Source organism: Glycine soja, chromosome 20 (assembly GCF_004193775.1).
Source record: "Glycine soja cultivar W05 chromosome 20, ASM419377v2, whole genome shotgun sequence".
NCBI lineage: Eukaryota > Viridiplantae > Streptophyta > Magnoliopsida > Fabales > Fabaceae > Glycine > Glycine soja.
Genome location: NC_041021.1, coordinates 46,650,730 through 46,712,458, shown reverse-complemented (window position 1 = coordinate 46,712,458; position 61,729 = coordinate 46,650,730). Strand labels below are relative to the sequence as shown.

At 32.8% G+C, this 61,729-nt stretch overlaps 6 protein-coding genes across 7 annotated transcripts; 4 read left to right on the top strand and 2 right to left on the bottom strand.

Annotated features, from left to right (window-relative positions):
* Positions 1–5,379: 5,379 nt before the first annotated feature.
* LOC114401184 (cyclin-dependent kinase inhibitor 4-like) lies at positions 5,380–8,185 on the top strand. The gene is made up of 3 exons (XM_028363632.1): positions 5,380–5,950; positions 7,386–7,589; positions 7,689–8,185. The coding sequence occupies exons 1-3, from the start codon at positions 5,550–5,552 to the stop codon at positions 7,756–7,758; spliced, it is 675 nt and encodes a 224-aa protein (XP_028219433.1). The 5' UTR covers positions 5,380–5,549; the 3' UTR covers positions 7,759–8,185.
* Positions 8,186–15,625: 7,440 nt separating this feature from the next.
* Positions 15,626–20,351, top strand: LOC114402173. Its single transcript, XM_028364679.1, has 5 exons — positions 15,626–15,929; positions 16,959–17,403; positions 17,424–17,838; positions 18,847–19,102; positions 19,952–20,351. The coding sequence occupies exons 2-5, from the start codon at positions 17,125–17,127 to the stop codon at positions 20,238–20,240; spliced, it is 1,239 nt and encodes a 412-aa protein (XP_028220480.1). The 5' UTR covers positions 15,626–15,929; positions 16,959–17,124; the 3' UTR covers positions 20,241–20,351.
* A 2,080-nt stretch (positions 20,352–22,431) lies between these two features.
* Positions 22,432–27,574, top strand: LOC114403656. The gene is made up of 8 exons (XM_028366755.1): positions 22,432–22,855; positions 23,355–23,494; positions 23,657–23,756; positions 23,883–23,981; positions 24,885–25,232; positions 26,193–26,285; positions 26,390–26,596; positions 27,019–27,574. Exons 1-8 carry the CDS (start codon positions 22,535–22,537, stop codon positions 27,271–27,273), a joined length of 1,563 nt encoding a protein of 520 aa, XP_028222556.1. The 5' UTR covers positions 22,432–22,534; the 3' UTR covers positions 27,274–27,574.
* A 1,278-nt stretch (positions 27,575–28,852) lies between these two features.
* LOC114403879 (ATP-dependent DNA helicase SRS2-like protein At4g25120) lies at positions 28,853–48,694 on the bottom strand. Its single transcript, XM_028367092.1, has 29 exons — positions 48,525–48,694; positions 47,703–48,345; positions 47,543–47,584; positions 47,217–47,380; positions 43,459–43,657; positions 41,630–41,686; positions 41,420–41,525; positions 41,188–41,321; positions 40,981–41,055; positions 40,699–40,824; positions 40,475–40,606; positions 40,302–40,385; positions 38,733–38,846; positions 38,496–38,596; positions 37,573–37,639; positions 36,646–36,696; positions 36,155–36,232; positions 35,152–35,358; positions 35,036–35,074; positions 34,167–34,238; positions 33,978–34,064; positions 33,854–33,910; positions 31,741–31,952; positions 31,545–31,638; positions 31,000–31,050; positions 30,439–30,501; positions 30,259–30,318; positions 29,958–30,020; positions 28,853–29,195 (listed from the first exon to the last, which is right to left on the bottom strand). Exons 1-29 carry the CDS (start codon positions 48,626–48,628, stop codon positions 29,106–29,108), a joined length of 3,372 nt encoding a protein of 1,123 aa, XP_028222893.1. The 5' UTR covers positions 48,629–48,694; the 3' UTR covers positions 28,853–29,105.
* Positions 48,695–50,998: 2,304 nt separating this feature from the next.
* On the top strand, positions 50,999–55,432 carry LOC114403746 (nuclear transcription factor Y subunit B-1-like). Of its 2 annotated transcripts, none has more exons than XM_028366891.1 (7): positions 50,999–51,144; positions 51,396–51,623; positions 51,800–51,929; positions 52,423–52,428; positions 52,531–52,611; positions 52,751–52,789; positions 55,064–55,432. In XM_028366891.1, exons 2-7 carry the CDS (start codon positions 51,406–51,408, stop codon positions 55,109–55,111), a joined length of 522 nt encoding a protein of 173 aa, XP_028222692.1. In that variant the 5' UTR covers positions 50,999–51,144; positions 51,396–51,405; the 3' UTR covers positions 55,112–55,432. The 2 variants fall into 2 exon arrangements, with proteins under 2 accessions (XP_028222692.1, XP_028222693.1); XM_028366892.1 differs by lacking the exon at positions 50,999–51,144 and adding an exon at positions 51,255–51,327.
* A 2,187-nt stretch (positions 55,433–57,619) lies between these two features.
* LOC114403745 lies at positions 57,620–61,512 on the bottom strand. The gene is made up of 3 exons (XM_028366890.1): positions 61,414–61,512; positions 59,508–61,136; positions 57,620–59,429 (listed from the first exon to the last, which is right to left on the bottom strand). The coding sequence occupies exons 2-3, from the start codon at positions 61,108–61,110 to the stop codon at positions 58,429–58,431; spliced, it is 2,604 nt and encodes an 867-aa protein (XP_028222691.1). The 5' UTR covers positions 61,111–61,136; positions 61,414–61,512; the 3' UTR covers positions 57,620–58,428.
* Between the last annotated feature and the right edge of the window lie 217 nt (positions 61,513–61,729).

The window sequence follows — 61,729 nt, the reverse complement described above, 5'->3', positions numbered from 1 at the left end:
GTCATGTCAAGTCAAGTCAAAAAAATCGTTACACACAAGAAATTTGGATCCAGTCCACTTTTTACCATTCGGTTTGTTAGGCCGACAAGACCAATATATAATCATACAATGACTTTTGTTATATTCTACTCCCATTTCTTGTTAAGTACACTCCCATTATATATACTTTTTATACCCATAACATTGATACATAATAATTTTTTTTACAATAGTAAAGTAGTTGAAGTGGAGAAAGCATATTATTGATATTGATATTTCAATTTGAGAGACTTTATGAGGCGCTCAACTTTGACAAATTTAAGATCTAATCATACGTTTTAGCATATATAAAATGAGAAGCATCAATGGTGTTGTGTGAGTGAACAAAAACAAAAGAAATAAGGAAAATAATTAGGAGCGTAAACATATTGCATTGGAGTTTGGAGATTAAAGTAAGAGATCAAAGAGGGAAGCATGGAGTGGAAAAGATGAGGGAGTGTGTTGTTGTTGTTGTGCTGAAAAGGAGAGTGTGTGAGGAAAAGAGGAAAATTTGAAAAGGAAAGGTTATTTAAGTAATGTAATTTTATTAAAAAAGGGGAAATAAAGTGTACTTAGATAAAAAAAGAAGAAGAAGTGGATATAGCAAAATCCTTTTACAACTATAATTTTACTATTTTTGTTACATGTGGTTCACGATGAATAAGTAATTAAGGGTATATTCAATCAGGAATTGAAGGATTTTTTTAAAAAAATCATTAAAAAAGTCTTGTGGTATTCAATTATTTTTTTAAAATGATAAAAATAAGTTTGTGGTATTCAATCAATATTATTAAAACTTTTTAAGGAGTACATTAAAATTTATTGATATTCAATTTAGAATTTTTAGAAACTTATAAAAAAGTCTTATGTTATTCAAAAGTTTACAAATTTAGATGAATAGTTTTTATAATGGATTTTGATGGATTTTATGAGACATTTTAGTAAAAAATATATAAATTACACCAATAAAATAATTTCACTTAAACCCTTAGATTTTTTTGGACTTTTTTTTTCCTGTTTGTTGCTATACTCTTATTTCTTCCATCACATAATCTCTTTTTTTTTTCTTCCTTGAAGGCAATGGGAAAATATAATTGTGTATGATATGTTTTATGATGGGGACAAATATAATTTGGAGGAAGCTGCAAATGCATATCAGTCATGCGTTTTTTGTTTTCCTTACGAAATGATGCGATACGGTTATAGGAGGAATGAGGTTTATGGGTACAGGTTCATAGGAATATAGGTAAATATGTAGAGATTGGTTTTTTTATTATGTGTACAATAGAATAACGTTTTGTAAAAGGGGAGCTTAGGATACTATCATTTGGGTTAGTAAGGGATTGTTAACGAGAGGATACATAGAATGATAAATCCCCAGGTCATCTTGAATCATGTTGATGGCTGATAGAATCCGACTCACAGATAAGAGAAGGAATTCCCTCCAACCAAGCTAAACTGAGACCATTAAAAATAGCTTGCAATTTCGCATTGATAATAGTGGAAAAAATCACACGAATCTTGATAATTACACTACTAAAAAAAAGGTAATTTACATCGGTTATATGAGATTATTTACATCGGTTTATGACTGTTATCGTAAGAAATGTTGTTAAAAGTGATTATTTATTTTATGACGGTTGTCAAAAATCATCTTAAAATATTCAGAAAAAAGAAAAAAGAGTGCTTATTCGATGACGATTTCAAAACATCATCTTAAAATGCTTAGAAAAATGATTGCTTATTCTATAACAATTGTCGAAGATCCTCTTAAAATGCTCAGGATTTTAAGCTGTGACCGATGTCTACGACAGTCACAACTTGGCCAAGTTGTGCGTGCTGCATGCGCACATGAAGACTCCAGAGACATCATCAAACAAATTGTGGAAAACAAATCACATATTCAAATTTATAGAAATATCTCAAATTCAAAACGATGTCACTCTAACCGAAGAGGGATTATGTGACGTCACCAGGGAATCCATGGCTTCTTTACGTTTGCTTCTTTAACATCATTTCCTGTAATTAAGAAGTGTTCTTGGGTTGCATCACGTTTTATTAAAAAAAAAATCCCTCGCATGTAATTAATTAGTGCAGATTGTGGACAAGCGTAATGCGTCTCTCCTCCTAAAATGTTTCTTTACAATAATAATAAATATAATGATAATTAAAAGCCATCATTATTTATGAATATACGTGTCAAAATTCGTAATTTTAATGACGTCCATCTCAATTGGATAAAAAAAAACTTAATTGAGACACTTTTAAAAATTAAATGTTAAAATTTGAAGATCAAATTAACATATTTTAAATCATTTAAGAATCAAATTAATAATTAAGCTTAGAAATCACGGCATGTCAAGTTTATAACTAAAGTTAAAATCAATATATATCTAGTTTTTTACTTGTATGATTGTGGATATACACAGTTAATTTGGTAGAATTTAGATTCCTCGGATATTAATAACCTGCAAGCTTCTAGTGTCACTCATTATTGCCGACATTTTTTTTTTCTTCTTTTGACTTCATGACCGACATTTTATATATATAAGTATTAGACAGTATACAAATGTATTATGTGTATGTATAGCAGGGGAAACAGTTACTGCGTATCTAACTGTTTTTTTATAAATAAAAAGAAAGATATAAGATCGGAGGGAGTATTATAAGTTAGTAAATTATTTGTGAGAATAATTATAAGAACAAAATAATAATTTATGAATATAGTTATACAAATAAAATAAACATAAAATAGGTATACAAAATACTGTTTGACAATATGTAAATAAATATGAATTATACCATACTATTAAAATTTTATTAAATATTTTTATATCATTATACAAACTTATATAAAAACGTATTTGAAAAAAAAAGTATGTTTTATAATGCTTAATTAAGTTTTTTTTTAATATGAACTTTTACCCTTTCACATTATTATTATATTATACATTTTTGTGAACAAAATTCATAGCGTACTTTTTGTCGTCTACAGGAATTGATTGAAGACTCATTGTCTAACAAAGCGAGTTAGACTCCTTTCCTAAAAATATAATCTGGGTAACGGAAAATGAATTAAATCAAATAATAAAATTTAGTAAATATTGATGAAGCTCTTCATTTCAATATAGATACATTTTTTTACGAAAACATCACACATTTAAGAACTTTTACATAAAAATTAAAAAACAGACGCAGTTTCCCTTATTTTTATTTGTTTATTATTTAAAAGGATAAAAATGGCAACACAACACCCACGTGCGCGATTTCCACTCTAACTTTATCCGTTGCCTGACTCATTCTTACTCATGAGTCATGATTTCCTTTAGAATTCTATTATTTCATGATAGTAACTAAAAACAAATAAACTCAGACGCTCCGATGAACTTTTATCAAGTTTATTTGCGTTTATGAAAAATGTTTTTAGTTTTTATATGATATTTGTAAGAGTTTCTTTTTTTATGTACTGAAAGTTTGAAAGTTATTAGATTATCAATTAATAAGAAATTATAATAAATTTTTATAAAAAAATAATACATTTATTATATATGTCAACTTTTTATTGGTTGATAATATGATTTTTTTAAAAAAAACTGTTATAATAGAACTTGATTGCTTTAGGTTTTAGGCTTCTCTCTAATCGAAAAAAAAAGAGTATTCTAAAATACCAAGCTACCTATGTGAAGTAAAATTCTTTATTTGAGATAATAATGTCCGCTCAACATTTTTTAAAGAGGAAAGTTACATGCAGTTTTTATAGATATTGTATGTAATATTCTCCGATTAGAATTGGTGTTTCACATTAAGATATGAAGAAAAATAAGTTTTACATTAAAAGATTGTGCATATTATCTATTTATCTTAATGAAACTCTAATTCTAATTAGGGATGAGAAAGTACATTCAAGTCCTATGCATATTGTAAAGAATCTGTAAATAGAATGGATAATTAACTGTAATTGGGACGGGATACAGATATGGATAATATTCAACTCGTCTGGCTTCTCATGCACACATCCCTTTTAAGATTAATACTTTAAGTTTTTAATTTTTAACAATATCACTATTAGATAGTAAAAATACTAAATCTTTAATTATATTTTTTTAAGTGATTAAAAAATTAATTTTAACAATTGGTGTGTTAAATGATTATTTTTATAATTTTGTTTGTTTATGATTTAAATTTAAAATAAATTAATATTATATTTATTTATTTTTAATATTATGTGCACGTATTTTTAATGTTATAATTAAATTATTTAAGAATAAGCTTTTATTATAATTATACTAATTGTTTTAATTAATTTATTATTATTAATATTATACTTAAGTAAAATGTAGATGGTAAATATAAGTATGAATATATAAGTATTCAACAAGTACAAAATGAAGATTAAAATTATTAACTATATAACTATAAATATTATTTTTAAACACAAATATGAAATCTTTACACATTATCATCCGTAATTGTAATCGAACAACAACACATACAATACTTATAAAATTATACGTAAGTTTGTCTTTTTCTTTTTATTGGGAGGACATTATTTACACTAGCAATGAATACAATATGTTTTTAATTTATTATTTTAATTTTTTTTTAAAGGAAATTTATCAAATTAGTTTTTTTAACTTATTTTAATGAATTTTATGATAAATGTATAACCCAAACACTTGCATAATAAAAGTTTATTCAATACACTTACAAAAAAAAAATAGTATTGAAATACACATAGTTAACTCGTTACCTAAATACATCTTAACTGGATTGGTAAAAAATGTCGAGAACTTGAAAGGGCATTATTATCTCAAATTTCAAATAATTGAAATAAGGAAAAAAAAGAAAAAGAGAAAGGTAAGTCCAACAAGGTGCAAGCGAAATTCCAATAATACCTACCCCAGACCCACCTACCTACACTTACTACCATTATCATTTAAAAGTCTCTTATTATTATCATGTCGTGCAAACTCAAGATTTTTAAATTAATAGTAAGTTCAAACAAAAAAAGTAATTTCCAATTTTCATATTTAGTTTTTATTTATTTATAAAAAAAAAATAGTTGAACGTAAGTCAGAAAAAAATAATGAAATTATGTTCATTCTACTGAGCAACACCAACGAGAATTGAGTGCATAATCTCTCACAAGTCACAACATAGTAGATTAATGTGGAAGAAATAGTTACATTTAGTGTTGATTGTGTTTCTAATATGATTGCATCCAAACCAAACCAAATAAAATCCTTCTCAGCGACTCAGCGTACGCTTCACTCTACACAACATTAATTTACCACTAAGCAAAGTAAAAATAAATAAATATAAAATATAAACATAAAATAATAATATAAATACAAAAAATATTCCCTTATTCCATTTCCCACGGCTTTCACCATTATTTTCCTTTCTCTCTCACTCGAAACAAAACAAAACAACACAACCGGAAAACCAAACCACCTCTCCCTGCTCCCGCCGCTGTTTTCCGCCGCTGTCGCCGTCGTTCCCGCCTCACCGTGGCGGCGCGCGCGTCTCCGATGGGAAAGTACATGAAGAAAGCGAAGCCGAAAGGAGAACTCGCGCTCGTCGAATCCACCACCAGCAACACCACCACCTCCTACATGGGGGTCCGAACCCGCGCCAAAACCCTAGCGCTTCAGAAATCGCACGCGCAGCAGCACGAGCTCGCCGCCACCTCCGACTCCTACCTCCAGCTCCGGAGCCGTCGCCTCCAGAAGCCTCCGATTTTGGTCCACTCTCCGAAGCGCCCTAAGCACCCGAACCCTAAATCCCCAATCCCCGAACCTCCCAGGCTCGGACTCGCTTCGGAGCGCGACGCTACCCTCAACCACAACAAGGACAATACTTTGCATGAGAATGCCGAGCCTCAGGAAGCGTCGTTCGGGGAAAATGTTTTGGATTTTGAAGGTAGAGAGAGGTGAGTTTTCGTTTTCCCCTTTTCAAATTTAATCCCAATTCGTTTTGATTTTTGCACTCATAAAGCTGCTTACGGATTTTCTCATTTAAATTATTATTATTATTATTTTTGTGATGAAAAAAAAAATTAAATTAGTGAATGCCCTATTTTTTGGGGGGTATTATGATTTCGTCTTGGGTGGAAGACGACTGTGGGGCACAGTACTAAAACGTGGATTTGAAATTGATTTTTTTCTTTTTCTCTCTGGTTTTATGGTGTTTTGTTCGGTTGAGTTAACCGTGTTTTGAAGATCAAAGTGTTTTTGAAGCAATTGTAAAACTTCATGGCCTTATTTGCTGCAATGTAATTCGGTTTCTTTCCTGAATATCAGTCAGAACTCAGAAAGATGATTGAGTGTGGGGATTTTTGTTTTCTTCTTTAACGGTTCAGTGTTGTGTTCCTATTCTTGTGGTAAGAGGTTGATTTGCTGCACAGCTTTTCTTCTCTTCGGACATTTTGTGCTCTTTTTTTTTTTTTGGATGATCTTTTCAGTTATGCATGCAATTCTTGTGAAATTTTTGAGCTAGATTTTTTCTGTGAAAGTATTTTCTTCATTGTCTTCTATCATATTTTCCCCCCAATTCAAGGATTCACTGAAGAAAGATGTTTTGTTTTCTCTTCCTACCAAAACTTTTAGTATATGTTTCCAATATCGAAGGTCGTGTGACCATTTTCTTTGGACATGTTCACCTGATATCCTAAAAATGCTTCCTATTGATCTGAAGATGTTAATTAGAAAATAATCTACGAAATCTATTCAAGGGGAATACTTCATTTTTTTTATATCCTGCCGTTGGAGTACTTTGTTGGCAGAAAATGTTGATATTTGATAATTCGTCAGAAAGTTCGCCTCTTTTTCCTCAATTTGACGTTTTTATTTATTGTTTTAGCGATTGAAATATTTCACTAATTTCTCTGGTCGTGTGCTATTAGATTTGTATATAATAATGATAATAATAGTAATAATTAATATTAACCATAATAATGTAGTGTAGAGCGGAAAAAATAATCAATTTTTTTTTCAACTGAGAGAATGATGTGATCTGTATAAACCATCAAAAGAAGAGATATCCCTTATTAAGCAATCTCCCATTTCCTGCAAACTTCTTTTTTCTGGCGGAAACGAGGTTAGAACTTGAATCGTTAAATATTCTCATATCTGAATCGACATATGCACAGTGATTTTGAAACCTTGTTCTTTGGCTTTAAATGTGGTGCTGGTCAGCCTTGATTTTACGAGCATTATCATTTTTGCCGTTTTGAGACTAGCTCTTACCTCTTACCTAAAATATTGTTTTGCCTTTTGCCACTAATATGCTTTCATTTTTTGTGTGTGTTTCTATTCTACTACTTTACGGTTAAATTGTTAAATTGATATATTTATTATTCGCTGCAGAAGCACTAGGGAATCCACACCTTGCAGTTTGATAAGGGACTCGGATACTGTCAGGACTCCGGGTTCAACTACCAGGCCTACTTGTTCAGCTGAAGCTTATCGAAGAACAGAGCATGCAGCTAGAAGGCAAATCCCAACCTCCCGTGAAATGGATGAATTCTTTGCTGAAATTGAAGAGGCTCAGCAAAAAAAATTCATTGAGAAGTATGCTTTATTGCTTTGAATTTATTTAGTTCTTTCTTGCTAAACTGCAACGTCTGTTGCATCCCCACAAACTAGTTAATCACTTGAGTTCAATTGCAGGTACAACTTTGATCCTGTGAATGAGAAGCCGCTCTCAGGGCGCTATGAATGGGAAAAGTTGAAACCCTAGAAGGGTAATGTAGTGTTCCATCAAGACATCTTTGAAGTAGCAGGCAGGCAGCAGGGTTAGAATTTGTTGAAGCGGTGGTGGCGTTATTTCACTTTTCCATCACCTTCTATTTACTTGTAAAGAAAGTAGGACTCTTAAAACTGTGTAGACTAATGGTCTGTAACTTTACAGAGGTTGTTGATTACACAACAATACAAATCAAAGGCCTTTGTCTAACAGATCATTTTAAGGAAGGGGGCAAGGGAAGAAGGGGCTGTAGCGCGTAGGATTAGGGATCAGTCAAATTAGGTCAGTATGAGGTACAGGAATTTACCTAGGTTTTCTCTTGTTCTTGTATTTTACTCATCTTTTGTCTATACTTGTACTGATGGAACTTGAACAAACTTTTAGAAATAAAGACCCGATTCCCCCACCTAAATTTCTGTCACTTCTTTTGTCATCTGTGTTCTGTTCTATTAAATATTGGCCTTATTTCCGCGCGAGACACTGAATCTTTCATTTGTTTTTAGATGATACTAGCTGTTTCTGTGGCCATTTGCAATATTTGCTAAAATCTGCTGGTCTTCTAAGCGTCCTATAGTGGTGGGGCAACGCTAACATGGAATGTTTTGTCTTCTCTGTTATCATGTTACCACAAATCACTTTATAACATTTAATAACCTGACATTGTGGGAGACTTTGGCAAATTGGAAAATGATGCCTCGCCAGATTGAGTATGCAAAGCACAATTTCAAATTGGAAAATGATGCCTGACCAGATTGAGCCTACAAGCACAATTTCGACTCTTACTCGTGAAGTTACTGTAGGTCACAAGTTTTTAAGGGAGGCATTGGCAAATTGTGGAAGACATTTGGAAAATGATTTTGAGATTTATACATTTTCGAGCAGGTCGAGTTACTGTGGGGTTTTCTAGCCTATGGAACGCGTCAATTTTTTCCTTTTTTTCTTCTGAATATAAATAAAGAATCTAATTGCTGGGCTAGAAATAAATACCCTCCCCCTTCGTCACAGTAATTTTGAATCCCTTGTGTTTTTTATTTTTATTTGATAACCACCTAATTAGAGGCCTAAGGTTCCCTTGTGTCTTTTATTTCCATTCATCCCAATTATGTTTCATTTGTATTTTATTTATATTATTCTTATTTATTTTTCTCTTATTTTTTCTCAATTTCATTTTTTTATTATCATGTTCTAAATTTGTTGATTACTAATTTCATAAAGAAACCTTTATTTGGATTTCTTCTAAAGTAATATAAGATTTTAGTTAAAAGTGACGGACTTCAATATTAATCATACCAATAAGATGTTGGTTTTCTATGTGTCTCCAGGGATTAATTTTCAATTTCTAATTATTTCTGTCTAATGTAAGCACATTTAGATTATCATTATTCATTCTTTTACTGAAGCAGCGGCAATGAGTGCCAAAAAAAAGTTTCCATGATGTTCTTGCCACTGCGGAATCCAAGTTTTATCATCTACGGAATGCTATAAATTTTCAAGTACGCAATCGAATGAAAAGTTGAATAGAATCAAGCCAAAACAAACGAAAAGTTCTCCACTGAGTGAAAGAAGTAGGAATGCGAACTACTATCACTAATTAAAAGGGTCTCGTTATGAGATTCGAGTTATGTATTTATTTATCTTGTATGTCAAATTTTATTTATCAAATATTTCTTCAGTTATTTGAAGATTATATTATTTATGTAATATTTTTATACGTCTTTTTTTTATAAAATATTTTTATTTGTTTATTCTAAAAAAAATAACTGTCATCTTATTATCTGTTTATTAATTACTAATTACTTTAGTTATTGTTTTAATTGAGTTTTTGTATTTACTAATCTTCAGTAAACTATGTATTTTCTATCATATAGTGACATTTTAAGCATTAACATATAATAAACCATTGCTTTTCACACCTTTCATAGTAAATTAGTATTTTTATTAGTTAAAAAAACATTTCAAAGCTTACTTTGGGTCTACTTGTCATGCACACACGTGTGGAAGATAAGTCTTTTTATCTAACTTATAGTAACTCATGTCACGCATTACCTTATAAGTTTATATGACTAAAATAAAGGTGGTTGGTAAACAAAATTCTCTAACTTATTGCATTTTTTATGCTATTTGATGCGACATTCAAACTTATAGTATCTTATTACAATTTATTTTTTTATTTTTATTCCCAGCATTTCTATAAAATTCATCATTTGCCATCTCTTTTAATACTACATTAATTGTTTGCTTTAACAGTTATACTATTTATATTTTTAATAATTAATAAAATATTTTATCATTAAACCAAAAAAAGATCAAAGTTAACTTTGAATATATATATAAAAAAAAAACACCTATGGATTGTTCATGTTAGAGATTAATTGAATATAAATAGCATTCTAATTATTTACGATGCTAACACTCAGATAAATAAATAAAAAATCAATTTAAATGCATGATTCTAATCGAGTGCTTCTTCTCCCTATCCTTAGGAAATCTGGTTCACACTCCACCAGCATCGAGACATTGTGATTGGAATAATGGTTGTTGCTGTTGTTTTTGTAGTGGTGGGTGGTGGATCTGTGAAGATGGTACTGGCCGTAACTCAGGGATCTGCAATTTCCAATGAAATCTCTTTGCTCCTTTTGCAAAAAATAAAATGCGTGGAAAGATTATTCCCTACATGCAAATTCAAATGGGCATTCATGATTTGTTCACCCAAGGGAAGACACTTGACAATGAAACAAACTCCCATATCATTATTCCTCCTTTGACTCTATGGGGAATGACACATCGGGTATCTCAATGGAGAACCCTGTTCATAATGTAATTAATAATCATCGTACATCGAATACCTTGTGTAAAATTACAATATCCTTTTAAACATAAAAGATTATGAATGATATTTTCACAGAAATTAATTATCATTCAAATTAATAAATATTTTATATATAATAATAAAATAAAATATTCCTTTAAGCATAAAAGGGTCAATAAATACTTACAATATTGAGATATTGCTAATTTTTTCATAAAAAGGTATTGCCAATAACTTATTTTTAGAGTAATTTCACTGTAATTTTTTATAAAAATATTTGTTTATTTTTTTGTATCTTTATGATACTCGTCTGCAGGAAAAAAATTTTAAGGACAACGGTCATTTAATTTTAAAAAAAATGTTTTTTTGGAGCAAGAAGTGTGACATGAAAAGTGGATACAGGAGAGAATTATGATCTTGTGAAAACTTTTCAAGACAAGCCTTGCCCTAGATGCTGTGAAGATGTATTTTTATTTGAACCGATCTTACAAAATAATTTTAGTTCTAAGCTCACTTTTTTTTTTTGGTGCTTGAACGAAAGGAAAGAAATTAGAGATTAAAAAAATATGAATATGATTTCTTTTTAGTTTGGTTGAAAAATAAATAGAACAAAAGAAGAAAGGAAAAACTGACTTTTAATAAGCAATTTCAAAAATTTTAATTCAAAGATCATTTTTTTTTCTTCTACATTTTCTTTTCCATCTATCAGATAGGGTCTTCGTGACGTTTTGAATGCACGTAGTATGCTTGTTTGGCTTAGCCTTCAATCCTTTTCTCTTTCTAAAGGAAGAAAGTAAGAAAGATCTTGACCGTTGTTATATTTTGTAGGATATATATAGAAATATATAAAGTTCAAGACTATGTGAACTCTATATATATGCCGAGAAGAAAAATCAATTCTAGTACAGACATAATTGGAAGTGTCCTTTACTTTTCCACTTTCAAGTCCTATTTGTTATTTTGTAGAGACGAAAGAGATAGAGTTAATAGAAATAAAATGGATGAAAAAAATAAGTGAAAAATAAATTAAAAATGCTTGATCGAAAAGACATAGAGAATAAATAAGAAGAAAGACAAAGAGTTAAGCAAAAATAATACAATGAATCTAATTATTTTAAAAATTATTTATATCTTATTTTTCTTCTTTTAAACATATATACCACCTTATTTTTATCCACCCTTGGGCGTAATTTCTCACCCACCAAACAAAGTGTTAACGATGGGAAAACGGTTATTCACAGCCCATGGGAAGTTGGCTTTGTATTGGGAAGGCTCCTATAAAAAATAATTCAAGCTACTAAAAATGAGCATGTATAAATATATCAACTAGAGACATTGGAAGGAAAAATCGCACCTCAAACATGGAACATAAGAAAATATTACAAAATGTATTTGATTCTCCACGTATTATTATGAAAAAATCAATTACATACACTTTCAAAGTGCTGTTTAAATCTTTTTACGGGTATTAAGTAGGGCATATTGCTAAAAGAACACAGGGACCAAAATGAATATTCAATATGTAGAATCATTAATTAAACCAATTGAGAGAATTAAATATTAAAAATAATAAGAAATATTTAGAATTTAGCATGATTTAGTAAATATTAGAAATTTTGTTAGCAGGCTGGCTTAAAGCCCAAGTAAAGGTTTTTAAGTCTCCAGAAAAAAAAGGTTCCAAAATTTTTTTTAGTATTACTATACCTAAAAAAAAATTATTATAAAATTATATTTAAAAATAAATTTTAATTAAAATATTGTAAGTAACTGTTAATCTTTTTATTGGTACCTTAAGTAATAATTAATAAGTAACAACTCTTCATCAATATCATAACTTTATGTTAGAAAAAAGAGTGAAAAAGTAAATAAAAAATCTTATTCTTAAATTTGCTTTAAGGCTCTCAAGTTCTTAAGACATCCTGTTTGTTAGAAATTGATTTTTTTTTAAATATTTGTAGAAATACTTGCAATTTTAAAGGAAAGTCAAGAAAACGATCCCCACCACCTAATGAGGAACACAATGTTAATGGTGTCTTGAGTTTCTCAAACTCAATAAATGACTTGTATGTGTTTTAATCATCATTGTCATTTCAATTATAAGAATGCCAAGTGGTGGAAGACTCATCAACGAAGATAGAAAAATGAAATTTGCAAAATGATGGTTTGCCCAATGTTGAGCCATGACCTGAATTCTATTTTCATTGCACAACATTATCATTTTATGTTTTTAGGCCTTTTTACCAGACTTTCACCATTTTAAAATTTTTTCTTAGTTTTTGTCTATTCTTGTGAGTTATTAGTGCGAGAGGGAGTTTGAGTTTTGAGTTCTTTGAAGTTTTACTATAGTCGTGCTTTAGAAAAACATATGGAGCTTCAATTATGAAGTGCATTCGAGATTTTCCCTCTTGCTTCATATTGTGCTAGTTATTTTTTGTAATGATTGAAACTGTGTTTTGCACTCTATGCATTACTTAATTGTGCTTCAATTTCATCCTTTATGATTCAATTTTGTTCTCTTTGCCAATGTCTTCAATGTGATAGAATCAACTAGTTAAACTTAACTTGAGTTTAACTTGGAAAATGGATTTCATATTAACTGAGAATCGAGACATGTAATAACACATGTATTCTCAAATATTAGAACCCAATGCATTAGTCTTAATTGAAGGTGCTTAAGGAATTAAAAATATTAATTGGTAATAAGTCCAAATGATGGAGAGTGTGTTCTTGAGAATCTCAATCTTAATGCATGAATGCAATGATGACGCCTAAGGAATTAGAGTTCTTGTTGGTAATCATAACACGGGTTACCAAGGAACAAGGACTAGCTACTTAGGTGCATACAGACCTTGAATCAAACTGAGGTTAGGATTCCAAAAGACTGAAGCTAAGAGCTATGGATAGAAGATCTTATGTTATACTTTGTTGTCAAGCAGAAAAGATCATTATAAATAGATTGAGTCTCTGTATTATTTTTCATTCGTTTTCTTTCTACACTATGTTAATTTTAAATGAAATGATTTCAACATTATTATCAGATTTTTTTAATACATCATGAGAAATTAGAAAAATAGTAAATTCTATCCTCCCTTTTAATGTAATTAATGCAAAGTCAATTATGTATAAATTAATAAAAACATCTTTAAGGTTAAAGAAAAGAACAAAGAAGAATATCTGTGTGCATATTTTGGTCTTATATTTTAAAAAATAGATTTTTTATATAAAAATATTAAAAATAACTAAAAAGATTTTAGGGTTTAATCTTTTAAAACTATCTTTAATTATATTTTTTAATTTAAAAAAATTATAATTTTAAATTTTTAAAAAATTATAATAAAAAATTAATTTAGAAAAAAACAAAAAAATAATTAATGAAAAATGACACGTAGTTTAATTGATTAAAATATTAATAGTATCAAAATCCCTATAATCATTTGGGGGGCACGTCTCGTTAAAAATTATGTTTAATGTTATTATAATTTTTTTTTGGATGAAAATGAAGTATTCCTTTATTAGGAGTCATCATAGTTTTTCTATAGAGTGAATAGACATTTTGGTCTTTGTCTTTATAATCATTTTATAAATTAATCCTTATCATTTTGAAATATAAAAAATAGTTCATATCTTTACATTCGATATGTAAATAAGTTTTTATTGTTAAAATCCAATTTACACTATGAGTCATATGTCTATGTGACAAATCTTAATTCATGTAAGTAAATCCATGTAACAAGTTTATGTGAGAAGTCTTAGTCCATGTAAGTGATGTATGTAACCAAAGCGACCCTCCCTAGGAATGCTATCGGGTCTGAAATTCCCAGTTGCAGCCTTTAGTTCTTGAAATGTAAATTGAAGGAGCTGGCAAGGAACCTTATTCTCCTTAGATGGGGAATCAGGATTATCAGAAGATAATCGAGCTTCATTTGGAGGGCATAGTTCTCTATTGCTAGCACTCAAGTATCTTGTCTCGGTTGCTGCATCAATACAAAGAATGTGAAAGCTTCCTTTTTGAAAGAGTAATGCTATGATCCATAAATAAAATAGATGATAATTGCATTTAGCTTGGTTTTGGATCTGACAATGCCAATTGAAGCACCATCATAACAGAAAAATCCTTGATTTCAGCTACAAAATCTTTGAAACTTCAAATTTCAGAAAATGCCTTGGAAAGAAAAGTAGAATTTTACAAGAGGAACTAGTTTAGTTTTCCTCTTTGTACCCCACGTTCCTCCAAAGGAATCATGAAGTTAGCTATGCTTAAAGTGCTGAAACATGAAGATGGAGAAAAAGGGTTCTCAGAAAGCTTAAAAATATCCATCTTTTTAACTACTCACATCATAATTAAACTCCATAAAAATGCGTGCCACAAAAAGTTCATTTTTTTTCAAAAAAAAAAAAAGTTTCCCAAAAAACTCCATGATTTAATTTTGAAGTAAACCCAAAATCACAAGAAACTTATTGCGGATTCAAAAGGAAGCTCGAGAAACAGAGAGAAGACTCATATAGCGGGAAAAGACTCAAATGGAGCATTTGAGAGAGGGTGGCATGACACTAGGCTATTTTTTAGATTCACAATGAAGAAGGAGAGAAAACAGAGTGAATTTTGTTTCCATCGTGGAAACAAATTTTTTTAGATTCACAACAAATGGAGCGCCACTCCGACTAGAAAACCGGCGAGCCTTTTGCCATTGACGACCTCCTTGACTTCTCCCACGTCGACGCCATTATGTCCGACGGTTTCTTCGATAATGTCGCCGAAAACTCCACCATCACCGCCATCGACAGCTGCAACTCCTCAATTTCGGACAGCGGCAACCACCATTGTCCCTCTTATAAACGCTGATTTGAAGAAGAAAAAGCAAGTGATGCTAACAATCCACTTTATTAATGACATTATTTTCGAATTTAACAACAAAAGCTATTTTATAACACTTAATTATACAAAAATAAAAATTATTTTTTACATTTGAAAAGGATAAGACTAATTTGTAAAATAACTATATAAATAGTTAACAAAATACTTATTTAGTCTTTCTCAATAGGTACGGACTTAAGGAACAATTAACTGTCAATCTTATTCTTATCATCACAGCGCATCAAAATTTTATTACTAATATTCTATTTTACAGTTTGGAAAGCTTGTGTGTTTCCAGATAGATAGAGGCTATGGAAACCTAAGAAATTGTACGAATCACTCTTCGACCAACTCAACTCCACCTTCGGCTGTGGCCAATTGTTCAAGACCTTTCTCTCTCTTGATGTCGCCCAACGTGGCGGTTTGCGCTTCCGCAACTTTCTCTCCGACGTTGACTTGGAGCTTCCTTCTTGCCCTTCGTATCTATGCGCGCTGCTTGAGGTAGGTTCAGTGTTGAGATGATTATTATATCTTGTGTTTTTTCAGCTATATTTTCCAGTAAATTGCTCGATTTTATCGTACATGATAATTTGGTACCTAATTTGACATGTAGCTTCTAATTAGATGTAGCTTTTGGTTTGAGGTCTTATTTGCATAAAAGTTTTGTTTATTTAGTTTTTAATTCTAGAATTCTATGATTTCTGTTTTTTTTTTTTTTTTTTTGGGGGGGGGGGGGGGGTTCTAGATTTAGGTCTTTTTCAATTAATTTCTCTATAGGAGAAGAAAACAATTTTCTGTTTTTTTTTTTTTTATTGAAGCTCTTTTCATTTAACTTTTTCAAAAGTTAATTGCACAAGTTGATATGAGTTTATGGTGTAGCTCAAAGCATTTCGCCTTCTTATTTTATTCTCCAATAAATGTTTATGGTGAATTTTAACCATACAGAGTCTTAGTATAGAGCACATATTCATGTTTGTTCCCTCATATCCATTTTGTTTCCTAGCATAACCTGGTTGGACAGATGTAATGTGGCATTGTGCTTTTAATTTGACGCTAAAGTCTTATAGTTTCTGGAAATAAAATGAAGTGGAGTTGAAATCAGGAAATGGGAAAATAGTTCTGTTTCATCAGCTCATTTGAGTTTTTAGTTTCAATTTGGATGGAACTGAATGTCTATGGGATAAGGATTTTGCAAAAGGGGTTGTCCGGTGCATGAGGCTCCTACCTGGTGAGGTCTGGGGAGGGTAGATATACACAGTTTTACCCCCATAAGCAGGGTGGTTGTTTCTAGGATTTGAATTGTAACTTCCAGGTCACCAGGCAACAACTTACTGTTGTGCCAAGGCTTGTCCCTCTAATATTTATGATTGTTACAGTGTATCAAAAAATATTTACATGTCTGTAGTCATCTAATATTCTGATCTATGCCATTATGTACAGTTTTGTGCATTGTAAACTTCTGCCACTTAGAAATTTGTATAGGTTTCTTGCTGGAATTCTATCCATCTAAATTTGAACATGTTATCTCAGGTATTTGCAGATGAGCTTTTAAGAAATCAATCTTTGAGAAGATATCTTATGAAGGTTGATTCAGTGTCTTCCACCATTGAAAAACTTTTTGTGTGCCATTTCAACCAAGGTGATATTGCCAGTGTCCTGGAGGTGATAACTACCCATTTCATCATGTCAGTTTCTAATGAGAAAGCATTTGAGGATTTCACAAGTGGATGTTTTTTTACATTGTAACAAGGATTTTAGATTTCCTAAACTTAGCCTTGCGCCCTCCGTGATGTTACTGCTTGACCCTGTTGTGTTTTCTGCACCAAAGATGTTCCAGGCACACACATTTTCAATGGTTTCTGAAGCCATTGGTTCTGGCTTATCTGCAGAGATTTTAGCTCCAGATATGAATTGCGACCTAACAGCACTTCAAAAACTATTATCTTTGACTCTATGCACGTGTCTAGTTTGCAAATAGATGGCTTTTGTGTTGAGTTGAAATGTTCCTATAATTCATACCTGCTTGAGAGAGATCAGCTAACTTTTAAAGCTTATATACAGCAAGGCACAAGGAACAAATTAAATCAAGTCTTATCAAAATCAGATAATTCATGGGACTCCTATCAATGCAAAATGTCTTCCAAAACAAAAGCTGACCTTTTGGCTGACTACATTGCATTTATGAAAGATAGACAGTACATATTTGTTGATTCATGCAGGGACGCGACTACCTTAATCTTAGATTGTATTATCCATCAAGCTTTCTCTCAGGATGCCATTGGAGATGCAGTATACCATATAAAGGAAAATACTAGTGCCCAAGACATACACCTTCTTGCATCCATATTGAAGTTGATGAGTGCTTCATTGCTGCAGACAATTAAGTATCTAAGCAATAGTGGTGATTCAGATGTAGAAGCAAATAACTTTGATGCTTTGATGATGATCATGATGATTTGATGCAAATGCGCTTTTCAAGTTTAAATTCAAGACAATGATTCAAGAATACAAGACACAACATCAAGATGATCACTAGTATTTTAGGAAGGGAATTCCTAATTGATATAGCAAAAGGTTTGGCCAAGTAATTTAAGTTAAAAAGTGTTTTTCAAGAGATTTATTCTCTGGTAATCGATTATCAGAGGATGTAATCGATTACCAGTGGCCAAAAATGATTTACAATAGCTATTAAAAATTTGAATTCAAATTTTAGACTGTGTAATCGATTACACAATATTGATAATCGATTACCAGATGAGATTTTCAGAAAATTATTTCTAAGAGTCTCATCTTTTCAAATGGTTTTTACATGGCCACCAAAGGTTTATATATATGTGACTTGAAACACGAATTTGCTGAGAGTTTTTAACAACAAGTCTTATTCTCTCAAAGAGCAAAAACATTATCCTCTTAAGAATTCCTTGGCCAATACACTTGCAATTCAATAAGGAATTAATTGAGTGCTCAGATTGTACAATCTATCTCTTTTAAGAGAGATTCATTCTTCTCTTATTTCTAAATTCTCAAAGGAGATTAAGAGATCGAGGGTCTCTTGTTGTATAAGAATTTTGAACACAAAGAAAAGATTGTCCTTGTGTGTTCAAAACTTGTAAAAGGATTTTACAAGATAGTGGAACTCTCAAGCGGGTTGCTTGGAGACTGGACGTAGGCACAAGGGTGTGGCCGAATCAGTATAAATTCGAGTTTGCATTTTCTCTTCCCTTAAACTCTTTTATTTATTATTGCTTTATATTTATATTCAAATTGTTCTATTTGAATCATTATTTAAGAGTTCATTTTTAAGGGAATTTGTAACTTACATAGAAAGTGAAATAGAATTTTAATTGGGGAAATAATTTGTAATATCTTAATTCAACCCCCCTTCTTAAAATATCTGAGGTTACTTGTCTAACATCAGATTGTTTAAAAACCATGAGAAGTGCCTCTGTGTGCGAGAAATATGATTTCTTGATCAGCATCATTGACCATTTTCAACAATTTAAGTTCTGTTTACCAATTCAAACTTTATTGTATGATGCGCTGAAAACTCAGCAATCAAATTACAAAGTCTCCAAATCAATGCTTGTGCACTTTATAGGCTTCCTATCTTTAAGTTTTAGCAATGGATTTGATTTGATTTGCTTGCTAAGGGGTGTATACTCGTACTTATGGCACTGATGTGTCTATTTGTTTTTGAAGAGGGAGATTTAGTTGCTTTGGGGTCATTGAGGGGTCTGTCATTGCAACCTTGCTCGTCTGAAATTCCATCTGATAAGAGTGGAAAGGTGAATCGTGCCTTCAGTTTAATGAACTTAAAATATTACATTTAGTTTCTCATGCTAAATTAACAATAAATGTCACAGGGGTCTAGAGATAAGCGACCTGTCCATAAAGTTGCCGCAGAGTTTCGTAGGCATGTAATTTAAGGTACATAGTGTACCTATTTCTTTTTGGCCTTTACCAATCTTTTCAAGTTACATATTCTCGATTTCTCTATTTACTAATATCCTTCCCCTGCCACTTAGGCTTGCTTAAGTGAATGGAGTGTTGGGGTTTGAGTAGCCATTATAAGTTCATTCATTGTTAAGCCCAAGAAAACACCATTCTGTGTAGGCTCTGTAGTTTGAGGCCTACTAATTTTGCTGTTAGTTGTTTGTTTCAAGGTTTTAAAATCTTGTTCTACCCTGTAGTTATGGTCTCTTTGGAAACTAGAAGGATTATTCTTTTATTTGATTAATAAATTATATCATACTGCTATTTGTTTATCTTGGGGCACATAAATCTTGAGGGACTCCATTTTACCATTTAGTTTAGCATATCAATGTTACACTGTTTTGAGTGATTCCATTTAGTTAAGCTTAACAGTGATTTTACTCGTGTTATTTAGATTGCATCAATTATTGTTGTTATATTATTCATGTTTTTTTCACCCAAGTGTCCTGGAGTTGTTTGGTTTTCATTTTTAATACTGTTTCTTCTCTTTTATGCTTCCTTGAGGTCTGAACCATCCTATATTTTTTCAGAACGGTTTCCTTCACCTCCTATAACTTAGAGGATGCAACAGCGAAAACCTGCAATGGGGAAATGTTCCTTAATTGCATATTAGAAGACCCCAAAAAGCTATCTGATTATGATGATCTTGCAGATTTCCTTGAGTGTAAGACGGGGAAAAATTATTCCAAGTGGTTGAATGGCCGAGAAGTATATACAAACCGGAGGTATCAGAAAAAAATAGATTTAAGGAAAAAGAAGAAGGAAACATTCTGGAATTCTTCCAAGTATAAAAAAATTGGCAAGTCTTTGAAGCGATAGAACATTTGTACGTTTATGAAGCATTGGAGGTGATAGATCTGACCCATGATCTTTAACCCGTCTACATGTAAATTGTTTAATCTTATCCAGTTGATTTATTTTAGATACCCATACCGTGGCGTGAACTTTTTTTTCTCTCTCTGTTTTTCTCACACATGATATAGCAGTCCGTGAACAAAGGATTACAATGTTCGACGCCACGTAGTCCCCAAAAAAATATAGAAAAACGGAAGGACATGCGTTTAACGTTTTTTAAGCGAAATTCTATTTTAGTTTCATTATCATATAATTAATAATAAAGTAGTATATTAGCCCGTGCATATTATTTTTATTTTATACCACTAAAATATAATGTATAATAAATAAATATTTTTAAATCTATAAATTATATTATAATTAAAATCTATAATAAATATTTTTTAGCATGTAAGTTATATTTTGGATTTATAATAAATAATTTACGTTACAATGTATTTATATTTTTAATTATTGACAATTTATTTTAAAGAAATATGCAAATCCAAGTTATAACTAAAGATGTTGAATATGATAGATTTGATGAAATAAGAATATAAGGTAAGTTGTTTAATTTATATTAAAAATATAAGATGATATCTCAAATGCATGCAAAAATATATTTAAATTAATTTCTGATATTCAGTTATAGTTTGGTAAAGTATTTAATTGATATAAACATTTAAAAGTATAAGAAGATATACATGATGTATGTTATGAGAGTGAATCTCACCACTAATGACATTAAATTATTGTAAAGAATAATAGAAAAAATTTACAATAGTTAAATGAAAGTGAATGTAAGATTAATCGAGGATGAGAATGAGACAAGAAAATAAAAATTAAATTATGAGTGTAACTATATAGATAACTTTTTGAGAAAATTTTTAGAAAAAATGTGAATAAGAATAAAGTACATTAAAAAATTTTATATTAATTTATAAGGTCAATCATTGATATATGATATTTTAGGTCTCGAAAAGGATTATTTATGAATGATTATGATCAATAAAAATGTTAAGTAAAGTATCATTTTATAAAGTGTCTTAAGTTTAGTATTTAAGAAATCTTACCATGGATGCACTTCGATCCTATCTTGAGTTTAACGGGAAAACTTGCTTTCACTAGGGTTGAATTTTTTCTGACTTGGGGAAGCAGCAGCAGGGTCAGATATGTGACTCCCACCCTCATATCCACCATGTTATGTATATTTTTATAATTATTAATATCGTAATTATATATTTATATATAATTCTAATATTATATATATTATATATAATTGTTAATTATATAATTATGTAACTATTTCATATTTTTTTTTATAATTATAAAAATATAGAATAATCATTTTAATTGTTAAATGAATAATATTATAACTATAGTACTAATTATAATAAATTTAAAAATTATACATTTAACTAAAAGTATAAATTAGTTTTTAAATATATTTATGTTATTTATTCTTTATTAAATTACATATATTGATTGTATTAAAATATAATTAATAATCTAATCTATGATTTATTTAAAATACATGAATAAATATTATTTTAAAAAAATACGAGATGAAATTGAGTTTTATTTTTCCCAAACTCAATAAAATTCGATGGAATGAAGTTGAGTTTTATTTTTCATTTCCGTCTTTTATAGATTTAAACCCGTCCTGCTTTTTGGAAGGGACATAAATGAAGATAGACAAATTGATTCCACCCTTTAAAAAACAAGGATAAGAATAGATAAAACCACCCTTAATGCGCCCGTTGCCATCTTTGCTGAGGAGAGTAGAGACCTTAGGAAGCAAATAATTTTAAATGTTTGTATATACAAGAGGATTAATTAATAAGTCTTCAATTATATGGAAATTTTAATTATATTTTTAAATTAATTTTTTCTAATTGAGTAATTTATGTTATAATTTTTTATTTGAGTCTTTAAAAATTTTAAATTTATTATTTTCTAACAATTTCATACCGATACATATTAACTTAAAAACCCTAATTACAATTTTTTTTTATAAATCAGGAATTTAATTACAAGTTTTTAATTTAAAAATTTCTAAATAGTTCAGGAAGCTGCCGATTAATTTAATTTACAATTAACTTATTTTCATCATTTGAAAAATTAATATTTATGATCAGTAATTAATAGAGTATTTGATAGAAAGTAGTAACTAGAAAGCAATTAAGGGAAGCTCTAACAAACCCATGAAAGGACCAACTTGTTACAGTGATCGGATTGAAAAGTAAACCACGACTCTGATGTGACCATTCTCCATTCCCATGGCACCACCATCCTCTCCTCCGCTCGTCGACAATTCCGATGCCGAGCGCCGCCTTCGCGAAGCGGAGGAGCGCCTCCGCGACGCCATCGAGGAGCTCCAGCGCCGGCAGCGCCGCGCCGCCGCTCACGCCCAGCAGCACCGCCACGTGGACTCGCTGCCCTGCGATCACGGCCCCGACGAGTCCTGCGTGGCTCACGCCATTGGCAACCTCTGCCAGACCTTCCTCCTCTCCTACGGCGTCAGAGTCGGCATTGGCATACTCCTCCGCGCCTTCAAGCTTGTTCGAGGCCAATCCTACTCCTCTCTCCTCGATCTCAAGGTTAGTTCATCTCAAATTAGGGTTCCGATTCTCCGTTAACATTGATTTTTGTACTTAAATCAAAATCTGTCCACGTTTCAGATTTGGTGTTTGTACGTTTAGCTGGAATATTTTTTTGCTCCTAAAATTTGGATAACTCCTTTTATCGGAGTAAGTTTTGATCGGAATGAGCAGAAACTAACAGAATCGGTGTTTTTTAATAGTTTAAAGTGGATTTTAAAGCAACTGCGTTTTCGATTTTTCTTTATTTTAATATATTCTGTTGAAATTGATCAAGCTTGATGTTATCAGTTTGTTCAATTTTTTTGTAGCTAATATGATTCGGTGGAATGGTTGAAGCTTTGTAGGTTTCAGTTGTTGTTAGGCAATATTATGTTGCATGAAAGTATTGGCTATTGGCTATATTGTATATGTTAGATGGTTAGCATATCTGTTTTTATACAAATACAAATTGGGGAACAAATGATGAGGTTATGGATTTTATTTTATTTGTTTCCAGCAACTTGTTTCAGAAAAAGATCTGATAGTAAGGGAAGAAGCATGCCGCATTGGTCTTCTTTTTGGTGGTTTCACTGGATCTTATCATGCTCTTAGATGCTTGTTGCGGAAATTGAGAAAGAAAGAGACACCGGCTAATGCGTAAGTTGCAGCTCAAACTGTTTTCTTGATTTATTCTTGTAGCTTCTCAGTTAACTATTTTTTTCAAGCTTTTGTTATTTTTAAATAGTTGGATATTGTTTTGCTGTTTGTGTTTGCACGTGTTGCTTATTTATGACTTTGTTTAAGGGGATGATGGTGCAGAGTTTTAGCAGGTTCTATAGCTGGTTTCTCGATTATGGCATTGAATGATTCAAATAGGAGACGTACACTGGCTTTATACCTGTTGGCTAGGCTAGCCCAGGTATTCGAAAGTGCATCCCCAAAATGATTTCTGAGCGATATGACTTACATTTATGTATTTAATGCATTTTAGCCTCTTGAAAATCATCTGCATCTGCTAGGCTAATACATATTCTTTATATACCAGTGTGCTTATAATTCTGCAAAATCTAAAAACAAGTTTCACCTTTGGGGGAGTCATTGGAGACATGGAGATTCATTGCTGTTTGCCCTTGCTTGTGCACAGGTATTAATAAAACCTCAATCTGACTTTTCATGCTAGGGTTTTATTCTTAACTATCACCCTTGTAATCTTTATGTGTGCCTGATAATTGATATCAGTATAATGCCATAAAACATTTTTATGAATAGAAGCAAAGCAATGCTGTTCGGTGTGGAAGCTTTTGTATGTTGTTGCAAATGCCTCATAACCAATCATGTTGAGAGAAAAAAATGAAGAATAGGTGACTGACAAAGTACAACATTTTTTTTTCTTTTCTGATGAGTCGTTTCACTAGAACACATCTCTATCATTTAGCTTTTTCTTTTTAATATCTTAGACTAGCCATGTGGGAATGTTTATTCTGTGTTAATTTTAATAAAGCCCATGTAGCTGATTCTTCATAGTGAGATGAGACTTGGTTGTTGTGAAAAGAGAAGTATAGAGATTTAGGGAAGGAATGAACTGCAATGGGGCTTATCCGCTTTCTCAGGCTTCCTGTGTATTTACACGAAAATACAATGGGTGTAAGTGAAGTACAACTTTCACACTAAATCTGTAAGGCAGACACCACTAGATTCCCAACCCACGTGTAGGTTTTTTTTTGGTTCCTGGTGTGGAATTTGTTATCATCAGACCTTGCATGGAGGCTTAAAGAAGAGTCACTAACTTACTTTCTGATTGTGCCTAATGTGCATATACCATCCCCATGCCCAAAATGTGAAGTACAAATTGCTTTGTGTAACTACTAGTTAATGTCTTTAAATTGATTATTTCTAGTGAGATACTTTATGGGTTCCTCAATGTCTGTAAAATATTTGTCATTATGGTTTTCATGTAAATCTTAAATTTTTTGTCTATAGCATCTCATCTTCTGTCATGTTTCATGGAATTACTTTTAATAATTTTACAACAAAAAATGTATTTCAGGTTATGTATGCCTTTGTAATGCGTCCTGAGAGCTTGCCAAAATCCTATCAAGACTTCATTCAAAAGACCGGGCCAGTTGCAGAGCCTGTATACAAGGCTGTAAGGGATAGCTGTAGAGGTCATCCAGTTGATGTTGCGTCACTGCATGCTTATTTATCTCGTGTAGGAAGATCTGACTATGTAAAGTTGGAAGAATTTCCCTCCATTATTCCATGTTCCATTATTCATCCAGCAACAAATTCATGCTTAGCTCATCAAGGAAATGCAACATCATTAACGTTTAAGAAAACATTTCCGCTTTACTTCTCTTTGACCTTTGTGCCTTTTGTTGTTCTGCACCTACAGAAGGTATTCTCTTACCAAACTATTTCTGTTACTTGTATGCATCAGCAAATCAAACACTTGCATAAATTATCAAGAAAATAGTGTTATGTAAAAAGAACATGTGCATAATTTTTAAGTGTTTGTGGCAAGTGTCCTTTCTAAGTACTCTGGAAGATTAATACAGCTAAGTAAATTGCTTGTGGCTAGGTTTCATTTTTTTTGTGAAAATATAAAAATTTAGATTTAGCTTTTATGCGCTCAGTGTAAAAGTTTTTACTTTTTACACTGTCAATCAAATAGAAATCATGATAGGTGGTATAACTTTCAAGATAGTTATTGTAAAAGTGAACAAACTTACCATATATAACACTTTATGATTGGATGATAGTGTAAAATTCCTTTACACTGTTAGTGTGTACACTATTTACTCTTAACTTTATGCCCATTACTTTGTTACTGCCATCCTAGTTTTAATTTAAACTAATACTCATAATAGACATTCATGTTTGAAATTGTTATTTTTCCTTTTCATGTAATTTAGTATATGAGAATAATTAAATGAAGAGTTTCTCGAAGTTCAATACTAATTCCTAGTTTCCTAATGATGATTTCTTACACATAGGCTCCATATCTCCTTACTACTATAATGCACTTGTCAAGGTGCCTCAGTTCCCACAGTATGAATTAGTTCTCTCTTGATCTTTTTCTTTAATCAATCCATGCAATTTTTTGGTATTTCTAATGTCATTGCATGATCTTTAATAATGAAATAAATGTACCAAAAATCTTGCAAACTTTATGATTGAGTGGTTTTTTTGCTTTGAATAAGATAATGAACTGATGACTAACTGTAAGTATATCGTCTTCTGTCTAGATCCACCATTGCCACAACTCCTGCTTTTATTGCTGACATTTCTGTAATTTGTCATTGCCATTGTTATTTTGAAAATTTCTTTTTGCTAATGAGAAAACTTATGTTTTCAGTTCACTGATGCTCCTTTCCGCACTTTCTGGCTTGCCATTAAAGGTGCTGTTCGCTCGACAACCTTTTTATCCGCTTTTGTTGGAATCTTTCAGGTGTATTTTTGCTGTTGTTCTTCTTCTCGTTGCTATTATTATTAATCTGATCTTTTTATAGATAAATCTAATATTAATGTTCTTGTGTCTTTCTGATTATGCAGGGAGTCATATGTTCACATAGAAAAGTTTTTTCAAGAGATCACAAGCTTGTATATTGGATAGCAGGTGGAATAGCTGCCCTATCTGTGCTATTGGAGAAAAAAGCTAGGCGTGGTGAGCTAGCTTTATATGTTCTTCCCAGAGCAGTAGATTCATTGTGGTATATCTTGGTGAACAGGCACCTTCTTCCAAATATCAGGAATGCTGAGGTATGCCCTCTAGTTACTTTGCACTGAATTAAAGGAAACTCTTTTCTGATCTGTTTTTCTAGCATCCTCCAAAAATAATTTTCTAGAACTCTAGTGACAACCATAATTTGTTATGAAATGAAAGTCAGCTTTTATTGTTGATACCTCTTTTGATGTTTTTAAGTTCCAATATCTATCCGTGCAGTTAGAGAATGTGAGAATTTTCTTAAAAGGGAATTAAGAACAGTATCTCTCACCATGTCTCAAATGGCAGTATGCTTGTCTTTGCAACTCATTTATTTTGTCCTTTTCTTTTTCATAGCTAACCACATGTTTTCATTTTTCGTAAGGGTTTAGGGCCCTTTATGATGGAGGAGATTGAGTAGTAGGCATAGCCTTGTATGCACACAAATTATTTCATTTGATGCTTTCAACTGGTACAGGTTTTCTTGTTTTCTCTGTGTATGGGGGGAATCATGTATTACCTGGAACACGAACCAGAAACCATGGCCCCATTTCTTCGAGGCTTGATCCGTCGCTTCCTTGCCAGCAGAATCAGCAATCCAAGCCCACCTAATCGGACTGCTTCCTACACATACCTGCAAGCTCTTGATGGCATAACGAAACCAACATTACAGGAGAAGAGGGATACTGAATCTTCCGAAAAGTACAACCTTGAATCTATTCCTGGGCTTTAACGTTGTTTTTTTGGGTTGGGTAGGTTAATAGGTTATCTTGTATCGGGAGCCAGATTCAATATTTGGCTCCCCATTTTTTTATTGATTGCTAATGAAGGTGCTCTCAATGTTAGGTGTTTTAAAGCTTTTATAATTATGTGAGAAAGTAAATAAATAAAAAGAACATGATCTGATGATGTCTTCAAATTAAGTGCGGAACAATTGATTGACACGATCATATTCCGGCAGATAAAGGTGCCATAAAAGACTACCCATAACAAAAAGTTCAAATCGACAGTTATAGATTTTATTCTTATGTGGACTGTATTGGTTCTAATAGTCATCCTTATACAAGCTTCGACTAAATATTCGAAGTACATATAATATAACGTACAATTAAATGGAGTTTTTTTTTTTTTTTTTTGCTGAAAGGACAATAAAATGTAGTTATGTATGTTTATATATATATATATATATATATATATATATATATATATATATATATTATTACAATTAAAATCATTTTGTTCCGAGAAGAGATGTGAGTGCCTTGTGAGGTCAAATTACGCTAGTTATTTAGGACATCTCCTGTGGTAGGAGCTTACCTGCGTTTTTTATTGATTTTTGGTGGGTCCTGTAACCATGTAAATAAAAAAAAGAAACAGAATTTGTATTTTTCTCCAATGGAAAATTTCTTTGAAGAGGTCTCGTGCAGAGAACATTTTTCTCTTTTTTGCAATGAATGATGCCTGTAGGTGTGTAAATAAATTAGTTTTTAATTCCCAAGTGATTGTTTTTTATATAAGATGCGGTGCTTAGTTTTAGGATACTCAATTTACCACCTAGACCACCTCCAACGGAGAAAAAAAAAACGATTTCTTGGGTTTAAACAACTCTAATGATGTTACCACTGAAAGTTTCTTAAGTTAATCCCAGGACATGAACCTTTGTAGGAAGATTGTCTTGGTTCGTATAGTTGAATGATTTTGGTATATATTTGCACGTAGTCGAACAAACTATGAAACAAACATCAGATATTCTGCAAATTCATTGCAACTTTTCCATTAACATTTTTGACTGAAACGAAAATATGCTCCAAAATAAATTGTATATAATCTTTTATTAAAATAAATACAAATTTTGACCCAAATAAAATACAATTTAAACAATGAATTTCATGCAAATAACTATGTAAAAAAAGCTAAATATAAATATGAAAAGCTTTATATTACTTAAAATTTGTATAGGGAGCTAAGGGTAATTTGCAATGATTAATAATTTTGTGTAATTTTTTTTTACTCGACCTGCTCTTGAACTATAATTAAGATTAAAGAGCTGACAAAATTGAATTTCGTAATGAGAAATAATTAATTATTTTTTTCATGATAAAAGTAAAATAATAAATAGTTACTTCTATGTTTTGATAATAGCATCATGATTGAAATAAAATTGATTATCCTGTTACTCCAACACACTAGACGTATAACTTAAAACTACAACAGATGGTTTTCCACCTGATACAAACGAAGCTTTGCTACCTGATATTACACAGGTTAATTTTTTTCAATAATCTTTTATAAATTTTATGACAACCATACAGTCATTACAATTAATATATATAGATTTCAAGGGAATATTTACAAAATATATAGGAAGAAAACAAATGTGATAACTACAGAAAATAAATGCCATTCATAACAGTTGCAAAAATTTAACTTTAGTAGATAATAAAAATTCATACAGGTCCTCATATCTATTTGCTTAACCAAATTTATATGCAAGCTTGCAAACTAACTTGGCCTTCAATATACAGAGACTGGAAAGGAGAAACAGAAGATTCCCACACTGGATTCTTACAATGATTTGAATTGCTCAATAAGATGAGATGCATGGAGGCGGGAGGTAGGGATTGCGGTGCAACCCAGTTTTTTCAAATATGAAATCTGCAAAAACAATTGATATGGAATTAGGTAATGAAGAAAACAATTTGATGCTTTAAAAAACATTAAAATTTCAACAAGAAAATGAATGAGCCAAAGTAGGAAAAAGTTTCATTTTAATTGTCTTTTTAGATGAAAGTTATCACATATATCATTAGCAATGCTACTTGTTTATAAAGGAAAACATTGGAGATGGAGACTTTTTAGGAAATGTGGCACCACCGCCTTTAAGTACTAAATTAGTAAACAAAAGGTATGAACGTACAAACAACAAAAAAAGAAAACGGTAAGAGTAAGATACATAGTAAACTATCCAATCCCAATCATTGAACTTGTTATGACAAAATCAATAAAATAGAATTTTCAACATATTGATCAAGAACCATGTCTTTATAAGTGTAACAGTAAGTTGAATTGTGCGAATCTAGTAAACAGTGGAAAGACACACAAGTGCAATGCAAAAGAAATGGTTCATCCATAGAAAAGTTCATAGTTTTTTCTAACATAGAACATGAAGCTCAGTATAACAGGAATGTAAAAAAAATAAAAATAATTCACATGTATACAGCTTTTCTAATTCTTGAAACAACCAAATATGTTATCGAATGAATCTGACTAAAATTGCATAATTTTTGTATTTCTATGAAGTTTCTTTTGGTGATTAACTTCATACCATTAACTTTTATTAGCCATATACCGCAAGACAAGAATGAACAAAAATATTAAAATGAAAGGTCTAACATGTCCTATCACCATGATTGTTACCTGCTTGTCAGTTGGTGTTGCCGAACCCATTGCATTCTCAATCTTTAATTTCAGGAAATGTTCCTAAAAAGTGCAAAACAATAGTACATTAACTATATATTTCCAACAGAAGAAAACAATAAACTTTGAATAATATGAGATGATGTATGATACAAATTATTCACGTCTATCTATACTAACATTCTAGGTCATGTACTAGTTTAGTATGCATAGCTAGGAATTACAGATAAAACAAAAAGGACACTAATATTCTAACAATCTTGTAAGAATCCAAATAAAAGCTAGTGAAAATCCAGAAAACCTGTTTTTCTCTCATAAGATGAGCACGTTTATCAGCAGGAATCTGCTCCCATCTCAAAACCTACCAGGAAATAAATAGCAGATTTCAAAAAGGATATAATATAAGTTCAATTTCTTCAAAAGATGCCAGTATCCTAGAAATGGAACCATATTTAGTTTAAGAAATATGTAAGGTGCTTACATATTGAGCATACTGAAATGCTTCATCACAGCTTAAACAAGATTTTAATGTATTCAACAAATCCTGAAATTGAAATGAGAAATCAGGATATAAAACAATTAACAACACGACATCCACAACATTAACTGTTAAGTCATGAGATTGCACAAGATACATTAAGATAAGTAATGAGAACAATATTTGATGGACTACTGCCAATAAAGGTGAGTGTTTGTCTGGTAAAAGGGAGAAAGAAAAAATAAATTGTTTTTGCTTCTGAAAGATACCCGAGAAATAATATGTAAAACATATGGGCCCAAACACTTTAATCACAGTAATCTTATTCTTTAGTAACTCCTGATATCATTTGATGTCCAATGCATTTAAATATTGGAAATATTCAACACAACCTGAACAATGATATGCTCATCCACTTCAAATGACAAAAAGAATCCTAAGGGTTCATTCCTCATAACTGAAAGTTTGTCAATACAAACAAAGTGCACACACACACACACACCCGAGAAAGAACAATAGGCAGCATAAAACAGACAGCTCAGAAAATTATGGATATTGCTAGACCTTGTTTTTGTTTCTCTTCTGTCTGAGGCGTTCATCAATTACAAAACTAACCTGTTATATCCAATAGGAAAAACTGATTTAGTTACCAAATAAGAAAATATAAATTATATTCATCCTGTGCATCCTACAATACTTGTTTAAAAAAGAGGTACTGATATTTATAGTGTCCAATATCTATGAAATGCTTTAGCAACCAATCCTTGTTAATTACGTTAAAAAATGAAGATAAACTATAATTAAAATTATTCTTATATTTTATAATAATAACAGCATAAGAGAACACTTAACAGCACTTCAAGCACTATTTCCTTGAAATCAATATTGAGGGACTTGATCAATTGACTTAGTTTGTAATTCCAAGTCCCAACATTAAGAACCCCCATATAAGTCTAAGTGTAGTTATTGAGTATCAGAAAATCAAATCTGAATATGTTAACTACCTAAATCTTCCAGAATCCTTATTAGAAATTTAAATTTAAAACAAAAGTACATGCAGTTGTCAACACTATAGATATAGATATAGATAGATCCAACAGTATAATTACCTTGTCAAGCAATCTCTTTGGATCTTGAAATGCTTTCTTTTTGGCCCACTGATGGAATAAATGGGAAACAATAGACCTGTTCTCAACACTAAATCTGCAAAAAACTAATATGTAATGATTAAAATTAACGTTTCAAAATCAATTACAGCTTAGATCAGTGACAAATATAGTAATATAATAATTAAAATAGAGAAACCTTCTTAAGAAATCATTTCTATTGTTTGCCTCTGCAAATTGTGCAAGCTCATTGGAAGTCTCACTAGAATGATTATCAAGTATTTCATGAGGCATAGGGATCACATCTGCTTCAGATTGTTTCTCTTTTATCAACAAGTCAGTGGTACAATGGGCAGTTTCCTTTTGAAGAGCTTCTTGCTTTATCAGTAGTTCTTGAAAACTTATTTCACCCTACACAAGAATATACTATTCACTGAACTTGTACTTTTAAACTTATGCATAAATGTGATATTAGCAGAACCTAGATACATGCTAGGAAGAAGATGTGACATTTGGTTAAGAAAACAAAGGTATAGTGTTTTTTAATATGGTCCACTAAGTATGATATTCATAAGCACAATTCCAGCCAGACCCTCTTGCTCTCTGGAGTTATGAAACTTCGTCTGCTGGTCCAAAATTATCAGATATAGATAGAATTTTGATAAAAATAACCAAAGGAAAAAATGCTAGCAATGCATAGGACACTATGAAATCCCGATTAGTTAGGGAGTGTAAATTAAAGTAGACTGCATCTCTTCTCAAGTATAAGTGAGGTTGTTGAGAGCACTTCTGTTTCTCTCAAGCAATTTTGAAATTCAAGTTAGCATCTAAAGCTAAATTTTTCCTCACCAGTCATGATCAACTCCAACCAATGTGGTGAACACTTGCGAGAGAGTCTCCCAAGACAAAACTTGGGTGGCTACAACTCAGGATACTCTGGCTAACTTATTCCTGGAGCTCCACAACCATTGGCCTGAGCATGTACAGTTATGCACCAGTAATAATCCATTCTTCTCAGTGCAAGATGTTCATGCACTGCCCTGGGTGTAGTTTTTTGTAGTGAATCTTTTCCAGCTGCTTGTTCAAGCAGTCTCTGCCCACTCCTGTCCATCAGGTCCCTAGCACTGCTCCAGAGGCTGTCATATCTAAAAATTCATGTGATTCATCTCCTGCTCCAATGACTGCACATGCCATGAACCTAGCTAAACCATTAGAAGGCCTTGGACTGGCTATTTGAGAAGTTATATGTTCATTTTGCAATCCTCCTCCTATGTCCTATCTATAATTTATTTAGCTTCCATAATTTATCTCCATTCCATTATGCCTTGTCATCTATTTCTGTTCCTAAAACTGTTCAGGAGACATGTGAACTCTTGTTTCTTCTTCCCTCGAGAAATGTAAGTCGGTTGTTGTTGACTAAAGGCTACACACAAATTTTTGTCCTTCATTACTGCATTCTCTCCTGTAGCATTTAGCTTTTTTCCTGCTGCTGCTATCCCTTCTTACCATGAATTATGGGTCTCTTCATCAAATGGGACATTAAAAATGATTCTTTAAAAGGTGTCTTAAAATAGAAAGTTCATAATAGAAATAGGACAGACCTAAATCAATCTCAAAAGCTAAATCAAGGAGCAAGAATTGCCAAAGTCTTATATGGAGTATTTTGGTCATATTTCTAGCTGATGTGGGATATCTTAACTCCTAAGACAACACATTTGGAGCGTAAAATTTGTAAGAGTGAACATCTATGAGCAGCTCAAGATCAAGACTAAATAGGTTTTGATAACATACAGGACCTAACTTAACACCAAAAGCATGCTAGCTCTAGAGGAGAAGATTCCGGAGTTTTACTTTTTGGTAGGCCCCTCTGTTTCGAGTGGTGGCCAGTATTGTGGTTCGACATTAGTATAATGCAGCTATAAGGACAAGAGTGGTTAATATTTTGCATTACATACAATTTACTAGGTTTGATATATTATGGGTGGGATACCTTTGTTTGAGAGCTCATGGCAGTTATTAATTATATTTAAATGATGAGACCTTGTTTGGTGAATCTTAGCAACCTTTATTAAGTGATTGATAGGTGTTTGTTATCCTTGAGAAGTTGATACAGAGAAAACTGTCAGATTTTCATTAATTTATCTTTTGATTTGTTAGAGCATGTATTCCTAGTTCAGTGTGATCTGTAGGCTGTGTGCTGGTCATGGCTTTAGAGTGGGTCATGACAACAGAATGAGTATTTCAAAAATAAAATAAAAAATTATACTATAGTTTGATAGTCAAAATAATTTATAAAAAGCAGGAAGACATACCTGAACTTCTGTAAGATGACGAGGGATTTCTTTCAAAAATCTTGAAGGTTGAAGCATCTAGAGACGCACAGAATTAGCAAAAACCGACAATTAAAAAATGAGTTCAAAGTTATGATAGACAAACCTGCCAGTTTGAGTCCATCATAACATGAAGAATAAAAAGCTTCTCCCGAGCACGAGTCATTGCAACATATAATAATCGTCTTTCTTCCTAGGAATCATATAAGAAATAGAATCATAATTTAAAACAATCCAATTGAAGACAAATGAACATATAAATCATTCTTCCAACTATAAAACAAAAACAATGTACCTCAAGTAAGGCTGCAGTGTCCTTTACGGTGCCCTTGAAATCATGTAATAGAGGGATCTCAGAGTCATTTGCCTATTTTAAATAACAAAATATCAGTGAAGGAAACATCCAAAAAATGAAGAAAGGTAATGTATAACTTTTCGCAATAACTTGAACAAACCAAGGAACTATGATCCCTACAAAGGTAGTCACAAACCACAATAAAGATAAATTCGTCAATCTTCAAAACTATTACACTTTGTTAACTTTATAACATTAACAACAATAACGTTATCTCACTAGGTGACGTTGGCTACACGAATCATACAACGCCATTGGGCTTTTCTAACTTTGTGACACAATATCTAATTAATAATTTAATATCACTCAGTGACTTCCAAATTACAATGAGCAGTTGCAAGGTCATGTTGCAGATAACCAGATTTAAATGTAAGTCAATAAATTGTTAAAGGGTCACATAAAGAAAAAATAACTTTTGAACAACTTTCTTGAATAATATTAAAAAACATGCCAAACAAAGCAAGAAATTACTATCCATGAACAAGGTAATCACATGAAGATTCAGATCACAACAAATATGTGTTCCTCTAGTACTGAAACTGCAACAATTTGATAATTTCTGTAACTCAATCTTCAATTAATTTCTTGAAAATAAAACTTTTTGGTACGTTTTTTTCACCAGAGTATGCTGACTGACAGACTTCCAATAAGCAGTTGTATAGTCATGTTACAGTTTATTCAGGTGTAAATGTTAGCCATATAATCATCCAAGGGTAAGATGAAAAATGGGGTATTAACATCTGAGCATCTATTTCTGAGGAATCACATGCACTACTTGCTTAAGAGCTTGTCAAAGAGCAATCACATACCTTAACTATGAAGACAACATCCCACTCTAAACCTTTTGCCTACAGGTAAAAAAAGTTTAAACTTGCATTATTGCTTTGCTAAACTCCACTAGGTACTAATCAAGTGAGACAGGTACCTGATGAATGGTAGTCAACGTCACAGAGTTTTCATTGTCCTTCCTCCGAGCACCAAAATTTTCTTTCTCACGCTCAAGTAAATAATCAATGAATGCTTTTAGAACAAAAATGCAGCCCTTATCTTCAGATATTTCCCTTTCCTCTTTTACTTCAACTAATTTAGTGGATAGAAACTCAGAGACGTCATCTAACAGGTATTGAAGAACCTGAAGAAAGGTGCAATTCAAGCCATGGATGAACAAGGTCTCATTCAAAGTGAACTCAACATGAAAAAAGAACATTAGTGATAGAAAAACAATGAAAAATTTCAGGTTTCTCCCCATCCGGTCCTTTACATAAGAAACAAATGATAGTATTTTTTTTTGTCCTAATTATAAGAAACATAGGACCACTTTCAAATGCATTAATAGCTAATTTTCTTTTATACCCTTAATTTATTGTGAAGTTTATTAATGAGATGTTAAAGTGAATGTATTTATTGAGTTATTAACAATATAACTCATACTCATTGGTTGAAAAAATTATTTCTTGGACTATAAGTAGTGTCATTATATAAAACCACCACTTAAACCAATTTATTCTATGGGTATTTGTGGAATAAAATTTAAATTTATGGCATTAGTAATTAAAATTAACTAATTTAACTACTTTTATAGGTCTTGATGAATTAGATATTTGTTTCTTATATATAGGTTGGAGGTAGTATCATGTATAGAGGAAGAAAAGGATCCAAGAGTGAGGCCTTGTTTTTGGGAATGTGAGTAGACCCACTATTATTCATAGTAATGAAATGGGATTATCTGTAATCTGTAGAACAAGAGTGTAATGCAAGAGGCCAACGGGTATTACAGGTATAAGAGCACATACATACATGATAATTACTATCATTACAAACTTCTATTGAAATTTTCCAAATATACATACCAAACACAAGAACCATTTTTTTCTGAACACAACAATATCTAATGGTAACCTAAGTTTCCTCTTGCATCGAAAACTTACAGATCTGATGTCATAGTCTTCATTCAGCAATGTCCCTCCATCAACATCAACGACTGCTCGTTGCTCAAGAAGGTATTTCTAAAATTTATAATTCATGGAATAATAATTAAATAGATATTGAAGAATATGACATTGTATATGTAAGGAATATTTTCATTAAAGAGATGTGTTTATTTTCAAATCCATTGAAATTTATATGTCAAAATTAAATTAATTTATCTTCAGATTTATCTAGCAATAAAAGAAGCAAAACATCTTAAATACAATGCCAGATCATGCACTAATATAATTGTATGGTTGACACATACACACACAAGAATGTTTCACGGAGACAGATATAAAATATATAGTTAAAAAATAAACAAAAAAACCTTTCAAACAACAGTTACCAATCACTTTAGCAGATTGTTTGTTTCATTTTAAGAAAATGAAATAATCCATGGACTAATACAGTATTAGAGAAAAGATTCCAAGTAAGATGCTAGACAAACCTCGGGTATCATGTTTGCCACAGAAGATATGATAGCTGAGATCGATTTTTCCTGTCACAAATAAATATAGCCTCAGGCATGTAATTATTAAGGTAGAGGAGAGAAATAAATATGGGGATAAAGCATCCTCTCTTACAAAGTTCAAAAGAAAACTAACTACAAGAAAGAGAAAGGTTCTATCTGTTGCTTCCATAGAAGAAAATTACTTCGTTAGCTTCTCTGCAATTGAAATTAGAAAGGAAGGGGTTAAAGGAGGAGGTCGAGAGTTTTCTGGTGGTGGTGGTGGTGAAGGATGGGCCGAAATTGGAGAGGCATGAATTGGTGGTGGTTGGAGATGTGGATTGGAAAAAGAGGGAATTTCTTCAGCCATGGATCTTTAAGGTTTATGTACCATGTTAAGAAACTGAAGTTGAGAGAGAAAGCTAAATTTCTTAAACTGTATTTTTCAAATTGATTAAAACTGAAACTGATATAAGGTAAATATATAGAGCTGGAGTTCACAGCTCTGTAAAAGAGATAGATGCTACAACAGAAATCCTAACTATAACAAAGTCTAACTGTAACTGACAGCCCAACTGTCAGTAACTGAGCACTAAATAGCCAGAAAGTGATACAGTGTCATGCACGGTATTGTAGTACATGCAGCAGCATAACCTGATATCTCTAACAACCATTAATGAATTTTTTTTTAATACAAAGCATTGATGCAAGACCAGATGCTCAATATTTGTGCCCGTCCCCTATATTAAACATTCCTCTCATTTAATGTTCCCCATACATATCTAAGACAGAAAGATATATTGGTGATATTATATCACCAATATATATTTTCTTTACTTTCAGTCTTTCACCAACAAAGATTGGTTGAATAATTATTATTGCAAACATAAATTAGATCAGCAATTGAAGTGTGCAGAAAGTGTTTACCCTCTGAATAAGTTTTGATATCATCTCTAGTGTCATTAAAATCTTCCTTCCATGGGTAAGCTCACTCCTATGATCAATAACAGCTATGAATGTCATTATATCAAATAGGCTATAAGATTATATAAAACAGAACAATACAGAAAAACATGTCTATGAACTGGAACACAACAGATATTAGATCAGGAAATTATCATCATATGCATTATGCACTGCAAGAAAAAAAATCACATTGAAGTTAAGGGATAAGCATAAAGCAAGAAATATGGCATAAATAAGAAAGCACCCCAAAATTGAGAAGAAAAATTGCTCACACAAGATTATTTCCATAATAATCAATATTTCAGGGGAAAGCTTTGATGTATAGGGCTGATCATTCCAGTTTCAGCATCAAGCCATAGTTATTCAATTAAAATGTGGATAAGTAGATTACTTTTTTTTAGTATTCACAATAGAGGCAGGATGAATAAAACTAATTTACTTTAAAAAAATGCAGCTTTTCAGAAAACAAGATGCGCCATTATTGGGAAAAACCCAAGTGATAAGATCAAGATAGAGTATATAAGTGAGGGACATCCTTCATCCTACGAGCTAGCTTTTAGGGTTGAGTTAGGCCCAAACTCACATTCTAAGATGGTATCACCACCCACCATGTTATCCATGCACCAAGCCCAAAAGTGCTGGGCATGAGGAGGTGTATGGAGAAAACCCAAGTCCCACAATGGCTAGAGATAAAATCAAGAGAGAGTATATAAGTAAGGGATAACCCTCACCCTATGAGCTAACTTTTAGGGTTGAGTTAGGCCCAAACCCACATTCTAAAAGCCATGCATACTCCTACAGAGCAATAGAACAAAGTAATATTTTTTTTTTCCAAATAGTTAATATAACATGATGAGACTTTAGGGAAGAATCTTTTACCAAACCTTTTAAAGGTACCAGAAATCTTTGCACTAAAGATGTCAGAGGCAGCTGACAAGAAGCTACATCTTCTAATTGTTGATATTTTGTTGATATGGTCAATTATCTGTAATGGAAACACTAATCTGAAACATTTAGGCTGAATCAACATCTGGAAACTAAAGAAAATATAAAAATCCACCATGACTATATGCTCCGTCTGCCATGAAGGTTCAAACTGAAAAACTTTAAAACAGCAGTACCCTCTTTTTTTTATCTTTCTCCAAAGGCATTAAAGCCTTGAAGACACGACTATATGACCCATCATCACAACCAGGCAGTGCTGTTCGAAGCATGGCCATGATAGTTCTGACTACCTATTATAAGAAGGTATAAGTTAACAAATTATTCATAAATGCAAAGGTATAGATAAATCATTCGCAAATCAAATAGTTATAAGATTATAATCATAAAACTTTCAAAAGCTTGTGAATTTCAATAATCAAGTAGTCTAGCATATATCTTCACCAAATCTTGTTGAGCTCCAAGGATAACTTTCCATATGTAACAAGCTTGATGCATGAGATATATGAACTAGCTTAGCTTGAGGGAGGGGAGTCTTAGGGAGTGTAAATAGCCAGATCATGTTAATTTTCTTTGACTTCATTCAGATATTCTTCACATGGAAGTATCTCAAAGGAAAACCTGGGCATGGGATTCTTTACATGAATATTGTTCATTATAGAGTTTAGGGTTTTGCTGATGCAGATTAGGCAAGGTTTCTATTGATAGGAGACTTATGACTGATTATTTTGCCTTTGTTGGAGGTAACATGGTGTCTTGGAAAAGTTAGAGCTCTAGTTGGAAACATGGTTACACATATTTGTAACATCCTGGATATGATGGACATCTGTCCTATATATCTTGGCCCAAATTTTGTATCCTTCAAAGAAGCAAACGCTAGAAACAAGATCCAGCACTGAAGCTAAGTATAGAAGTCTGGAAAACAGAACAGTGGAAATACTTTGGCTTTAATCTCTTCAAACTGAATTAAAAGTTCCATTTACCATCACTGTGCTTCTATGTGACAACCTAAGCATTGTTTCCCTGCCACACAAACTTATCCTACATGCCAAAACAAAACATATGGAACTTGACATTTTCTTTCTCAGGGAGAAGGTACTAAACAAAAGTCTCATGATTCAGCATATTCCGGCTCTTGACCAGAATGTAGACATCCTCACCAAACCAGTTTCCTCTCTTAGATTTCTGGCCATGCGAGATAAACTCAGATGGTTGATAAGTTCTCCCTCACTGAATCACCTTGAATTTAAAGGGAGGTATATTAAAGATATACATATATTCATTTCATTTGTAATTTTGTTTAGCTCTCTCTGAGATTAGCTTTCCTGTTGAGTTAGTTACTTGCTGACTTAGCAGTGAGTCATATGGGCATATAACCTAGGTATATAATGTTCATTTCTCTGTACTTTGAACCCAATGAATCAATTACAGTTTTCTCTTATCTGAGCTCAATTCTCTCTATCTGTTATTACAAATTCTATTATTTATGACTGATTTCTTTTGCACACTAATGTGTCATTATAAATAATACACGTGTGTACCTATGAGACACAACATTTAGATATCATTCTCCTCTATACTTGGAAATAAAATTACAATGTTTACAATGACCATAAAATAGTTAATGACCAACTTGATACAAAAGGTTTAAGTTATTAGTGCATGCCTAGGAATATTAATATTTTAACAACAGTCAATTAGAAAGTAAGATATAAATACATCTTTATCTTGATTGGCAAAAAAATTACCTTTTTTCTGTAAAAAGCCACACCATGAATGTTAAATGGTATTTTCCTATCACGGAAAGCCATTTGGAAGGCTTTACCTGATATCTGAAACAGGAAGAAAGGGTGTAGTAAAAATCATTCAGTCAGATATAGGGTAATTGCTTTTGAACAGTTACAAAAGCAAGAAACATCACCTGCCTACGGTAGAGAATTGCAATGTTGCCATAACAACAGTTAGCTGCAGAATAATTTGATGAAATTTCTATGATTTTGTCAACAACAAATGCGCATTGTGCATCCTCATTGTGACACTCCTTCATAACTATCTGCAGATTAATAACAAAATTATTTTTAGCCATATAAATAGGAAAATCACAATTAAACGTACTTTCAAAAACAGCACACAGCAAGATGTAACCTTGGATCCAGAAGAGTTATCAGTAAGAACATTCTTCAACTGACATCGCTTGGAATTATTTTGAATAAGAGAAGATGCGGCCTCAACAATGCAACGTGTGGATCGGTAGTTTTTGTTAAGCCTAATCTGAACCCAAAAAGTTGTACAAGTATCCAATGAAGACATTAATAAGGATATAATGTATTCATTCTTCTATCAAATTATCAATATATATGGGTGTAGCATAACCAATTAAGGCTAAGTATCCAGCATTAAAACATAATCAGTCAGAAAAAGAGAAACCTCTTTGTAGTTTGGAAAATCATTGCGAAAGGAAATAAATCCAGAAATGTCAGCTCCATTGAAACTGTAAATAGACTGTAAGAAAAATAAGACATTAGACCAATGGTTACAAGGATGATCTTTTAAGTGCAGAGAGAGAAATAAACAATATAAATATCCAACCATAGACTTATCAAACTTCAGAGGTTAAGAAGAAAATATTCATACCTGATCATCATCACCAACAATTGTTATTTTATGATGAGATGCAAGCATCTTTAGAAACTTGTATTGCATGGCACTAGTATCTTGGAACTCATCTATAACAATAGCTTTCCATGAATCCTGACATTCTTTGAAAACTAATTCATAGTTTAAACAAACGCAAGTTAGCCCAACTAACGGTAACAATTGAATAGATTTTAGTTAATTGTATATTTATGAAAATGAAAATTCTCACCTTCAGGAAAATCACTAAGTAGCTTCACAGAACAGCTGATCAAGTCATGATAATCCAGAGCATTACAAGATTTTAATATGTTGTTGTAATTCTTAAGAATTGCGGCCTGATTGCAATGCAGAAAAAAAGAATCAGAAGTGCGAAAGCAGAACAAGTGTTGGTGTCTGTGTGTGCATGCATGCGTGGCAAAGCCTTTATTTATCAGCTTACTCCAATTTCGTTGCCCATTTTGCGATATTCTGCAGAAGTTCTTCCCGAAGCTTTGGCCTGAAATGGTGTAAAGTTATTCCATGAATTTAATTTTGAAGCATAAGAAAATAAAAGTAAGAATTGAAAAATCCTTCAAGCAATTATAAATGACAAAGATTAATGAAGTCACTAAGAAATACATAATGGGCCAGCTTGTTTAAACTTAAAACAAAGAAAGTTTTGTTTTAATAAAAAAGCATTTTTACGAAGCAGATAGGATATGCTTCTTATAAAAAACATTAATTAAAAAAAACAGTTTAAACAAACACATCAAAAAACAGAAAAGTGCTTATTTTATTAAAAAAATGTTTTTTTAAAATAAGTTTATACAAACGGGCCTTAATAAATATAAAACTGGCTTGTAAGGTGAGATTGACCCTTGACCGAGCTTTATAAGCTCTATTTAAGTTGTATCTCTAGTCAATGTGGGACTAAACACCCCCCCTTCAACGCTGCAATTAAGGAAGCCCAAGGAAGCCACAACTAAGGCAGTTCAAGGTTGACCACAATTAAGGCAGCTTTCCCACATTTTGTAAAGATAAAATTGCTATCTTTTGGTTTATCTTTTATCCAAAAGATAAACTAATCTAAAAAATAAACTAAAAGAGATTTAAGATAAACTAAAAGATAAATTTCCCTATCCTAAATATCAGCTGTATTTACAACACTCCACCTCAAGTTGGTGAATGGAATGGCTTGAGTGAAATGATAAACTTCATATACATACTCATGAGAACCTTGAGAGAACCACGCCACAAAAGTTAGTTATTGTAGTCGAAGAGCCCAAGGCCTTATAAACCACACACTAGAATCCCATAATTTCAATATGGGACTCAAGTCTCATACCTGGCAATTGGATCCTAACACCCCACCACGATTTGCAGCCCCAGCGCCCACACGGGATGGATGTGCACTGGCCCTTTGACTATTCCCGAGTGAACACTGCAATGCCAACATCACCACCCATGTTGCTCGTTTGTAGCTGAGAGACATGGTGGAAGGCTCTGATACCAATTGATAAGAACCTTGAGAGAACAACACCTCAAAAGCTACCTATTGTAGTTGGAGAGCCCAAGGCCTTATAAACCCCACATTAGAATCCCATACTTTCAATGTGGGACTCAAGTCTCATACCTTGCAATTGGATCCTAAGTCCTAACACATACACTTCATAATACAATTTTCAAGGCTAAGGGAGTGGCAGCTCTTTCCTAGACATTAATTCCAACTAAGGCTAAATACATTTAACATGTGGTACATGAAGCGCATGTGGTTATTCAATATTTCAATATTCTAACATAAAATTTCTCTTCAAAATTCAAGTTTGTAATTTATTCCTTCTTTTGATTTGTCAACTAGGAATATCCTCCACAACAAACATGCATTGAGGCATTGGTGGGCAGTGAGTACATATGGTCTTAACAGTTTATGAGCAGCAAGACAGGTCAAAACCCACTCTAATAGCAACTTGAGATTAGATAGTATGCTGGAATTGTATCTAATCCAATTTGCCATACCACACAATGATATATTTATACTAGCAAAGTTTTAATTACAAATGACAATAATAATTTGCTCTTTAATTAGAGCAATATACCTTACACATACACTAGTTTCTAGATACTTCTAATAAAAACAGGACTTCTTTGTAAACATACAATTTGATTTTTAATATATACAATGAGTGTGATTATAAATTTACATCAGAATTGAGAGAGGTTAATGTAGCTTTTGCAAAAGTATTTCAAAAGGGGGTTTAGAATGACTAACTCTTTAAATAAACCAAGTACCTGAGCCACAAACTTTTGCCATTTCTTTGCCTTATCCTTGAACTGTTTAGGATTATTTAGACTATTGGACAATTCACCAATTAATAATGCACCATCTTTATTTTCACTCTTTCCAATTTCTAATAATCGGATGGCCTCAATAATTGCATTTCGCTGTTGCCCCTGTCCATATATTAAGAATTCAGATGTACGACCTAACCTGCAACGTAATTCAAATATTATTCACAAAACATTCAAGCAACATGGGATAAAAGCTTGCGGATACAACAGATAGCTCGCACAGATCCAGTCATATAATATATGCATGCTTTGTGGTCAAGTACTAGGCAATATGGCTTTAAAACCAGATGAGACATACCATTTTTAAATGGCTAAAATATGTTTTTCATCCTTATAAAATCATCAAAGTTCACTTTTCATCATGGCAAAATTTTGTCTGTTTTTCGTCCTCGCAAAATTAAAATGTGTGACTTTTTGGTCCAAAGATAGGTTTGGACAAATCCGGACATATGTGACATTTTTTTAATTTAAATTTTAAAATATAACTTTTTGGGAGTTAAAACAGCTACAAATTGCAGGAAACAAATTAAAAATAAAGTACAAGAAACCCCTTTCCCTAATAGCACTGCACCACCTGTCTCCAGGAAAATCAACAACTTAGAATCAATCCAGATCAAGAACAAGGAAAAAAACACAAATTAAAATCAAACCGAGCTCATTCATGTGCTCAAACAACTGCAAGGCCTCATCTCCATAGGTGTTATTTGCATAGCCGCGCATCATCAAGTGCCAAGAGTCCATATTCTAGTTGGGCATATGATTGAACACCATACGTGCATCAATCGTGTTTTTACAATTCCCATACATTTCAATCACCTTGCTGTTCAACGTGAGACCACTCCTAAAAGCAACTAGCACCAGCTTTGACCCCTTTGTCCATCCATTCAATTGCCTCTTTAACTTTCCCCTCTCTGCACTTCCACACCACTATCAAAGATTCCCCTCCCATCAACACCAACCACAACCATGGCAACAACAACCTCAACGTTTCAACCGCAGACCCATCACCCAACCCTCCTCCTTCCAATCAATTTCCTCACCATAACAATCAACCTCACCAGCACAATGTTGCGAAGATGGAGACGAAGCAAACCTCAAATTCGTAGGGAAGATCATGCTGGCGATGGTGACGACGAAGGAACAAGAGACTCTGATGATGGCTGTTCGGGAAGCGCGAGGGAGGAACAAAAAACGATTTGTTGAGAAACAAGAGAGGATGGTGTTGGAGGACTGGCCGACGGTGAAGGAGCGGTGATCCGACGAGATGCCAGTGCCGGAGGAGGTGATATTGGTGGAGGAGTTGGACTGTGATAATAAAAAAGAAAAGAAAAACAGTTCTGATGAAGAGAGCGAGGGCATTACTGTTTTAACATGTCATTGTCTGATTGGCTAATAGGTCAGCTTATGTGCCCAATCATCAAACATGTAAGTTCGGATGAATCTAAACCTAATTCTAAGTCAAAAGCTAATTATAATTTTACAAAGACGAAAAATAGATGAAAAATTTAGCAGGAACTAAATCCGAATTTTGCGAATCTTACATGAATGAAAAACATATTTTTTAATGCTTAGTTTATCATAAATAGTGTTTTTGTATTTCTTTCTCTCCTTTCACCAAAAAGTTTCCTCTAAGGCTCTAAGCGGCTTCCCAGTAGTAATGAGCATCCACTACTGAATTCAAATTTTTGTGGCAGTTTGCAGTTTATGCAACTATAGTGTATATATGGTTGGAAAGGATTGTCCATATCTTTAAGCATGTCTCTTTGCCCTTAGATATGCTATTAGATAGGTTCATGAACAGTATTGGAGCCTCTATGACCAAGGGTGCATTTGGTTAAAGAGCTTAATTAAGGGCTTATTGAATAAGTGCTTATCATGTGACCAAGATGGTTTTTGTAATTAGGAAACAAAAATCTGTGGGGCAGGGTGTTGGATGTTGAGAATTCTGGACTGATCAGACTGATATATAGCCTGATTTTTTATAGTTACTAGTCTATCTAAAACTATAACTATCTTGTATCTTTAGTACCTCTGGTACTTTTATCTATAAAATATAGTTTTGCTGTCCAAAAAAAAAAAAAAGTGCTTATCATGTAAGTGTTATGCATAAGTTATTTCTATAATCAAAAAGGAAATAGTGTTAAACTGTTTTCATAAGCTATACTGAAGAGCTTATTGAAATAAGACAAAAACAACTTGTCAACATATCATAAGCAATTTTCATAAACTCTCTCAATCGCTTAACTATGTTAATGTCATAAGATAAGTCCAAACAAGTTGTGGATAAGCTCTTCCAAATGCACCCCCTAGTGGTCAAAATTTTAATTCTTTTGATTCTCATTCTTCATAATCAAATTTAAAATTTCAGCACAACATAAAATTGGCCTATTTACTGTCCACACTTCATGCCAAAAGGGCCCTTGTGTAATTGTGTTACAGGGGTGTTAGAGGTATAAAACCTTGGCTAGATTTCTACCCAATAGCTTAAGAACAGGATGAGTTAGTCCTTGAAGTAGGTAACTGTGAAGAATTTTACCCTCACATTTCTAACTCCAGACATCACTGATCCTTGTCCTTCTGCTCCTTTTTTCCCCTTCTTTCGTTTATCTTCAAATCATGATGTGCTGTTTCATTTGTCACATAATATGTCTGATCTAGGCTGGAAGTTAAAAAAGACAGATGAAACTCTGTAGACTATTTTGACCTCATGCATGTGAAAGAATGAAAGCAGCACAGTTTAGCAGTATTACAGTGTCAAAGCTATTATTGCTAGCACAATCGAGGAAAGCATGTACTGTACTAGTTATGAAATATGACATAAGAAATAGAGTTAAAAAGGAATCTAGTGAAGAATTTTTCGTTCTTCTAATTCAACTTATAAATATTGCAGTTAAACTAGCATTTTTTTTTCAAAAAGCTATTCCATCTGAATTATATGTACCAAATGAAATTTATTGCTTCTTAAAATGTAGGATGTCATTATCTTTTAAATTTAAATATACGAAAATGTCCTTAAACTAGCTGTTTTATTTCTGCTAACTTAATCTCAAGATGCTAAGGGTGTGTTTGGTTTGCATTTTCATTTTCTATTTTCATTTCCTGTTTTCATTTTCTGAAAACCGTTTTCATTTTCAAAATATTAGAATTCTGAAAACATGTTTGGTTTGACTTCTTGTTTTCTACTTTCAAAAAATAAAAACACTGAAAATGCGTTTTCAAAAGGAAATGTATTTTTAGATTTGCTTAAAATTACATTCCTTGTCACCGTGTTTTCATTTTATCCAAAATGAGGTTCCTGGTTTCTATTGAAAACGAGATTTTATTATTTCCAGTTTTTGGTTCGTTTGGGAAAATATTTTCACTGAAAATGAAAACAGAAATTCAACCAAACACATTTTCATCATCATTTTCTATTTCCAGTGAAAATGAAAACAGAAAACAACCAAACCAAACACCCCTTAAGATATTCATGGGAACAAATCAACAAAATATATTCAAAACTAATCATGTAAATGAGTTATCAGTTTGAGAATTGATAGATGGATTGTGAATTATGATAAACGGCACAATTAACATTTAAATAGCAGGGAAATAAACTACAACTTCACAAGACAAAGAAGGACACGAGTTGTATCCCGTAATCAGCAGACTGAGGACAAATTAAAGTGAAAATCTGAATCAAATTCAGAGCAACATACTTTTCTCCATGTGAACGACAAAGCTGCAAGGAAAATGAATGAAAAGTACTGATAGTAAGTTCTTTAGCTGTTGCCTTCCCAGCTATAGCTCCTATACGTTCTCTCATTTCAGAAGCAGCTGCTGTAGTAAATGTCATTGCAAGAATGTTTGATGGACTAATGCCCTGCTCGTATTTAGCAGAAAATAGAAATTACAAACAATATATTGAGCAACAACATTTAACAGGTAAAAACACTTGATTCAGAAAGGTAGGTTTAGATGGACAGGGATCAAAGATAAGTAAGTAAAAAGTATCTATCTCTTGGGCACAATTATTTTGCATCACCTCATTGAGCAGCATCAATACACGCCCTACCATCGTTGATGTCTGGTATAAATTAAAAAAAAATAAAAAAATCAGCTCCAATATGAAAATAAAAAACAGAAAGGGAAAAGAAAATGTTAACATGCAATGGACCAAGAAGGGCCCTAAAGTAGAAGAATACCTTGCCACTTCCTGGACCAGCTACAATCATTAAAGGGGTTGAAATATCAGTGCAAGCTGCTTCTCTTTGCCTGTCATTTAAAGACTTTAAGTATTTCAAATATTCCTCAGGCATGGTGCTATTGAGTAAATCTCGCCAGCTTGAATCCACTTCCTCTTCTCTACTATCTAGCTCAATCCCAGAGCTAAGCAGGTGACCGTTTCCTATACCCTCAGAAACAGTACCAGATTCTGAACTCAGATTAACATCACCAACAACATTACTCTTGCTCGAAAGTTTCTCGTCACTGCTACGATCCGCCTGCTGCTCTGCAGATTTCTGCTCACACAGAATGTCAATTTGCTCCAAAAAAGAGTCATCAAAATCGTCGTCAAGGAGACCAGTCGTCGAAAAACAATCCAGCTGTTTAGGTTTAGAGCCTTCAGGTTCTCTCCTTGGAGTTTCAAAAAGAGATCGACACAGGTTCTCATCCGCAGAACCAACTGCAGGAACAGACACAGTCCTTGCACTGAAACTGCTGTGAATTGCATCAGGCGACGGACCATGAACACTCCCAATTGCATTGAGCCTATTCAGCGGCACTTCCGCAAGAGGAACTCTCTTCGCAACAGAAACCGAAGCAACATCACCGGCACTCTTGATTCTGCAAACAACAGCAGATTATGGACTTTTGAATAATGAAATTTACTTATGCACTGATAAATAACTTTGTTTATTTCTTTCATGAGATTCGATTTGAAAATGCACTGATAATTAAACATAAAATCGCATTTGAGAAAATGAAAAATTGGGAAGGAGAAGAGAAAGAAGGGTTACACTTACCGGTGAGGGTGAAGGGGAGAGGAATCAGAAGGCCTTTTTCTAGGAAGAAGGGGCTTCGAAGCACTGAAAAAGACGCTGATTCGGCTACTTTGCTGCTCTGCCATTTCCAGGAATCACTATCATTTCTCCTTCTTTTGAATCGGTTTTCACTTCTTTTCCCTCGCTTAAAAAAAACAATTTCTTTTTTTTAAAGAAAAGAAAACCATAAAATCACCTTAATTTATTTATTTTATTATTTTATAACGAGGAGCGCCCGTAATATGTCACGTAATACATTGATTAAAGTTTATTAAACATTATAAACTCAATAAAAAAGACTTATTAAATATAAAGTTGGAAAAAATGTGATTCCTGAATTTCAATGGTAATTAGCGTATATAAAACAAAAGTATATTATTAACATTTCTCATTTATACGCTTGCAAATTGATACGATATTTAATTTGTTTATTAATCCTTAAATGAAACTATTTTATCCATCAGTCTTGTTTGATTTTTTACTAACCTACGGACTATGTCCATGAAGGTGAGGCAATAGCGGTTCTTGAAGCAATTCGATGGTTTTGGTCACCGGAGATGCAAATTTTATCATGGAAGTAGATTGGATCCAAAGCACACGCGAGGACCATTATGCTTTTGGCACTGTCATGCTGTAGACAATTTTTATTATCACCTTTCTATAGATATTTTAACTTTCTATTTCTTCTAAAAATTATTGATATTTTAGGATTTTAAAATTTAATTGATGCATTCCATTGTTTAACATTACTAATGCTACAAGTATCAAATATAATAAATTTTAGTTTCATTAAATTTTTTGAATTTATGTATAATAACCTTAAACATAAAACATATATATATAAAAAAAGATAATAAGAAGTTTACTAAACCATTAAGTGAGGTTTGTCAGAACTTAAGAGACAAGCTAACTTAGTAGTCAATACCATAATTTAAAAAAAACCAAACCAATAATGTTGACACCAATGAGTAACCAATTAACCTTCATGATCCGATATAAATTAAAATGATATATAAAATAAATAACTAAAGTATCTATATATTCTTTTTGCCTTATATTTATTAGACATTGGGTTAGTGCAGTGTCAATCAATATTGCATCTCTCAACTTAAGGTACCTGGATGGAGTGTAGCAACCTTGTAGAAAAGTGCATCAGTATGCGCAAAGCTTGTGGGGACCACGCGTAAAAATTACAATAATATTAAAGCATGACCCGGTTACATTAATCCAGATTTGCTGTTGAACCAAAAATAAAAATAAGTCTTATTAGGTCACACTGAGCTAATAACATAAGTGATTCATTAATTAGATTGATCCGGTCAGATGATCAATTGTCTATCTTCGTACTATTAAAATTGTCTATCTTCATAAGTGATTCATTAATTTTTATTACTATCAAATCAATTTAATTTTTAAATTTGTGGTTCATACTATTAAAAAGTCAACTAACTCTCTCGTTTGTTCTATTATTTTCACCATTTTACATTTTATATTATTGACCAACTACTTAAAGAAATAAATGAGTTTGTTGGTATATATAAACATAAACTAATTGTTTTAAAAATTAAAAAATTTATTATATAAGATGATTTATCTTAAATTTAAAGTTTTGTTTTTTTAGTTTATCAAATTAAAATGTTTATTTTTTAGTCCTTCAAATTCATAAAACATTTTTTGTCTTTATTGTAGTAAAAAAAAACTGTTATAAATTATGCATTTAAATTGCTAAAAACGGCCCAAAGGGTCTAAAAAAATATTTCACAAATTTAAGAAACAAATAATGTAAATTTTAGTTTACATGGAAAAAATAAATATTTAAGCCTAATTAAAAATTATAATATGACTTTTTTTACTGAGCTATCATGTATAACTTATAATACTTTATTATTGTTTTAGTTGTTCAATTTCAGGATATGTTTTTTTAGTCTCTCAAATTAAAATTTTCTTTTTTGAATTCAGCTTATGAGTAGGCATCAAACAAATATCAATACATTGATCATTTGTAATGATTTCAAAATGAAAATTTTGAGGGCTAAAAATAAAAAATAAAAAATAAATTCTAATAACTAAAAAACATTACGAATTATTTATTTATTATTTTTCTTTGACACATACCCAAGAGAGAGTAAAAAGAAATAATGTTCAAAATTTAATAACCACAAAAACAAATTTTAATTTAAGGAACTAGTAAATTAGGAACCTTGAATTGAAGAACTAAAACAATAATTAAATGGACTTGCAATTATTATAAAAATTAAAATTTTATCATACATTTATAGTTAATAATGAAATTAATAATATATAAAAATCTTTAAACAACTAGTAAATTATAATCAAATTAAAAAATAAACAGAAAACCTCTCTTTAAATCACATATTTTTTGTTATACAAATGAAAGAAGAAGAAAAAAAAAAAGATGAAGGGTGGATATTGAAGTTAGGTAAAAATAGTGGAAATGAGTATCTTCTTTGTTCCATGTCTTGCATTGTCTGCTTAGATTTGTTTTTGTAAATCGATTCCACCAATCATCGCTGTCCTTGTCGCGCCAAATACAAAAACCACCACTTCTACCTCTCTCCTTCTGACTCTCTCACTCTCACCGGTAATAATTTTTATCCTCTTCTGTTAAACTTGGTCCATCCATGTCAATTTTTTTGGATCTCAGTCACCACCGTTCCCTTTCCATCGCCAATTAATCCCCCCCCCCCCCCCCCCCCCCCCTCAATTTTTACTTCCCTCTCATCTGCCATACATACACGTCTCTATAAACATCATCCAGAAAAAGGTGCATTGCATTGATTGTTTTCTTTATCGAATATATATATATATATATATTTGCATTGTAATTTGTAGGGTTTGTGAGATGTCGGATGCGCCACCGAGCCCGACTCATGAGAGTGGGGGCGAGCAGAGCCCGCGCGGTTCGTCGTCCGGCGCGAGGGAGCAGGACCGGTACCTCCCGATTGCCAACATCAGCCGCATTATGAAGAAGGCTCTGCCTCCCAACGGCAAGATTGCAAAGGATGCCAAAGACACCATGCAGGAATGCGTTTCTGAGTTCATCAGCTTCATTACCAGCGAGTTAGTTAGCAACTATACATATCCATATCAAATGTTTTGTTTTTATTTAGCTCAAAATGTCTTTTTTTTTTTTTAATGGATGATTGCAGTTTTTTATTTTTATTTTTTGGGGATTGAGGGTTTCTGAGAATTTGTTTATTACTGAATTCCACGCACGTGTTTATTTCGGCGTGCAGGGCGAGTGAGAAATGCCAGAAGGAGAAGAGAAAGACAATCAATGGAGACGATTTGCTATGGGCCATGGCCACTTTAGGATTTGAAGACTACATAGAGCCGCTTAAGGTGTACCTGGCTAGGTACAGAGAGGTAATTTTTCTTTTTTTCTTTTGCTTCCTTTTTTCTTGGTATAGTTTTTGAGGGTTTCTGTCAAATTTTGTTTTTCGTTGATTTAAATACATCACAAGGATATATGTTAGAACATGAGGAGACAATTGGAATAATCTAAATTAAAGGCTTGTCTGATGCATCTAGCTCTCTTGAAGTGTAGAATCCAGATATACACACAAAAGACAAATTTATTCTTGAGTAAATTACACTAACTACTTCTGAGGTTTTGTGAAATTACACAAACTTCCTAGTTTTCATTTCCTTTTCCCTCTTGAGGTGCGGTTTGGTGTTTGGTTAGATGAACCGGGTGGGTGGGAAACCTTTTAAACTACTGGATCTGTGCAATTCTTATCCTCCTCCCTTCATTTTAATGCTGAAGGTTTGATAATGTTCCTTATGGCTTTATAATTATCTGACCCTTTCTTCTTCTTTTTATTTGGTTGGTGATTTTGAAATGTCCACGATATCACAGGCGGAGGTTAGTTAATTCCCCCCCTGGCTTAATTGTGTTATTTTGTTATTTATCTTGGACTATTTTGCCAATGGAAATGTTAATGTTTGCAAACACAAATTCTTTTAGGGTGACACTAAAGGATCTGCTAGAAGTGGTGATGGATCTGCTACACCAGATCAAGTTGGCCTTGCAGGTCAAAATTCTCAGGTGTGGTTGCATAACCTTTTTGGAGTTTTGTTTTTGCTTTAACAAATTTTATTCTTGTGGTATTTTGTTGATTTAAATATGGTTTGCTTCATTAGTTAATATGCACTTTGTCTGCGTTGTTGGTTTATGTTTATGGCAGCTTGTTCATCAGGGTTCGCTGAACTATATTGGTTTGCAGGTAATACTCTTTCTTTTCATCTCTCTTGAATGCATGAATGCTCAAATTATTTTTTTAGCTAACACATGCAAACTCAATTATGGAGATTCAGAAAATATAGTGTTACTAGATGTTTACTTAATCATTGCATGGTATTATAGTGTTATGTGTTTACTTAATCCCTTCTGACAATGTGCCAAACCAGTGAAAGTGTGGGACATTAACATTTATTTCCTCAAGCTCTGGATGTCATAAACTCATGATAATGTGAAGACAAAAGAGATCAGCCACAACGTAATAATGTGTGATGTCAGTTACACACACATTCTCTGTTCTATTGCATAGAGATAAAGTGGTTTTACAAGTTTTATTTTAGATAAAAGAAAAAAATCACTAAGACAGAAAAGAAAATTACAATGAATTTGGTGGGTAAGGGATACTCCATAAAGAAAAAAAAAGCAATTAAGAATAATGAAAAGCATCAATGGCATAAGGCTGCTCAATCCCTCTGCATATTTGGCAAACCCCCGTAAAAATACAATATGTTTTCAGTGTGTCAGCTTACCCTTAAACTTGGAAAGGGATAGGAAATTGTTGATGGATTATCTTGTGTTCCACACTCTTGTGCTTTTAAAGGGAGTTACTTTTTTTTTTTTTCATTTTAGTTGCCTGAGAGTTTCAATTGCCTTTATATTATTGATGCAACTTCGGGTTCTTGGAAAACTTTTTTTTTTGTTAGAGACATGTTTTTAAAACTGGATTGATCATTGAATTGGTAAAGACACTCGTTAAAGGTTCAAGGTCTAACGTTGGTTGAACTGGCAATAATTAATTTTTTTAGTATAATAAATAAAGCAATATTAAAAAAAATAACAATATGCATAATTTCATAATATCAAAAATTAAGCCCTGGTGCAGCGGTAAAGTTGTGCCTTGGTGACTTGTTGGTCATGGGTTCGAATCCGGAAACAGCCTCTTTGCATATGCAAGGGTAAGGCTGCGTACAATATCCCTCCCCCATACCTTCGCATAGCGAAGAACCTCTGGGCAATGGGGTACGAAGTTTATCAAAAATTAAAATTCACTTAAAAATGTCATAACTCATAACCATGGGGTTGTACCCACTTCAGTGATTTTTTCATCTTGAAAGGAATTGGTCGTTAGTTGTCAGCTGAGGAATACCTTTGATGCATACACACAGTCACCCACACGAAATGTGCAGTTATCTGAGTTGTCCTAGGGATTTGAGGCTTCCATTGAATAATAGCTTTTTATTTAAAAATTGGATTTCTTGGCCATGTACTTTGATTTACAAGCTTATGTTTTAGGATTGATTGTTATCAAGTTGTTTTATTCTCCCTCTTTTTTTTTTTTTGGTTTTCATCAAGAATATCTCCCAACCGATAGTTGGAGACTAATTCCTTTTGTAGGGTAGAGATCACCAATAAAGTCTTCTCCGTACGCGTGGTTAGGAATTGAACCCTTGACAACATGTTTAAGAAATCCAACTATCTACTAACTATGCTGGACCTTGTTGGTTATTTTCCCTCTCCTAATATTATCCCCTTTCTCTCTCTTTTTCAAATTTCTTCTCCCCTCTCTGTTAGTCTATTGTTTCTCCTCATTGAACATTATGGTGAAGTTCTGTGCACATGTTTACCTACTCCATCCTCTGTAAAACTCCCCAGATCTGTTCACAAGTGAGTTATGGTAGGGTTGAATGATGACTGTCCTAAAATTGCAGGCACTTTGTGGAAGATATAGAAAAATATAATAATTCTTTAGCCCTTTCTATAAATAAAATATGGGATGGGTTCATTGGAGTCTGTGAACATAAGGTTATGAGATGGTTTCTTTCCAAAGTTGGCTTATGTTCAAACATAGTGCCAAGACATAACCTTTCGGCATTAATTACAAGGCATTAGTTATTTCAGGTTTCTTGTGGTGCCTGAATTGGAAATCACTTGCTAATTACCTGAATACATGTCTTAATGTTGTCATTAAGCTAAAGTCTAGGATGATAGTTATCTTACATAAGCCAAAATATAATTCATAATGGCAAAAATAGATTGCTCAGTATTGTTTTTGTTTTTTCCTGCTTCATCCTGAGTTCTACTTGTTTTGTTGATCATGGTGTTTTTAACAGATAAGATTGTTTGGGCATAGGAATTCAAATACTTGTTCAAGTGAATAAAGTGTGATTTCTTTGCTTTCTTCCGTTATATGCTAAGAACATCTCTTCTACTTCCTCTCTTAAGACTAATGCCATTTTTTTTAATCTGTTGGGATTTGCAGGTGCAACCACAACATCTGGTTATGCCTTCAATGCAAAGCCATGAATAGTTTAGATGCTTCTACGCATCTTATTTATTTCCCTTTAATGCTTGTACGCATGGCATGGGTGGAAACAATTGTCTGGTGATTTAATATTTAGGTTCTCGTGTAGAAGGGTGTCAGAATTTTGTTACGGTACTAATGTAGATTTTTATTAATACATGTCTTATTTAGCTATGTAATACCTACTCAAGGGAGAGATGTGTTTAGGGTTATGCTAGTGATTCGCCATGTAGCTTGTCAGGGTGAGAAGCACTTGCTTTTAGAGTTTTCTTTAGATTATTATATAATATATAATATTTGCAGACACTGCATTTGTTACTTTATTTAGTTTAGGCCAAATAGTTTGCTTCTCTCAATGATTTAAAAAATATTCACTTGTTATTCATCTAGAAAATTCATAATAGAAACCTAAAAGTTTGGGTGATGCTATAAAATTGTTTATATTTTAAAAATCAAGTCCTTGGGTTCTCAAGTTCAAGCAAACTTACCGAGAAGGGAATGCGTGTGCGGACAGCCTTGCAAAGTTGGGAGACAAGTCTCATCAATTGTTGGTTTTGCTGGATTAACAGCAGATGCTGAAGGAACTGTCTGCAGTCCTCCTCCCTTTACCTTTCTTACTGATAAAAAAAACTTGACACGATTAAGGAAGATAAAAAAATACTTGAGTAGTATTGCTTAGCATAATTACTTAAATTAATAATCGACATGTTTGAGGTTGTATCATTCATGTTTATAATGTTACAAATGTTAATTGTTAATTTCATAGGTTACATGTAAAAGACTTGCTACACAGTTATAAAAAAAAAAAAAAAGACGACTTGCTACACGACTTTTTAACTTATCTTGGTTTTTCACAATTGTATGAGTCTTGGTAATGGTTGCACTATCCTATACAGTTCTGGTTATGCTCATTGGTTTTCATATGTTGTTTCAGATTTATTTCTAGACGTGGGAATTTTGTGAATTCAATGTTCACCATACATAGACCCATGTACTCGGTTCATCAAGAGAATCTTTTTTTTTTTAAAAAAAAAGTATATACTTGTTCAAATTAGTTTATTTTATGTTTGTAATATTTGTAAACGTTTTTAATCAAAAACTTAATTTAAAAAATTCAAAAGAATTATTTTCTCAAGTGTTTTTTAACATGTTTCGAATGACTCAGTAGTTTTACATCCTCTTTACAATATTTATATTTATTTCCTTAATCAGATTCCTTATTAAATTTATTATAAAATGACTTTTTTTGTAATACTTTTTATAAATTATTAAAATATTTTAAGACGGTATAGTATTAAATGTATAAAATATAGTGTAGTCAACTTTCCAATACATGTACAATTATCTATGTATTTTTTTTTTTACCTTAGATACCTTACAGAGATAATTGTACATGTTATGGAAATAAAACTTAATGTCATTAAAATAATCTCTTAAATGTCTAAAATGAAGACTAAGGTGGTGACAAAAATTCATTAAAAGATAAATTTTGGTAACAATAATTTTTTACGGTATTAATTTGAGAATACATTTTTTTGGAGGACTATCATGATAATAGTTTTCTCTAAAAAAAGAACATGGTAATAGTTAAAATGTTTGGAAGACTATTTTGGTTATCAAATTTTTTGAAAGACTAAAGTGATAACGCACGTAACTTTAGAAGACCGAATTGAAGGTTAACTCGAGCAATAAAATAATGCACCCTACAACAAAATAATGGATGGCTAGATGAAATAGCATTTCGGTTATTTTGGCAGCCATTTAGCAATAAATTGGTTCAGCAGTTTATTCAGTTCTGTATATGCTCCCATGTTGTTTTCAGCACTCCCTACAATGAGAATAATTGCAAATGGAATTTATTTTTGATAGAGTAGCTGATCTAGCAGAACCCAAAACATTGGTAGGGCTACTATATTTGCTTCTCTCTGAGATAAGAAGAAATCTACTGGTCTAATTGTGACGATGAAAGTGGAAGATACCTGCAAAAGCACTCTGACAGCATAGTTTGCGGAGTAATAATGTATTGAAAGATGTGCTTACCCAGTGCCTTCACATGTGATCAACTTTTTGGACTAAATTGCGGCCAAGTCATAATCTGGATGTAAGTGAGTCACTGCTAGGATACTTGAGCTTGGTTATGAAGTATTCCTGTTCGATGCAGGAGCTTCTGATTAAAAAATATTCTCGAGTCCTTGGCAAGCATGACATGGGCAGATAACAGAGATCATCTGCAACGAGCATAGGAAGCACCCTGAGGAGCGAACTGAATAGCTAAGCCAGTTCCTAGTAGGCCTCAGAAGGCCTCTTAGCCCAGCAAGGATTAGCGATCTCATATGTGTCAATATCAATAATAACTCATTATTACAATGAATAATTTTTTCAAACAGAAGAAAATTACATAAACAATTACTCAGAATCTCACTCATCAAATTCCTGTGTTTTCCACGATAGAATCTGACAATTGTTCTTATCATATGGGGTTGGTGCTAGAAAGAATCACATTTGAAGTACATGTCAAAATTGTGCCAAATCAAACAAAAGATGCACAGTGCAAACACTAACAAACAGGAAAATCTTACAAAAACCGAAGTTTCAGTATTTTCAACTCTATAGTTCACTGTGACAATTAAATTAGGAGGCCCCAAACTAGCTAAACCAAAGAAACAGGACCGTTTACTTATCAACATTTTAAAGCCAATATACAATTGAATGTCCAAATGGATCTAACTAATGCTTTTAATGCTACTGCTCCCAGACTGAAAACTTTCATTTTGTAATGACACATATATCTAAGTAAATAGAGCTAACAAAGGATACATTGGTATTGTGATAGCTAAAAATCACTAAGCACATTTGCTCAAGTAAGTAATACCCTTGTTTTCTTCCATATTTCTTTCTTTAGTAGTCTCAGATGTTTGCTGCAAAAGTGCAAAATCATTTCCTTTTGTCTTGAAGTGGTGAGATTGAAAGCTGAATGTTTGATACATCCTCCTCCTTATCTTCACTGTTCTAGATTGTGGGTTGGCTGACATGCTTCCTTAAAAACATTCTAGTGGTACTAAAATAATTATGACCTAGTAAGACTACAATACAATTAGTCCCAAATCAAAACTAGAGTGAAAATAACTAAGATGATTTCATGTTCAACCTATGCTCTATTGATGCTACTGCATCCTCCATCAGGATAGCATGCAGTTACTATCACATCAACCATAGGACATGTGGGCACCTAACAAAATAGTCAATTATCAAGCACTGCACATGTGAAAGAAAAAAGTTACTTACCCAACAATTAGATCATATTAAGTTCAGAATTGGAGGGATCAAGATGCATTTCCGTTCTCCTGGTCTTGAGTTGTGGCAAGAGATGAAGCTTTGGATAATGTACTTGGAGTATGGTTAAGCTTGTAATTTACAAGAACTGATCCAAATATGTTGAACTTTTTAGCACTACTGAAAGCAACCTCTGCATCAACACACTTCTTAAAAACCACTCTAGCCCGGCTGCTCCCTCTATCAACTTCTGTTTCAGATTCATTTAGAGGTCCAAATCGCCTAAAAATCTTATTTAGGCGCATTTCTGAGGGAACAGAATCCAGCTCAGCAAAGTTTAAAACAAGCTCAACTGGGGAATTCTCATCTGCACAACCAGAATGCTTTTCAGGAACTGCAACATGATTGCTGTCAGAACATTGTTTCCTGGAATAGGACCTACGAGTATAAACTATAAAAGGTTTTTCTGGCTCAGCAGGGGCATGTTGATAGTCTCTTCTGCTGCTTCTCTGTGACTGCTGTTTTTCAGAACCACTCTGGATGCCCATGTCAGTCCAATGTGTATGACTCAGATCATCAAATTCAAATGTTTCAGGTGATCCACCCACAGGTCGTTTATTCCTTTTAGCACCAACTTTCTTTGTAGGAAAATTTTCTTTTCCAGAATCATTGGCCACGATTATTGAATTCCTGAAATCAGAGAAGAAGCTCACTATAACATTCAGGGAACTATAATCTCCCAGGGGTTCATGTGCTACCCACTGAAGTAAATGTAGCAAATCATCTAGAGATGAATATTCCGTTGGAACAGTGAAGCTTGACTTCTGAGTCTTCTCAGGATTAGGGGAGAAGACATCAGATCCATTCCCTGGAAAACCATCAGCACTTCCATCTTCCATTTGAGTCCTGTCTCCAGAACACTTCAACATAGAGGAGGGTGGTCCAGTAAGTTGATTAGCAACCCTTAGAATACGTTCACCAATCTTAAATGATTGATTTATGGTATTTGAAACTTTGGCAAGGGAAATTGTTTTTCTCCTATCTTTCATCCCTGAAACACCAGCACAGTGATCAATAGTCTTCCTTTTCTTGGAAGAGGCAGGAGAAATCAGATTATCAGTGGCATCACCTGGCTGATAATTACCAAGTGAAGAATCTGGAGTCCCACCTGCTGCTTCTGACAAAATTATTTTCTTCTTTTCTGGATATAAATCATCTTTCAAATTATGCTTGCGTTTGAGACAGGAGCCATTTGCTGTCTTCAAATTTCCAGCACCAGTTTGACCTTTTTTACTCGCATGAGTTGCATGCTTATTAACTTCACTCAAACTTTTATCAGAGCCCTTAATTAAGTCCTTAATTAAGAAGGCATCAGTGTCATTATCCACAACTCCACAATATTGCAACTCAGGCAAGCAAGAGTAACCCTTCAAACGATAGAAAGCAAGCAACTGAGCCTTAGCAATTAAAAGCTCCAATCGATCAAAGCCACCAGTTGGAAACTCGGATAGAGTTTTCAAGTATTCCAAAATGTTCTCAGGTGAAAAGGAACTAGCATTTAAAGATTCATCCACTCTGCGTGTGAAACTTAGTTCTTCTCGAATCCCAGTGTTTTGAACAGTTTGGAGCTTAATCTCGTCATAAGTATCTTTAGGTATGCAGGAACATGCTAACCCAAATTCTGCACATCTCCCGACTTCATCCAAAGCACAATCTACTGCATTCTGAAATGCATCTGAATTGCTCTGCTTTACAACATTAGAGAAATGAGTCCTAAAGAGCTTTAGCTGAGATGACTCATTCCAAGCAAATGTTCTATCCCCAAAATACGCAACCAAATGGCGGTCCTTTTTTAAATGCTTCTTTGCCTCCACAGACGAATCCGAGGGATCAAATATCTGCCCTGGCCACCACGGATGGCTTTTCACCTTACCCCAAACCATATCATACACAGAAAACTCAGATTTTTCCTTTGGCAGCTGATAACTTGCTTGAAGAATGTTTCCTGAACTTTTATTTGACACATGCTTTGCAACTCTTCCATGTGTTGGTTTTCGCTGTTTAGCATCATCAAGTTTTTCACCTTCAATTTCCTGCTCTCCTTGTGAACCAACCTGCTCAGCAATGCCAGCTTGCCCTTCAATGCTTTGACTAATATCCGACTCAACCTGAATATCAATGTTCTTCTGCTCATCCAATGTTTTCAAGGTGACATCATTTCCATCCAACTCAGCAGTCTCATTCTCACTCTTACCTTCTAAGGACCTCACAACTTGAGAACCTTCACCAAGATCCCCAGCATGTTCTTTAATGCTTTGCGTAACATCTGGCTCAGCCTGAATAACATCACTAATTGCTTCTTTCTCCACTAACTTATTGACCTCCTTGTCATCAATGTTCTTCTGCTCATCCAATGTTTTCAAGGTAGCTTCATTTCCATCTAACTCAGCAATCTCATTCACGCTCTTACTTTCTAAGGATCTCAAAACTTGAGAATCCTCACCAAGAGCCTCAGCAGCTTCTCCACCTGAAGGATCCACACCTTTACCCTCCTCTTTTGATCCATCAAAACCCACATCACCATTCAGCTCAGCATCACGCTCACGAGTGCAAACAACACCTTCTATGCACAAATCAGAACCCAAAACCCCCACCTTTAGGTCCTTCCCATCCCCAACCAAAGATCCCTCCTTTTCTATAGGCTCCTCTAGGGTTTCTCTTTCACCATCCATGCTTTCAATATGGGTCAACGTGGATTCTGAAATTCAACAAGCAGACAATTGTTTTACAAGTGTGCTTCTTCCATGTAAAAGCTATTTAAACACTGAAAACATGTTAGGAAGTTAAAAAATCTCTTTCCTCAACCAAAAAACTTTGGCATAAAGCAAAAAAAACATATGGGAAAACTGCATAAAATTGCCTATGGCACACAGAGATAGAAAATAAAGATTCAAATTTTGATGCCCGTCGAAGAAATGAACGACAAAAAGTCCAAATAAAAGGAAGAAAAAACAAAACAGGAAAGTGTTGAGTACCAGGTTGGATCCTAGGGGAGAGAAAGCTTGCTCGAATTTTGGTGGTCGTGGGCACTAGATTTTGGAAAATTGGAGAAATATAAAATAGTGGTGTGTGGATTGACATAAGCATGTCTTTTTTTTTATTATTATTATTAGAAATCACGTATGTGTCTCATATCCAATAGGTGATAGACTAACTCTGTTCGAAATATGACTGAAGCCAAAAGGAGATTTTTTATCTTTTTCCAGCCTAATAATAAATTAGAATTAGAAGGTAAATAAAGGAAGAGTCCTAATAACAAGTGTCTTTTAATACACTGATTAAAATAAATAA

Bases quoted from the DNA above. Each gene is read 5' to 3' on its own strand.
- LOC114403879 (XM_028367092.1), bottom strand. From the start codon at position 48,628: ATGGCAGAGCAGCAAAGTAGCCGAATCAGCGTCTTTTTCAGTGCTTCG. The intron at 41,687-43,458 runs GTACTTGGTTTA...ACACCATTTCAG, and splicing joins GGCAAAAGTTTGTGGCTCAG to GCCAAAGCTTCGGGAAGAAC. The intron at 34,239-35,035 runs GTATGTGATTGC...TATTTAAAATAG, and splicing joins ATGTTGTCTTCATAGTTAAG to GCAAATGACTCTGAGATCCC.
- LOC114403656 (XM_028366755.1), top strand. From the start codon at position 22,535: ATGGCACCACCATCCTCTCCTCCGCTCGTCGACAATTCCGATGCCGAG. The intron at 23,982-24,884 runs GTATTAATAAAA...AATGTATTTCAG, and splicing joins TTGCCCTTGCTTGTGCACAG to GTTATGTATGCCTTTGTAAT. The intron at 26,597-27,018 runs GTATGCCCTCTA...CAACTGGTACAG, and splicing joins CAAATATCAGGAATGCTGAG to GTTTTCTTGTTTTCTCTGTG.
- LOC114403745 (XM_028366890.1), bottom strand. From the start codon at position 61,110: ATGGATGGTGAAAGAGAAACCCTAGAGGAGCCTATAGAAAAGGAGGGA. The intron at 59,430-59,507 runs GTGATGCCACTG...CTGGTGTTTCAG, and splicing joins ACTTGGTAATTATCAGCCAG to GGATGAAAGATAGGAGAAAA.
- LOC114403746 (XM_028366891.1), top strand. From the start codon at position 51,406: ATGTCGGATGCGCCACCGAGCCCGACTCATGAGAGTGGGGGCGAGCAG. The intron at 52,612-52,750 runs GTGTGGTTGCAT...TGTTTATGGCAG, and splicing joins TTGCAGGTCAAAATTCTCAG to CTTGTTCATCAGGGTTCGCT. The intron at 52,790-55,063 runs GTAATACTCTTT...TGGGATTTGCAG, and splicing joins TGAACTATATTGGTTTGCAG to GTGCAACCACAACATCTGGT.
- LOC114401184 (XM_028363632.1), top strand. From the start codon at position 5,550: ATGGGAAAGTACATGAAGAAAGCGAAGCCGAAAGGAGAACTCGCGCTC. The intron at 5,951-7,385 runs GTGAGTTTTCGT...TATTCGCTGCAG, and splicing joins GATTTTGAAGGTAGAGAGAG to AAGCACTAGGGAATCCACAC. The intron at 7,590-7,688 runs GTATGCTTTATT...GTTCAATTGCAG, and splicing joins CAAAAAAAATTCATTGAGAA to GTACAACTTTGATCCTGTGA.
- LOC114402173 (XM_028364679.1), top strand. From the start codon at position 17,125: ATGAGAAAGCATTTGAGGATTTCACAAGTGGATGTTTTTTTACATTGT. The intron at 17,839-18,846 runs ATGTAGAAGCAA...GTCTAACATCAG, and splicing joins AAGCAATAGTGGTGATTCAG to ATTGTTTAAAAACCATGAGA. The intron at 19,103-19,951 runs CTGATGTGTCTA...ATATTTTTTCAG, and splicing joins GTATACTCGTACTTATGGCA to AACGGTTTCCTTCACCTCCT.